Source organism: Gymnoscopelus microlampas (assembly GCF_963454915.1).
Source record: "Gymnoscopelus microlampas genome assembly, chromosome: 8".
Taxonomy (NCBI): Eukaryota; Metazoa; Chordata; class Actinopteri; order Myctophiformes; family Myctophidae; genus Gymnoscopelus; species Gymnoscopelus microlampas.
In genome coordinates this window covers 15,611,475-15,683,563 of record NC_139945.1, presented here as the reverse complement: position 1 = coordinate 15,683,563, position 72,089 = coordinate 15,611,475, and the positions used below count along the sequence as shown (strand labels likewise).

The window sequence follows — 72,089 nt, the reverse complement described above, 5'->3', positions numbered from 1 at the left end:
ATTGCCGTGAAAGACCTAAGAATAAATGGCACCATTTTCACATTGGCCTATTATAGCGCCACCAGGAGGCCAGTATAACGTACGTGACCTGGCGGAGACCTGTGCTCCGAGGAGCACTTTTTCTAGTTGTTTTTAAATCTGAATGCCATAGCCCGTTCCTGCGTTGTTGACATGCTCACTGAGTACACACCGAACAGATCCCGGATATCATCAGATAAAGGTCTCCTCATTAAACCGGTGGCAAGTTCTGTGAAATAACATTGGAGTCTATGAGAGCCGGCTGGACGGCTTACGAACAAACACTATTTCTGAACGGTTGAGACCTTTATAAAATACTGAGACCTTTTTAAAGTACGTTTCTGAACGTGTCAAGTATCGCAAGTCTTCTTTCATATTCCTCAACCGATTATATGACAAAGGACGCATTCGTTCAGAATCATGTTCATGAGCTGGTCCAGCCAGCTCCATTCACTGCCATGTATTTCATAGAATTTCCGGTGCGAGGTTTGCCACCCATGAGCGTCATGGCGCATACCCGGCGTCCAGCGCGGCCCTTCCTTAAATAAGGTTCCTTGGTGCTGTGGTGTTTCTGCACTCGTCAGCACCACCAGATGGCTCCACAGCAAATTCTCAGCACACCTGCCTTTCATCACCAATCACCTCCAGAGTCTACGGCCTCGTACAAACAAACAAGTGACGCATGCTTCATGGTGGGGTGAAGCCGTTTCAATTCATTCCCTATGGAAGTCACATGGTTTCGAAGCGCTGACTTGTCGCAGGGGAGGAGGGGTGAAGCCATGAAGCCATGCGACACGTTGTAGGCAAAACAGTCATGAAGCAAGGCGGGACTTCAGAAGAAGCAGAAGGGTGGGGTTTAACCGCCAACCAATAGAACAGAAGGCCGTGCTCAGACCCAACTGGGCGGGGTTTCACATGCAGATGTGACTTATAGTCATTGGAATGCCTTCTGAGGGCAGCATTCAATTTCATTGGTTCTCGCGCCCGTCCAATCAGAGAGAGCGGGAGAGGGGGCCGGGGGCGGGATTTGGGGGCGGAGGCGGGTTCAATGGAATTTTGAATTTTGCAGCTTCTGCTCCACTTTAGTGGTGGGAAAAACAGTTCATTTCGGTGAACGAACGATTTCGTTCACGTTCACGGCAAAGATTTGTTCAAATGATTCGTTCACGTTCTCGTTCAGTAGCGCTTGCGGTCCCGGCGGAGCGTATGCGATGCGCTACGCTAACTGCATGCAACTGTGTGCATCTGGTCCCACTGAAATGACTGCACAGTCTGTACAGAAACACAGCACTGTCATTCACGATCTAATTGCACCATCTTCTTTGTAATATAATGTGTAGAAGTAATAAATTACTGCGATATATAATGTAAAGTTATTTTTATTTGTCGATAATTATTTATAATAACAATAATATTTTTTTACAAAGCAGCCCAAGTCAGTACACTCATGACTATCGATTTCCAACCATGTCTTTACCTAGCCTACTATTAACTTCATGAATAGTAGCTGTAGCATACTATTTGCATCTTCTACTCAAACTAAAACGTGTTAATTGACCTATCTGTCCTTTGTCTAGGACCATGCATATTTATTTATTTTGATACTTAAATGTCGTGCTAACACTCTCTGTCTTTTGTCCAGGAACAACAGTAGGCTACCTTTATTTCAATTCATGTCTATACTGGAAAACTCTACAGCACAGCTTTCTGTCTGTCTGATGGTCTGTCTGTCGCGGGAGGAATAACAGCCCGCCCGTCGTGTGTGCGGTGTGCGGGGGAGGGGGGCATGAACGAAATCATGAACGAAACAGTTTCGAGTCATGAACGTGTTCCTTCACGCTCACGGCAAAGAATTAGTTCTTATGAACCGATCGATCATGACCGACACATCACTACTCCACTTCTGTTCCTGCTTACAGCATACTGCTCCTGGGTTCATTGGAATTTCTTATTTTGCAGCTCCACTTCAGTTCCTGCTTACAGCCTACTACAAGGTAAAACTTTTAAACATTAATATGTTAACGTTTGCTAGCTAACTAAATTGAGCAAGTGCTGCTTTCATTAAGCTAAGGTTTGCTAGCTAACAAACTTAACAAAGTGCTAATTTCATTTAGCTAATGTTAGCTACTGTAGCTAGCGAATGTCACCATAGCTAGTCTGCTAATTTACATTACATTACATTACAGTCATTTAGCAGACGCTTTTATCCAAAGCGACTTACAATAAGTGCAATCAACAAAGGTAGGGAACGAAAGCTACTAATCACCAGAGGTTATAAGTGCATTTTCTGCAATAACAAGCAACCAAGAGCATACCTAGCGCTAAGGTAAAAGTGCAATATATCAGCTACCTATTTCCTTAAACAGATGAGACAAAGTAGTCAAATGAGCAGGAGCTAAAAACAAATAATTGTATTGACTAAACAAGATCCAATAAACAATTCAACAATAAAACAAGCATTCGTACAACTAGTTAACAACAAGTAGGCCAGGCAAAGAGGAAGGGTAGTGTTTCCTGAAGAGGTGGGTTTTCAGCCTGCGGCGAAAGATGGGCAGTGACTCTGCTGTCCTGACATCAGTGGGAAGTTCATTCCACCACTGTGGGGCCAGAACAGAAAAAAGTCGTGACCGTGTCGATCGACCAGAAGGACCGTTGAGTGGCGGGGGAGTCAGTCGCCCCTTGGTGGCCGACCGGAGTGGTCGGGAAGGGTTGTGGGCATTGACCAATACCCGGAGGTAAGAGAGAGCTGTTCCTTTCGCTGCCCTATAGGCTAGCACCAGGGTTTTAGACTGAATGCGAGCCGCTACGGGGAGCCAGTGCAGGGAACGGAGAAGGATAGTTGTGTGAGAGAACTTGGGGCGGTTGAACACCAGACGAGCCGCAGCTTTCTGAACAAGCTCCAGGGGTCTGATGGCAGATGCCGGAGCGCCAGCCAGGAGGGAGTTGCAGTAGTCCAGGCGGGAGATGACAAGAGCCTGGATGAGCACCTGGGCTGCCTTCTCCGTGAGGAAGGGCCGAATTCTCCTGATGTTGTAGAGGAGGAATCTGCAGGACCGTGTCACTGATGCGATGTTAGCCGAGAACGACAGTTGATCGTCCAGGGTCACACCCAGATTCTTCGCAGTCCGAGTTGACGTCACCACAGCGTTCTCAATGGTGATGGCCATGTCTCGGTGAGGACAGCCCTTCCCCGGGATGAACATCAGCTCGGTCTTGTCCAGGTTGAGCTTCAGGTGGTTCGTCGACATCCACTCCGAGATGTCAGCCAGACAAGCAGCAATGCGTGCCTCCACGTGTGTGTCAGAGGGGGGGAATGAGAGGATCAGCTGGGTGTCATCGGCATAGCAGTGGTAGGAAAAGCCATGGGAGCGGATGACAGCACCAAGAGATGTAGTGTAGAGAGAGAAGAGAAGAGGACCCAGAACCGAGCCTTGGGGAACCCCAGTAGTGAGCCTGTGTGGTTCTGACACAGACCCTCCCAGCTTCACCTGGTAGGAGCGACCCGTCAGGTAGGATGCAAACAGGGAGAGTGCAGAGCCTGAGACACCCATCCCCTCGAGGGTGGAGAGGAGGATCTGATGGTTCACTGTGTCGAACGCTGCAGACAGGTCCAGGAGTATCAGGACAGAGGAGAGAGAGTTCGCTCTAGCGGCATGGAGTGACTCCGCCACTGCCAGGAGGGCAGTCTCTGTCGAGTGACCCACTTTGAACCCAGACTGGTTGGAGTCCAGGAGGTTGTTCTGGTGGAGATACGAGGACAGTTGTTTGAACACAGCACGTTCGAGAGTTTTGGATAGGAAGGATAGAAGGGAAACCGGCCTGTAGTTCTTGACTTCAGAGGGGTCAAGTGTCGGTTTCTTGAGGAGGGGGGTGACTCTGGCAGTCTTGAAAGTAGAGGGAAAGTAACCAGATGTCAGAGAGGTGTTAATAAGGTGGGTTAAGAAGGGAAGAAGTTCAGGTGCAGTGGACTGCAGCAGAGGGGATGGGACAGGGTCCAGAGAGCATGAGGTGGGGCGGCTAGAGGTAACAAGGAGAAGGACCTCGTTAGGAGAAAGGGGAGAAAAGTGGGATAGAGAGGTGGAGGGGGGGGAGAGAGGAGTAGATGAAGCTAGAGAGGGGAGGGTGGAAGAGGGACGGGTGTGGGTAGTGCGCAGGGCACCAGCCGGGGGAGGAGGGAATGAGGATCGGATATCGTTCACCTTCTTGTCAAAGAAGTTGGCGAAATCGTCAGGGACGAGGGACGAGGAGGGAGGAGGGGGAGGTGGTTGCAGGAGAGAGGAGAAAGTTTCAAAGAGTTTTTTAGGGTTAGAAGCAGAAGCCTGAATTTTAGTGCAGAAGAAAGCAGCTTTAGCAGCTGATAGAGAGGAGGAAAAGGTAGAAAGGAGAGATTGGAAGGTAAGAAGGTCCTCCGGGAGGTTGCCATTTCTCCATTTACGCTCAGCTGCTCTTAGGCTCCGTCTCTCAGTACGCACTGAGTCCGACAACCAGGGTGCAGGTGGAGTTTGGCGTGCAGGCCTGGTGGTGAGGGGACAGAGATGGTCCAGGGAAGAGGATAGAGTAGAGAAAAGAAGATCAGTGGCAGTATCGGGGGATAGTAGAGCAAAGGATTCGGGGGCAGGGAGAGCAGAGAGGACAGAGGAGGAAAGATCAGAGGAGGATAGTGAGCGAAGGTTGCGACGTGAGGAAATCATGTGGGTAGGGAGGGGCTGTGGGGGGGGGGAGGAGAGAGAGAGAGAGTAAGACATGAGGTAGTGATCAGAGAGTTTCTTACCCTTTTCACTGGGAGGAGGAGTGACGGACAGGTTAGCAGTAGAGCAGCCTCTGGTGAAGATCAGGTCCAGTTGGTTGCCCTTCTCGTGGGTAGGGGGAGATGGGGAAAGGACTAGGTCGAAGGCGGCGAGAAACGACAGTAGTGGGTCTAGCTGCTTCTCGGTCGGGAGGTTGAAGTCACCCAGAAGGATGATTCCAGAGCCGTCGACCGGGAAGTGAGAGACTAGATGGTCGAGTTCCTCCAGGAAGCCACCAGCAGAGCCCGGTGGGCGATAAACAACTGCAATGGTGAGCTTGACTGGATGAGAAACCGTGACCATGTGATATTCAAAAGAGTTAGGAGAGAATTGTGACAGTGAGACAGGAGAGTATTTCCATTTTCTGGAAATTAGCAGACCAGCACCACCACCTATCCGCACGCCTCTGGGAGTGTGAGAGAAAGAGAACACATCTGACAGAGCCGCGGGTGTAGCAGTGTTTTCTGGTGGGATCCAGGTCTCAGTCAGGGCAAGGAAGTTAAGGGAGAGCCCGGATGCGTAGCCTGTGATGAAAGCAGCTTTGCCTTCCACCACAGCCGATCGGCAATTCCAGAGCCCCCCTGTTACCACTTGCTCGACGTGAGTTGAAATAGTAGGATATATTAGATTAGCGGTCTCGCGACATCTGGGTGTAACCCAGTGTTTTTGCGACCGCCAGAAAGAGGAGAGGACAGGAATAGGAAGAAAGCCCATTGTAGATCACTAAACATATACACACTACTATATCTAGAAGAAGCACTCAATGGTCCAGGTCTTACATTGACTAAGTCGCGCTTTGACAAAGTCGCCTTTGTCAAAGCGTGACAAAGGCGTGAAACTTGTGAAACTTCTCTGCTTTGAATTGCAGTGTCAATGCAATTAGCAACCATCAGGGGATCAATCACACTGAAGACAAACACTCTGTGACCAATTGAAAAGGCAAAATAATAGCCTAATCCTGGCACAGGGATCAACAAGCTTGAAATAGCCTGGCACTGAATGAGTTAACATTGTTGCATACATATTTCTTTAGAAAGCTATAAGACGCCCTTAGACCAGCATTGAGAAACTGCCTTCAGAGCAGCAAATTAACATGGTTGCATCTATATACCTGTAGAATTCTATAAGCTGCCCTGAGAGCAGCATTGAGAAACTGCCCTGAGAGCAGCAAATTAACATTGTTGCATTTATATGCCTGTAGAAGGCTATACGCTGCCCTTAGAGCAGCATTGAGAAAGTGCCCTGACAGCAGCAAATTAACATTGTTTCACATAGATACCTGTAGAGGGCTATAAGCTGCCCTGAGACCAGCATTGAGAAACTGCACACAGAGCAGCAAATTCATGTTGTTTTATGTATATCATTTAAGCTGCCCTGGGAGCAGCATTGAGAAACCGCCCTAAGAGCAGCAAATTAACATTGTTGCATCTATATACCTGTAGAAGGCTATAAGCTGCCCTGAGAGCAGCATTGAGAAAGTGCCCTGAGAGCAGCATTTAGAAAGTGCCCTGAGAGCAGCAAATTAACATTGTTGCATATATATACCTGTAGAGGGCTATAAGCTGCCCTGAGACCAGCATTGAGAAACTGCCCTCAGAGCAGCAAATTAATGTTGCTGCATCTATATACCTGTAGATGGCTATAAGCTGCCCTGAGACCAGCATTGAGAAAGTGCCCTGAGATTAGAAAATGTATGTGTTATATGTATATCATTTAAACTGCCCTGAGAGCAGCATTGAGAAACTGCCTTCCGAGCAGCAAATTAATGTTGTATGTATATCATTTAAGCTGCCCTGAGAGCAGCATTGAAAAACTGCCCTGAGAGCAGCAAATTAACATTGTTGCATATATATACCTGTAGAAGGCTATAAGCTGCCCTGAGACCAGCATTGAGAAACTGCCCTGAGCGCAGCAAATTAACATTGTTGCATTTATATACCTGTAGAGGGCTTTAAGCTGCCCTGACACCAGCATTGGGAAAGTGCCCTGAGAGCAGCAAATTAATGTTGTTGTTGTTGCTGTTGCTGTTGTTGTTGTTGTTGTTGTTGTTGTTGTTGTTGTATAACTTAAGCTACCCTGAGAGTAGCATTGAGAAACTGCCCTCAGAACAGCAAATTAATGATGTTGTATGTATATCATTTAAGCTTCCCTTGCATGGAGAAATTTACTCCATGCAAGTACACAAAGGCAAAAACGCACGTTGCGCTCAGTGGAGGTAATATTGTGCTGGAGATGTGCAGAGTGCAAGAAACTACAAGGATTTTGGATGTAAGCTTCAAAAAGACATCAACCAAGCAAAAAAAAACAAAAAACAAAACAAGAACAAGATTTTCAGGGAGTGGGTCTTTAAGAGGTTGTTTTCAGACTGCAGTGAAAAAAAAGGGGGTCATTCCACAGCTTGGGAGCCAGGAGGGATCTAATCTAGTGTACAATATAATCCCACTGACTGCTATATGCCTGTCAGTAATACAGTTTATCTACCCCATGGAGAGAGAGAGGATGAGCGGTATAAGCACAGAATCTATCCCATGGCACACATGCATGCTGTGAAGAGTACATATGAAAAAGATAATAATACAGTATTATAACAAAATTGACATTCTCCCTACCTGCCAAGCATGCTCACTGCAACAACCCAACTTACTCAATAAATAAATGAAAAAAACATTATCAACTTAGAACACTGCAATCATATTTGCTAGACAAAAGTATCCCTTCCCATATTTGTTATACAAAACAACAACTATAGTAGTAGTGTACTGTCAACAACTCCAATGTGGGGACGAGGGGAGAGAGAGAGAGAGAGAGAGAGAGAGAGAGAGAGAGAGAGAGAGAGAGAGAGAGAGAGAGAGAGAGAGAGAGAGAGAGAGAGAGAGAGATCAAAGTCGACAAATAAAAACGGGGAGGAGATCAAAGTCTTAATAAAGGAGTTTGAGATTATACCTTGTCAGTGGAATTGTGTTGCTAGGGAACAATTTGGTCCATGTTTATCTCCTTTCAGCGACTGATATTCCCACACACCGTAACAGTAAATAAACATGGAATTATTTAGAATGTTTATGTTGTCAATTGTGAATAGGTTATTGGATGAGCCTTTGAAGACTGGTGACAAGACTGGGTGGGGGGCACCACAACCTCCCACAGTGATGTGGTTAAAACTTTACAAACATTTTTATCGTAACATCGGGAGGCTGGATCGATTATGGCGACAAGAGAAGCAAGGTTGAGTCTGTCACCTGTCTCCCATTGTCATTGTCCTCTCTCTCTCTCTCTCTCTCTCTCTCTCTCGGAGAAATGAAATGAAAGGCATGTCGGTGTTGCCCTAAATCTCTGCCTCTCTGGAATGCTCAGTGTTGCACCTCATCTCCTCCCACCAACTATTTTTTCTCTCTCCCCTCCCCTGCTGTTGTGTAACATGTCAGGTATCCAAGCACCAGCAGATGGGTCGATTAACGACCATGCCTACAACAGCTCGCTCTCTCTCTCTCTCTCTCTCTCTAAATATTTCACCGGAAAGAAAACATTATTTAGTTACTCCGCTGCGCCCTCTATAGATCCGGTGAATGGAATCTTTCTATTGACAAGAACTGTAGAGGGCGCAGCGGAGTAACCCTGGTGTCCCAATGTTGGGCATGTGAAAGGCGTGAAAAAGAGGTGGGGGAGCTGATCTGCATAAGCGTAGATCATTTCTAAAATATTTGTGGTTACAGGTAAATGGTTAAAAGAGTCCGTCACCATGATTGTAACTGCTCGCTCTCTCGCTCTCTCTCTCTCTCTCTCTCTCTCTCTCTCTCTGTATGATAAAGGCAGTATAACAGTTTGACATTTAAAAGCTCCATTAAAGAGCTCATGAAGCGTTTCCTACACTGTTCTGCTGCCAGAACTTCTACTGTGTTCTTGATGTGTGTCCTTCCATCATCTGTTCTTTCTTTCAACTTTGAAGCTATTCTGTTTTGGCTTCTGTCTCTCCCTCAGCCTCCTCTCTCTCTCTCTCTCTCTCTCTCTCTCTCTCTCTCTCTCTCTCTCTCTCTCTCTCTCTCTCTCTCTCTCTCTCTCTCTCTCTCTCTCTCTCTCTCTCTCTCTCTCTCTCTCTCTCTCTCTCTCTCTCTCTCTCTCTCTCAAAGAGCAGCTGTAGACTGTCTCTCTACAGCTTTGAAGCTGTAGAGTGCATGGAAATATGTCATATATTGTGAGTGATTGATGTTGCCAAACAGACCCCAGGGAGTGTTTTGGTCTAGTCTTGGAAAACAGCACCAATTGCAAGTGAACTAAGTCCAATCCTTATGGTTTGCTTTGGACAAAAGTGAAAACCACGTAGCATGGCATGTTGATGTCTACCTTCACAAGCAACGAGACAAAGGCAGAATTGTTTATTTTCCTCCACATTAAATATTTTAATGAGAGGACTCTAATATCTGTGTAAATAATATTAACATGTGAAATGCTGATTCAGTTTAATTATTTAACTACTCCCAGAAGTTCTCGCATACGGGAGGGGCGAGAAGGGGTTCAGTGTCTTGCTCAAGGACTCTTCAACATTAACCTAAAGGGCAGGGGTGTCCAAAGTACAGCCCCCCGAGGACGAATTTTATATGGCCCGTGGCTTCATTCCTAAATTGTATTATGAACGGCCTGCCAGCAACGTCAAACAACCACGCATCATTCATAAATGTATCATGTGATGAAACCGGTGGTAAACACTATAAACTCTATTCGCACCAAGGCGCTGAATCATTGTCAATTTCAAAAGTTCCTGATGGACATGGATGCAGAATATGGAGACGTTCTTAACCACAACGACATGCGATGGCTCAGCCGAGGGACAGCGTTGCATCGCTTTTTCTCTCTCAGGAAGGAAATTGGGCAATTTTCGACGGATAAGGGACAACCTATGCAAGAACTGTCAGATCCAGTCTGGCTGTCAGATTTGGCTTTCTTGGTTGATGTAACAAAGCATTAAAATGCACTTAAGATTAGCCTACAAGAGAAAGATGCCGTGGTGAGCCAGCTATACGCACATATCAAAGTCTTTGGAAACAAGCTCAAACTATTCCCAAGACACCTGTCGCACCCCTCCCCCCCCCTAGATTGACCAAATGAAACGTAAAGATGTGCAAAGAAAAAACAAGGACGAATGACATACAATAGATGTCATTTTGACTGGAGAGCTACAAAGTTAGCGCGTTATTGACACATTAATGCATGAGCGAATTAACCGCGAGGTGTGAATGAGCTGCACGCAAAGTTGTGTGTCCTCTCTCTCTCTCTCTCTCTCTCTCTCTCCCTAGCTTACCAATCACAGCATTCAAGTAACATGAATCTACAGGTTGATAATGTTTTATTTGTTCTTAAAAAATTGTGGCCACAAGTAGCATCATAGCATGTTATATCAAGTTATTGTTATGATGATTATATGAACATTACAGGTCCACAAAAGGACCCCACGACAACAGGTGATTTAGCCCTACATATATTAGTACATTTTCGTCATGTAGACAATAGAGGAAGTTTATTTATTTATGGTAAACATGTACTTACTGCAGTATGGACGATCGGTAGCTTAGCTACCTACTTAGCATAGTTTGAATCTGCTATTGTGACATATAGCATTGTTACGTTTAATACTTTCAATACATTTTGATGGCATAGTTTGGATCTGCTATGGTGAAATGTAGTATTTTGTAGCTACGTACTTACCATAGTTTGGATCTGAATTAATACATTGAATAACATATTATCCAATGTGAGAGTGTGTGACGCGTTGTGGGCTTGTAGATCTGCTATTTACAAAAACGTTTGACAAAATGTGAAAAACGTGGAATGTTTTTGCAAACATTTTTAGACCACAAATGTTATGCTGGTCCCTGGCACTAACCTTGTGGTTGGATATGGACATACAGTCAGTGAAAAAAGCATTCACATTTTTAGCGGTGCCAACCGCTCTACGTTTGACTCTGTCTGCGTGTCCGTGGGTCAGTCCGTTTGTGTGAGCACGGGATGAGCACGGCAAAGAAGCAAACAGCTATAACTTCAGTTTGCAGCATGCCACCAAGTCCAAATTTGGTATGTGGACTTAGACCACCAATAGGGACGAGCATGAATTGATGACGTTATCAAAGAGGGGTCCAGGGACCCCCAGCGCCCGCATGAGCACGGGATGAGCACAGGATTTTAAACAGCTATAACTCCAGTTTGCAGCATGCCACCAAGTCCACATTTGGTATGTGGACTTAAACCACCAATAGGCACGAGCATGAATTGATGAAGTTATCAAAGAGGGGTCCAGGGACCCCCAGCGCCCGTATGAGCACGGGATGAGCACGGGATTTTAAACAGCTATAACTCCAGTTTGCAGCATGCCACCAAGTCCACATTTGGTATGTGGACTTAGACCACCAATAGGCACGAGCATGAATTGATGAAGTTATCAAAGAGGGGTCCAGGGACCCCCAGCGCCCGTATGAGCACGGGATGAGCACGGGATTTTAAACAGCTATAACTCCAGTTTGCAGCATCCCACCACGTCCACATTTGGTATGTGGACTTAGACCACCAATAGGGACCAGCATGAATTGCTGAAGCCCCGCCCCCTCTGTCTTCCCATTGGCTGGCCTTCAAACAGCCATAACTCAAGTTCGCAGCATGCTATGGAGTACAAATTTTGTACATGGACTAAAGCCAGCAATAGGGACTAACTGTCATTACTTAAGCCCCGCCCCCTCTGTCTGCCCATTGGCTGGGCTTTAAACAGCCATCATTCCAGTTTGCAGCATGCTACCAAGTACAAATTTGGTAAGTGGACTCAGACCACCAATAGGGACGAACTGAAATGAGTTAAGGCCCGCCCCAAAGGCACCGCTTCCTTCACACAGGGTGTGATTTTTACTTTAGTAAAAGTATCAATACTACAATGTAGAAAATGTAGAAATACTATGTTAGAAGTAAATGTCCGGAATTAAAAATGTACTTGAGTAAAAGTACAAAAACATTGGTATCTAAATGTACTTAAAGTACCAAAACTAGAAAGTAGGCTACTCATTATGCAGAATATCCCATTGCACAAGTTGTCAAATGTATGACATCTTTTGAAAATAGCAGATCTACAGCTTGTAGATCGGCTATTTTCGAATGGACGAAATGTATATGAAGGTGAAGTGGTTAATGTAAGTTTTGTAATAATAATCGAAATCTACAAAGGAACTAGTAACTGAAGTTGTCAAATAATAAAAGGTAGGCCTATTGCGCACATAGCAGGCCTTCACATAATGTACATAGACCTACTGTAGTGTGTGCACATAACACTATAACTAGCAAGGTTAACATTAGCCTAGTATTGTAGTAGTTCAGGTGACACCTTGTCAAAACAATGACTATACAGAAAAGAAGAAACACACTGTGGAAACACGATCGCATCGTCCGTCATCAGCGTCATGGCTGAACGTCAACCTGGTTTTTGCACTTTCTCCATTACAACCCGTACATCTACAGTGGTTGTACCTTCAGAATGTCAGGGGTGGCACCCCTCTGGTGCCTCTCTGGTACCACCTACTTTTGCGGTACCGCTTTTTTCTCTGTGGTGCCACTAGATGGCGGTAGAGAGCAACTAATGCCCAGACACAGGCATGTTGTGTCTATTTGAGACAGGGCTGCTTCCAGTCAACAGAGGCTGCAATTGAAGCTGAACTTGTTGAGAAGTGAAACAAATAATTGTATGGGTTATATTATCAAGAAGTATTTTGGTAAATTGCACTCAGTGGGCTTTGAAAGTAGCAATTATTTCTTTAAACACAACTGTGTTTCATGGTGGAAGAAGTGCACAGACATTTTACTTAAGTAAAAGTAGCAATACCACAATATAAAAATACTCTATTTTATATTTACTTATTTTTAAATATACTTACCAAAAGCTAATGTTCTACAATGTTTGAAAGTAGCCGATCTAGCTTGTAGATCGGCTATTTTCAAATGGCTGTGGTATAAAATAGGGCTAAAGTGGTTAATATGTATGTTTTATAATATAACAATTTATATCTGCAAAGTAACTAAAGCTTTCAAATAATTGTAGTGGAGTGAAAGTACAATATTTGCCTCTGCAGTTGTAGTGGAGTAGAAGTAAAAGTACAGTAATACTCCAGTAAAGTAAAAAAAACACCTCCACATTATGCACATGTAAGTTCTAGGCGCCTTAACCTGGAATCAAACCCTGCTCTGTAACTTGTAAGACCACTCTCTACTCCACTACACTACTGGTACAGTGATAAGTCTGTGGGGTCAGGACGTGTCTCGTTCTCTATGTTCTGTGCACTACTCCTTGGAAAGTCAGATAAAAAGCTGGCAGCTCCCAAAGCTGCTACTGTCTGAGAGTAATAATAATAATAATAATGGATTTTATTTATAACGCACTTTACATTTTGTTACCAAACCAGAGTAACTTCACTAGTGGATACATACATTTTTAGGCTACCCTCTCAGAGATAAATCAACAGAGATTTTATCCTCACACACGCACACATTTGTATTTTTGTTTGACTACATGTTTTCAATTGCACTTTGTTTTCATTACATTTTTAGAGTTTTTCTCTCTGTCTTCAGTACTATCTGAATCAGTTTTAATTTCTGTCTCCACACAGCCGATGACAACAGCAGTTGTAGCAATGCAACGTGTTGTGAGCTTGTAGATCTGCCATTTTCACTATTCTGAGCTTGTTGAATATTGCCCCTGACTACCCTTACAATAATACAACTAAAATTAACACTGAAACTAATTTAAAAACTCAACTAAAACTAAGCCTTTTCACAAGCTAAAAACGAAACTAGCAAATCCACTTAAAATCAAATGAAAACAAACTGCAATTGAAAAAGTGTGCTTGTGTGTGTGTGTGTGGGGGGAGGGCAAACTCCTGGGCTCTAAGTCTATTGTGATGACAATGAAGTGTGGCTAGAGACCAAGGTGCTAAACCAGTTAATTTGCATGTCGCTGACAGACAGACTGATAGCAAAGATTTTCTGTGGATCCCAGCAATTCTTCAGATGAAAACTCTCATTCTCTCTCTGTTTTTCCAACCATGAAAAGTTTTTTGATTGATTGAATACTTTATTTAGAAGTTTGCAGACAAAGAGCACATGAAAGTACAGTTCAAATCCAAGGTCGACTAAATAGGAAGCTGGCTGCTAAATAGGAATAAGAAAGCCATATGGCTTGTTTAAATTGGGGTCCTTAGTTAGTTAGTACAATATACTCTCCTGTGTTCATTTAACTCTGTTTCACATTCTAAAACAATATAATTGTGCCGGACAGTAGTTTATATTATGCTTTTAGTTGACTACTATAGTTACTAGTTACTGCTCTGACTTCTCTGACTTTCCAAGGAGTAGTGCACAGAACATAGAGAACGAGACACGTCCTGACCCCACAGACTTATCACTGTACCAGTAGTGTAGTGGAGTAGAGGATGGCCTTACAATTTGCAGAGCAGGGTTTGATTCCAGGTTGGGGCGCCTACAAATTATTGAATAATGTTGAGGTGTTTTTTACTTCACTGGAGTATTACTGTACTTTTACTTCTACTCCACTACATCTGCAGAGGCAAATATTGTACTTTTACTCCACTGCAATTATTTGAAAACTTTAGTTACTAGTTAGGCTACTTAGGCTAAGTAACATTTTGAACACAGGCCTTTTAGTTGTAATAGAGTATTTTATTTGGGTTCCATAGAACCTTGGGGAAAATGATGAAGTGTTTTCTTTTTACTGTACTGGAGTATTAGTGTACTTTCACTTCTACTCCACAACGCCTGCAAAGGCAAATAGTGTACTTTTACTCCACTACTACAATTATTTGAAAACTTTAGTTACTCTGCAGATATAAATTGTTATATAATAAAACATACATATTAACCACTTTAGCCCTATGTTATACCACAGCCATTTGAAAATAGCCGATCTACAAGCTAGATCGGCTACTTTCAAACATTGTAGAACATTAGCTTTTGGTAAGTATATTTAAAAATAAGTAAATATAAAATAGAGTATTTTTATATTGTGGTATTGCTACTTTTACTTAAGTAAAATGTCTGAAACACAGTTGTGTTTAAAGAAATAATTGCTACTTTCAATTCATCCTAAGGACTCATTCCCTTATTTTCTATGTTTACAAAAAATAAAAATAACATTAACTTTAAATGCATTCACCCTTCCCCTGTTGCTAATACTGTACTGTAGAGTTAATGGACTCACATGTGCCACATGGTGGCCGTTCAGCCACACTACACCTTAAAAAAAGGTGTCAAATGCGGCACCACCAAGTAGTGGTGGTACCACAGTGGCACCACAGAGGCACTCAGATGGTATTACTGCCATTCTCAAGTGCTAACCACTGTACATAAACGTTCATGTTCCAAATATAAAGTGCTAACCAGATGGCCATGGATGTTACAATTATATACGGGCCGTCAGAAGTACCCGTGTCTTCCGTATTGTTCAATGAAAAGCATTCTAATTCGACCAGTGGCCTCTTTCTCCGAATTTTCTCCATGCATTCAACTAAGCGACCCTAGCGGTTGGGAGGTGTATTGCACTCTGATACATTGTAACTGTATGAGGAAATGGCCGTCGATCGGATTAAAATGCTTTTTATTGAACAACACCGAATAAACAGATACTGTTGAGGAACCATACATATACGACATCTCTGGCAAACACAATAACGCACGCGACACACGCGCATACACACGCACACGGACGCGCGCGCGCGCACGCACGCACGCACGCACGCACGCACACACACACACACACACACACACACACACACACACACACACACACACACACACACACACACACACACACACACACACACACACACACACACACACACACACACAAGAAGTCAAGACAGCAGCGTCATGATCCTCACCCCAGCCAGCAACAACAAAAAAAGATTATGGCCTACCTTTCTTTGAGGTAAACTGTGAAGAATAATATTGCAAAAAATAGTTCCAATCCAGTGCGTAACACACAAACAAAAACTCCTCATTTGGAGTCACAAGCCCGTGAAGAAAAAGTGTAGGCTTAATGTGTATGTGCAACATGTGTGTGTGTGTTGTTGTCACGTGACTACTAGCAGCTTGTGCCTGCTGGCAGGGCACGCACACGCACACACACACACACACACACACACACACACACACACACACACACACACGATTGTCGCGGGGGAGGGGCTACTAGCATAGAGCTAGATGCTATAGTCCGAAGGGACAGTCATGGGTTCGATTGGTTGTTGTTGGTTGTCAGGGCAATATCACAACCAATGGGTGGACGGCCAACAAATAATGACGCGTTCCAGACCCTTTTTTAGCAAACCCGCCCCCTTTTTCCCACAAACAAAGCGTTCCTAACCAAACCCCGCCCCTTTTTCACCGACGCCCCGCCTCTCTTTAAAAGCCTTCAGAGGTTAACTCCCACATTCCAATCATACCACCACATCTGCGTAGTAGACTGGAGCTACTCTCCAGTCAAAAATAACTCATGTTAAGTGTGAGAAGACCTTCCAAACTCAGCATGCATGGGTCTGTTTTCACGCAGCAGAGCTTCTACGGAAATCCCTGCTAAAAACGCTGTTCCATTGGAGTTAATAAGCTTTATTACTGAGGTGTTAAATGGAATATAGACTTCACACTGACATCATGAACCTACAGTCACAGCTGAATAAAGCAGCAAATTGCTGCCACTCTGTACTATTAGCGAAACCGAGGAATGTCACTACAATGCAACAGTACATTACTGTAGAGTTAAGTATACAGTTACACTACTCTATAGGGTTAACACAGGCTGAGATAGTCAATGACACTTACGAGATCTAGTAAATCTATGTAAGAAGTGGGATATGGACTTTTTTTAGGACTTGCAACACATGTTCTCCATAGTACAGATTGGGTCACTCCTTTTTTGCTTTTTAACTTGTCTCTCCAATGAGCCAGACAACACAAAGGCCTTGTTAGAAACAAACAGAGGATGCAAACGAGGAAGGGGTGCTCCAAGTGGGACCTGATCCGTGGCCAACAGGGGCATGTTGTGTGCCAGAGATGGGCATGCATCTCAGTGCAGATGTAATAATCCTACATGTGCGGAATACCAAAGTCTCACTCACTTGAATGTTAAAGTAATACAATGCAGGTCCACAAATAACATTTTTTAGCAGCCTCTGCTGGTCCTTACCATCACTGCAGGCCGTTCGTTTATTCCTCCGTTACCCAGAATTCCATTTGTTTTCACCGGAAGACGGAAGCGTTTCAAAAAGCGTTCTTTTAATTGTTTTATACTATCTGTGGATCGTTTCTCTTAGCCAGTGGAGCTTTAGTTACCGTGAGCTGTGTTTTCTTTTTCTGTTGTTTTTCGATCTTCAAATCCTACAATCTCTTAAAAACAGTGTGAGATTCCTTTTTGTTATTAGCGCGGTAGTTCCTGGCCAAACAGGAAACCGGTTCAGTTTCAGTTTCAAACAAGTAGAGAGGGAGAGAAGGGTCTGTAGTGCAGGACATACATCATTGAGAACATCTTCTTGCCTCAGGGCTTACAAAGAGCACAGGTCAATACTTATTGTTGCCCGAATGTTAGCATCACCCATAAGGGTTTCAGAATAGAAGAAAATGAGTCTGGCAGGACAAATTATTAAGTCAAAGTTCAAGAGCTAGATTGTAGTTATATTTACATATATCAATTATTTAAGTGTTTTATGACTTCAACTTGAAATTTATCATAATAAATTGCTGGGTTTTCAGTGATTGAGCAGATCACATCACACATCACAATCTGCTGCATCTGTAAAGGACAATAGACAAGGAACCTCTCAAACCTTGTTTCACGCATTTGATTTGTACCTTTCATGAAACAACATAATAGTAATAATAAAGGGTTGCAAAATATGGACCACTTAAGCCAGATTTAAAAAAAATAGCTGATGTTTTTTTTGGCCAAAAAGAAAGAAAGATGCCCAAAATAAGGAAGCCAGTTTTAAAGTGATTAATGAATGTATGGTTGCAGAATAAAAACAAGTGGCTATAAGTGTCCATGTAAAATCATATTAATGTGCAAAAAAACAAACATTGGAGATGGAGGAAATATGCATAAAATATTTTTTCGGTTAAATGCTGAAGCTAGGGGTGGCATTTGCCATCCCCCAGTAACCTAAATAATGCCCCTGAGTAGAACTAGACATTTGATGTGAGATCAGGCTCAAGGAATACATGTACAGAATGCACCAATCTGACACCACGTATACATACAGTATTATATCACACTGCATTCTGTCCACAGGTTAGTTTAATATGAAAAGCCTTCTTACATAAGCTAGCAAGGAGAAACCACAGCAAATACATTTTCCAAAAGCCCCCCTGCTCCAGTGAATCACCCTGACATGACCAGCCCATTTAAAACATGTCACACTCGGTTACTTCATCTCATCGTCCTCACTCAGATGCTCTCTCTCTCTCTCTCTCTCTCTCTCTCCAACATCTTCAATGTAAAGGAGGATGAGGACCTCTCCTTACAGCACGAACCCACTGTGTGTATAACTTTATATTTTCTGCACTGTTATAAGGATCCAGTGAATTAAAAACTCATCTAGCTTGACCTCTTGTTATAAAAAATGAATAACCACCAGGCCCATTACACTATGAGACTAGAGTTTAAGAACTGAAAACTCACCAAGAATAATTATTGCAGTTTAGGCAGATTTGGTCATTTCAAACACAATTACATTTGTTGTATTATTTTATTTTGTATTAATGCATTCTATTATAGCATTCTAACTTTCCAGGAAGAGAAAGCCTGCAGTTTCTATTAGCTTGGATTGGATCGAACTGTCCACAGCCCTCCTCTGAGACACAAAAATTACGTTATATTATAATGAGCATTAGTGAGGACCAATTATATGAATAGGTTGAAAATGGGTGAAGTGGTCCTTTGAGTGATTCATTCATGTGTTTTCTTTGTGTTTGCTTTTTAAGTGGGTGTAAACCCACTTCTACAGATTGAAAAGTTGGAATGCTAAGAATGCGGCCTTAGCCCCGCCCACCTATTTATATGAGATGGAGTGAACGCCCACAATTCAACGTCACAAGCCCATTCTTCGAGAGGCAGGGAGAGAAGCAGTCACATGCTTTGAGCAGAGAGGCAAACGGCCTTTCCCTGAGGGGGAGGGGCGGGGGGGGGGGGGGGGGGGACCCTGTGGTGAGCGCAGTCAGAGAGCACAGAAGTCTAATACTCAAGGCACAGATGGCTGTAGAGTAATATCTTGTGGACTGGAGTTTCAATGTTACTATGCATCCCAGAAATATATAGCTTATAATCCATATCGCCTGTTCTCTCATAGTTTAATGTTAACAGCCGATTGATACGTAGCCAATCTCATGCGCACTGCATTGCTGTTAAATACCAAAACACTCGCCCCAAAACAGAAAACACAGTCGCCCCGGGCAAATCCAGCGGTAGGCTATTCACCTGGTATTCTTAAACGTAACCTCAGTAAAATATGCCTAAACCTAACATTATTTCTAAACGTAACCTCAGTAAAACGGTGCCAAAACCTTATTCCTAAACTTAACCTTAGTAAAACTATGCCTAACCCTAAACGTATTTCTAACCTTATCCTCAGTAAAACAAATACAAGAAAATGGGGGTGAGTGTGTTTTGGGCCGAGTCTTCTGGAGTTTTTTTAGCAGGCAAAACCGGAAAAAAAGGTAAATTGGAACGTTGTCTGTGTGGACTGTGGAGCATGTTTATGGATATAATCTGCGGGGACAGACGCTATAAAGTCGGCGAAATGCACGCGACGCGTCTTTTTCTTCGCCTGTTCTCTCATAGTTTAATGTTAACAGCCAATTGAAACCGAAAAATGTAAATTGGAACGTCTCTGTGTGGACTGTTTAGCATGTTTATGGATATAATCTGCGGGGACAGACGATATAAAGTCGGCGAAATGTTCTCTGTCTATCGGCAACATAGCAGAATGCACGCGACGCGTCTTTTTTTAACATTTCTACCCAGATGTAGAGGAATATCTAATTTTAAATTAACACTATGAATCGAGGGTTATACTGAAAAAAAGAACTCCACAAACAAACATGAACAATATTCATACAAAAGTTACTGTCACTGATGATCTATATGATGATATACATGGGACACAACCTTCTTGCCCTGATCACATTGACGAAAAAACAATATTTGCCAGAACAGCCAGAACAACCACCCAGTCTGCCCTAACAATCCAGTATAGCCTTACATTACTGGTTAACAATGTAAAATGAGCAGTTTCAGTTATTAAGTATTTAAGTAGCCTTAGATAAAGACTCTCGTAGATGTATTTTATCGATTTTGAAATCCTTTATGTCTACGAGAGTCTTATCTACCGCCCATTGGGAACTTCCGACAGAATTGGCCACAGACGGGATTAAAACACTTCTTTATTGAAAGATATGGACTAATACATTGCACAAACACGCCTTACACTGAGTTAACATTTGGAGCAAGCGGGTAAGCACCTTATATTTAGCATTTGTACATGTCTGGAGAAGTACAGTCTTTGGAGTTGACATTCCAGGGCAATCAAAGTTAGGTTTCGATCGGACATTTACTTTGTTGTGCGCTGTATCGCGTACCGAAAATAGCCGATCTACAAGCTCACAACTGCCTCGCGCTAGGACGCGTTGCTATGAGCTTGTAGGTCGGCTATAATTCTGTACAAGCTTTACTGGAGATGCGGCGTTTAGAGAGGCAAGGAAATAAAAATAAATGAATTACATCTGGACCCCCCCCCCTGGTAACTAAATAATGAACAGTCCCTAACAGCATACATTTCCATTACAAATGAGGGGCTACATACATATAATACCCCCCCCCCCCCTCAATGACAGTACATTTAGGGCCCAATACAGCATATTTGAATACATTTAGGAGTACAGACTTCTTTGAGAGCTCTCCCACACTCAGTGTTGCCATGTCCTCTAATTATAAGCGACATTTCCCTTGTTTTTCTGTGAAGGTACTTGTAAAGACTGAAGGTTGGGCTTTGCCCCCGTTTCTAAACGTTGATATTTGGCATGAGTTATTTGTTGATAGCTTGTAGATCTGCTATTTTCTACTACCACCACCACCACTAGCAGTGGTGGAAAGTAACTAAGTCCATTTACTCAAGTACTGTACTTAATTACAATTTTGAGGTATTTGTACTTTACTTGAGTATTTCCAATTTCCAATATTTTTACTTCTACTCTACTACATCTCAGAGGCAAATATTGTACTTTTACTCCACTACAATTATTTGACAACTTTAGTTACTAGTTACTTTTCAGATATATATTATGATATTATGAAACATACATTAACCACTTTAGCCCTATTATATATATATATACATATACACACACACACACACACACACACACACACACACACACACACACACACACACACACACACACACACACACACACACACACACACACACACATATGATATCCATATTTATATTACTTATATAAATTATAAACATTTCCACAATCTCGTCTATATGAATTCTTCTTTCTTTTCACTTGCTAGCATCATTTGCTTCCACGCATTTCACTCGTTTCCATTTCCTATCCACTCATCTGCACTACCATCAGTTGCTCACATTCACATACATTCCCAAACTATGTTATAACTACCAATGCCAACCACATCAATCACCTACAACACCGAACACACCCACTTTCATATTGGATATGTTATCCAATTACTTCTTGTTGTTTCGATCCCAGGAAGTCACCAGATTTCTCTTTTGGGCCTTGAGCTGAAAAGGTTTAGTAACCCGTGGAATAACACACTCGTCTCGTGTGGCTACTGGTGTTCTCCCTCTCACTTGCTCTTTCTTTCATATCCTTTATCCTTTTCCCCTCTCTCTCTCTCACTCTGTCTTTGTAGCTCTCTCAATTGTCTTCTATAGGCAGCTGCGTGATATCATGACCTGACAACCAATTATCTTGGATGTCAAAAATGTCAGAGAACCTGTGGCTGCGCACGCACGCACGCACGCACGCACGCACGCACGCACGCACACACACACACACACACACACACACACACACACACACACACACACACACACACACACACACACACACACACACACACACACACACACACACACACAAAGAGTCACACACAAAGAGTCACATGAACATACACGTATGCACACACACACACACAAGAGTTACATGAACATACACGTATGCACATAGGTGCGCATACGCGTGAACATTCACATGCCCAAACACACTCATACAGTGCCAAGGGAAAGACACAACAACACTTACACTCCAACTGTCACAGGTGGAAGGTGTGAAACTATAATTGGGATCATGAGTGTAGTGCAGAGACATGGCTGAGACTGAGAGGGATCGAAATCAATCTACAAACACAGAGGGGGCTGCATGGCTGTAATGCCATAGTTATAGAAAACCATATGAAGTACACACACAGACACTAGTAACGATATCTTTGTTTTTAAGGATCGCTGTAATGCCGTAGTTATGTTAAAATCATATAAACTAGCACAAACACAGGCACTAGTAATAATATATTTGTTTTTAAGGATGGCTGGAATGCTGTAGTTGGCGGTTTGGTCAAAAACAACATACAGTACAATTGCTGACTGCATTGCCATGGGTTGAGAGAGGATTTTTAGTCACATACAACAGGGTCATGGATGGATGTAAATAGTAGAAGAAAGGCACAGGACTGACAGATGGAAGGGAAACAATTAGAAAGTAAACAATGGGAGCATGGCTGGATGGAATGACAGATGTAGAGACAGGTGAGAATGGCGAGTCAGTCAGGAAACCTGCCAGGCAATCAGTTAGCTAAGCCGGTTATTCAACATGTTAGCCAGCCAGCAGAACAGCTAGCCAATCAAACAGTCCATCGTCAGCATCCCAGTACAATTTTCAGTCACTTGGCAACCTGGCTTTCATCTAGTCAGATCTTCACCTCATCACTTTGTCAGACACTCTGTCAGAAGTGTAGAGCTCTCATGTCTCTCCACACATTCTCCCTCCTTTTTACATATCCCCTCCTATCACATCCCTTCTCATTCCTTCTTTTTTTCATCATCCCTCTCCTCTTTTATTCATTCCCTGGCTAAGCCGTGGCAGAGCGGAGGCATTATATGTCCGCCCCAACGTTGTGAACGCGATATCTCAGGAATGCCCTGCGAATCCTTTCTAAGCACTCTTTAGTAAGGATATGCTCATGGATCTTCTCAAGGCCTCCTGAGAATATGTCCACTAGGCTCTGCTACTCATTCTCCCACAGAGTTTGAAGTCTTCTTTCTTCCTCAATCAATTTGGTTTTGTCCCACATTTCTGAGCCTGTTCAGTTTTTGACCGTATACAGTACCTATAAACTGTGCTAGGATTTGATTAGCGCTCTCATGCCGCTCTCTGACCAGTTTAATTTGACGTTGATGTAATCCTCAGTGCCAGCTATGACATTACTGAATCAATTATTACCCAGATATCTGGATGTCTTGTGCATCTATTATCTGTTGCATAATATACGGCAACAGTGCATACTCTTGAGACTGTGAAGTAATGAGGCTGTTTGGCATAGACCAGATGCTGTTGTGCTAGAGTTACTGTCTCCGCCAGGCCGAAAGGCATCACGAGAGAGTATGTTTTGCCCCCTGTCTGTCTGTCCGTCCGTCCGTCCGTCCGTGTGTGTCCTGTCTGTCCGTTAGCAGCTAATCTCCGGCACCGTTGGCCCGGTCGCTGCGAAACTGTGCACACCCACTCCCTGGATGCCAATTTAGAACCTCTGCCCCACGTTTTTCACATGGGCCTGTCATAGCGCCACCAGGAGGCCGATTTGTGCAAAACCCATTTTTTTCCATTACTCCTACAGCTTTTATCCAAACGTCATGCAAATCGGTACACAGTATCTCTATAGTCATGTGATCAAGCCGGATCTGTCCCATTTTTCATATTCCATCCTCATTGGCTAAGGTTGGCTTCCAAAGTTTGCAGGATTGGTCCGTTTTGAACAAACTGCCTCAAATCATGAACGCAGCTTGCCATTTCCATAAAATTGCACACGCACATTCCCACTAGAGCGAGGAAAAAATGCCACTTGAAAATGTTCAAATCAGCCTCATGGTGGCGCTATAACAGGCCAATTTGCATTTTTAACTATAACTGCACCGATGAAACTTTGCACGCACACTCCCTAGAGGCCAAGGAAAAACATCTGCACTGCATTTTTCACATTTACCTTTTACAGCGCCACCAGGAGGCTGACTTATGTAAAATACATTTTTGGAGATTATTCCTTCAGATTCTGTCCAAAAAACACGCAAATTGGTACACGGTATCTCCATAGTCATGTGATTCTGTGCATCTGTCCGATATTTCATATTCCATCCTATTTGGCTTACAGTGGCTTCCAAAGTTTGCAGGATTGGTCAGTTTTGAACAAAATGCTTCAAAACATGAACGCAGTGTAAGATTTCCGTCAAATTTTGCATGCAGATCCCGACTAGGCCGAGGAAGAAATGCCAACCCTTTTCACATTCACATTGGCCTGTTATAGCGCCACCAGCAGGTATAATTTAGCAAAACACATTTTTGGAACAAAATGCCTCAAATCATGAATGCAGTGTCCGATTGCTGTGAAAGGCCTAAGAAGAAATGCCACCCTTTTCACATTGGCCTATTATAGCGCCACCAGGAGGCCACAATAACCTGCCTGACCTGGCGGAAACTTGTGGTCCAAGGAGCAGTTTTTCTAGTTGGGTTTAGCTTTTGCTTGCATGATCTTGGGCCTGGTTGTTTTTCTGCTGTTGCTTGTTTGCCAGAGTAGAGAGACTGGATGTTCTAATTGGAAAATTATACATTAAGTTGGAACTTGGGGTAAGGTGGGGGTGGGGGAGACCTTTTCGAGTTGAATTTCACTGCGTAGCCTTATGTAGATTATCATATCACGGTCAGTGATTTTTATCTTCACCCTGCCTGTCATCAGATACCTCCCTCCAATCTCCTTTCATCCTCTGTCTGTCTGTCTGTCTGTCTGGGGTTCAGTATTAGGGTGATAATAGAGTATATATACATGTTCAGCACCAGTGTCTGAGTGCTGTAGTTTGTCTTTGGAAGCCATATTCCCCTGGGACCCCAGAGCTCAGACACACACACACGCACGCAACATGCACACGCACATGCGCGCAAACACACACACGCAGGCAACATGCACACGCACATGCGCGCACACACGCGCGCACACACACACACACACACACACACACACACACGTGTACATGTGACATACACAAATGTATAGTCACATTTTTGTTTATTATGTATGTGTTCTTTGTATTTTTAAGAACCTTATTCTGTATTGGAATGAGCAGGGAATTTATATTCTAGGAACAGACCTATCCCATTTTCCGCCACAAGGTGGCAAAATCGTCTGTGAGACAGGTAGCTTTAGCTGGTCAGGTGACGACACCAAAACTGACTCTGTCTCCCGTTTTTCCCTGTTTGTTTAGGTAAATGATTTTAGAACATACATATACGTATTAGAACATAACACATGTTCAATATGAGCACTTTGTAATGTATAACAAAGCTTGTCTTGGTTTTATGCCAGAAATGTCGTGATTTGGTATTAGTTTGTTGTGTGTAGTTGAATCTAGGTCTAAGCAGTCAGATTCATGGCAGCCATTACTGCTGCTCACAAATGTGTCCTGTAGTGTGTCACTTATTTTTGCTGCTCCCTTTAGTGTTAAAAGCTCCTGTTGTAGTGTTTAATGTGTGAATGTTTATTTTTGTTTTGATATAGTTAATTAATCCTCTCCAGTAATGCCTTGCAATGTGTCTTTGTAATCTGTCCATTGTGATGTACCAATGCAGTATGGACCTTTTTGGTCAAATTCAGAAGCAAGTGATTTTTGATTGATTTCATGTGCATGCATAACATGTTGATAGAACATTTAAGAAGAATTAATTCTTAGCAGTAAGCACCATATTATTGGTAAAAGCCAAATAGAATATTCCAGCTTATTGAAGCTGTGAAAACAAGTAAACGCATGGGAATGTGAATATGGAAAAGATGTGTATTTTGTGAACATGAAACTGAAACAAAGAAAGACAAATAAATGGTGAATATAAACTGCAATATTGTTAATACATCAGATGCACAAGGAATAGAGATTGAACAACACCAAAACTGACTGTCTACCGTTTTTTCCCTGTTTGTTCAGGTAAACCTGCAGATCAGTTTTAAAAATATAATCTGTACTAAGCCACACCCCTGCGTGTAACACACACACACACACACACACACACACACCCACCCACCCACCCTCAGGACCTCTAAGCTCTGGAACAACCTCCCAGAGGGGATCAGACTAGCACGCATGCAAAAACACCGTTTGCTAGAGCTTTTTACTCCCTTAATCTGTGTGTTGCTTGAGTGTTTTACAATATATTATATTTAAGATCAGGGGTCCCTAACCTGGGGGTATGTAGCCCCCACACCCCCCATCACTGAAGACCGAATCATCCAATTCAGTCTTCTGTTTCTGCTGTGGCAACCAAAGTCAAAGTCTAACTTGCGGAGGTTTCAGAATGTGAGAGCAATTCAAACCTGATTCATACTTAGTTGTGCACCGGCATGGCACGCTGGAAATAGCATATCTACAAGCTCATAACGCATCATGCTGTGTCACATTCTGAACGTAGAAATGTGACTCTTGTTTTGCCCATTTTCGTCTGAAGTACTCCCTCTTGTGGTATAAAAATGCATTGTGAGCTAAATGGCTGAGAATTCAGAGGCGTTACAAAGCACCGAGCAGCACGTTCCAGGTCAGGTTAGATTTAACATACTGACACTGCTATTATCATATGGAATTAATGCAATTCATCTTTCATTAGAATGGGTGAAGTGAACTAGCCAACAACTTGTAAAGTTTAGCATACATCCTACAGAAAACCAATTATCATATGTATGGACGGATTAATCAACAGAAGAAACAAAGGCAAATTCACATACCGCTAATAAGACAATATCAAATACAAATATAGCTGCAAGCAGCAATAAACGGGTTCGAGGCATGATAGGCAAAAAGCGATATGGAACAATAGCACAATAAGACATAGAAACAGAATGGATTGAACTTGAGACAAAGCAGACCATGCAACTAACAAATGAGCATTCTCAATAGCTGAGCAGAGTGCTGAGGGATGGTGGCTAGCAATCCAGGGTTAAGGACCTCACTCATGGACACCTAAACCCATGGCCACAGACTGGAATCAAACGTTCAACCTTCGGACCCACAGGCTGTCACTAGTGATTGAGCTAAGGCTTCATCCAGCCTGACGGTGTCTGTTGAAGATCATAGACTCTTGCCTTCTGCCATGAACCGAGCCCCTGTATCACTGACACTAAGATCAGTGGTTCACAAAGCATTTACCAATAGAGAAATGTGATGTCTCCTCTGTACCAAAACTAGTGAAAGTAGCCGATCTACAAGCTCACAAAGCGTTGCTATCCAAAAAGTTGTGAGATTGTAGATCGGCTATTTTCACAATGAAGTAGGTCATACATTGAAAATAACTACTCTCAAATAAGCATTTCATGTTATCTTTAACAATTGCACATGTATTCATTGATACAGTCATGTTGTGTGCAATGCAATTGAAATGAAGTCTGCATGAGGTGGGACTTGAACCGGCGACACTGTGGTTGCAAGGCAGATGGTTAAGCAATCAAGCCATTGGACCAACTGACCTGAACCGGTGAAAAAGGAGCTCAAACAGATGACACAGTTTCACGCAAATTGCTCAAAAATCCTGGGTTGAAGTGTTTTTCAAACTGCTCAAAATTGCAGACAATCTAAGGGCGGAGCTTACAGGTCAAAGTGATAGATGTGTTCCTCATGAGTCAAGGCACATGTGTAAGCAAGTTTCATGGCTGTCGGCCAAACGAGGCATGACTTTTGCCTGTTTTAAGTTTGCATTTAAAAAAAAAACTTTGACCAATTGGAGTAAGATTGGTTTCAGTAATACTTGGAATGACTCTCTAAATTACTGCAAAGTTTCAAACAAATGTGAGTCTGCATGTATGTGTTAGGGGCAGATGAATAATTGTCATTTTTTTTGTCATTCAATCAAAAAAGTCATAAAACTGCAATATTCATTGGCTCATAAAAGCTTAACGTTTTCACTGAGAAAAAAATCCAGCCCCATAAATCTGTTGGTATAGGTCCAAAGTTCATGTGTAGAAAGTTCCGTGCAGATTGCTAAAAAATCCCAGGAGGAGTTTGATTTTAACTGCTTTTCATATAATTCAAAATGTTCAGAGATTTAAAGGTCAGAGGTCAAAAGTCAGATTGTGAAAGTTAGGCATGTGTGTATCGAAGTTTCATGTCTGTAGGTCAAACAGGGCATGAGTTGTACCTGTTCAAAGTTGGCAATTTTCAATTGATTGCTACAGCGCCACCCTTTGGCCAATGGTTTTGAGTTTCGTGCCTTGGTAGAGTTGCATAGCTCTCTACCATATTGCCGAGTTTCATAAAAAGTGACCACACGGTTAGGCTGTGACAGAAAAAACGGCGGAAGAAAGAAAAACTGTAGTGATACAAAGAGGTTTCGAGCCTATAGGCCTCGAACCCTCAATAGATAAGTAAAAGAGAGTAATTTGTTATACATTATGGATGAATAATTAATACAGATTTCATCTGTAATTTCAGCCGTCAGTGACCCATGATTGACCCATGATTTAACTGAAAACACATTATAATCCAATATTAAGAAATTAACATAGTGACATCTGTGGTGTGTTTGTTAGTGTATTCTTTGTAATATTGTACAGAAATCTGGGAGCGACTGTTAAAACGGCGTCTTATGGTATCCATGTTTGTTGATATCCAGTTGCCATGGTTACCCAATATTTGTGATCATAGTAGAGTTTGTCTGTCTGGAGGTGTGTGGATCTCCATATTTTGGCAAGACTGACGTCATATTGACATCACAGCTTAAATGTTTACTACACATTCGGACAGCATTATCAAGGGTCACAGACACTCTCAAAGCCTCCAAGAGAAACTGCCTCCAAGAGAAAGTACAAAATAAAATATTCCCCCATAGTCAAACCTGAAACATTCCTGCATCGTCAGAATAGGAGCTTGTTGTGGGCAGAACAACAAGCTCTTATAAACAGAACTTAGAAGCAAGAGGTCCAGAAATAATTGAGTACAATGACTGGGCCAAATCCGGTGCCCAGGCCTGTTCCCAGTCCAGTACTAGAAGGAATTGATACACCTGCTGCTAACTATCTAGATCAGTTGAACATGAACCACATCCAGGTGGCACTAAATCGCTCCTCCTCTCCAAATGTGACAGAGGGGACCACCTACTTCCTTCCTCACAATCCCCTGGAGGATACTGGCACCAAAAAAGATCCGGCAGTGGTCTGCTGTCCACTGCTCCGCAGGTGTTGTCCATGTCCACCAAGTGGCCTTCTGGCCTCCCTCATTACCGAAGTCCTTTTGGCCGCTGTGCTGTTGGGAGTGGCGTGGTCCGTCACAGTGAAAGAGTTCCCAAAAAACAGCCTGTTTGGCATCACAGTGATTTTCATCTGTGCAGTCACTGGAGGCAAACTGGTGGCCCTAATCCATTTGCCCAAACTTCCACACTTTCCACCTCTTCTTGGAATGCTGCTGATGGGGTTCCTGCTGAGGAACATCCCTGTGGTAACAGAGGCTGTGCATGTTGACTTCAGATGGTCCTCCTCCCTGAGGAACACCGCCCTGGCTGTCATTCTGGCTAGAGCAGGCCTGGGATTGGATTCTTCAGCTCTGAAAAAATTAAAGGCTGTTTGCATACACCTGGCACTGTGGCCCTGCTTGATAGAGGCCAGCACCATGGCACTGGTTTCTCATTATCTCATGGGCCTGCCCTGGGTGTGGGGCTTAATGCTGGGTTTTGTTCTTGGTGCCGTTTCTCCGGCCGTGGTGGTTCATTCCATGCTGCTACTTCAGAAGGATGGCTATGGTTTGGAGCAAGGAATCCCCACCCTCCTCATGGCGGCAGGCAGCTTGGATGACATCCTCGCCATCACCGGCTTCACCACGTGCCTGGGCGTAGCCTTCGCCACAGGTAGCATGTGGTACAATATACTGCACGGCATACTGGAAGTAGTTGGTGGCATGGTTGCTGGGATTATCCTTGGCTTTCTCATCCAGTACTTCCCTAGTGTTGACCAAAAACACTTGGTGATGAAGCGTTCCTTCTTGGTGCTGGGCCTGTCTATGTTTGCAATGTTTGTCAGCGGTATATTAGGGTTTCCTGGCTCTGGAGGCCTCTGCACCTTAGTGTTGGCTTTCCTGGCTGGCCTGGGCTGGGGTAAGGACAAGGCAGGTGTGGAGGAAGTTGTGGGGAGGACATGGGATGTGTTCCAGCCACTACTGTTTGGCCTGGTAGGAGCAGAGATCACTATCTCACAGCTGGAGGGACACACAGTCGGACTGGGCATAGCTTCTTTGCTCATTGCCCTGCTGGTTCGAGTTCTCTTTACCTTTGTCTCTGTGTTGTGTGCGGGCTTAAACTTGAAAGAAAAGGTATTCATTTCTATTGCATGGATGCCCAAGGCCACTGTACAGGCAACTATTGGCTCTACAGCATTGGACATGGCCAGGGCTACTAATGATGTGGTTCTGCTGAAGTATGGCATGGATGTGCTGACTGTGGCAGTCCTGTCCATCCTTCTCACAGCCCCCATAGGAGCCCTCCTCATAGGCTATTCTGGACCTCACTTGCTGCAGAAAGAAAATAACACAGCCTGGGGAACTGCAGCCGCAGCTGAAGATGACAGTGAAACTCCCATAACCTATGAAAGTACCCTCTGATACCATACTGTAATCAAATCAAACTTTAATAGTATAGCACATTTACAACAGCCCAGAGCTGACTAAAGTGCTGAACATGGTTAAAACAAGGCAATTCAAAGCATAAGGAAACATCAACAAACAATATGCATTGACACAGGACAACAAAAAAACAATGCAGAGTTAAGACAGAACAGGAGAGCTAAATACAACTAAAAGCAAGAGAGAACAGGTGAGTTTTAAGTAAGGTTTTAAAAGCCCCAATCGACTGGGGAGAAGCAACATGTTCCAGAGCTTGGGGCCCGCAGCCGCAAAAGCACGGTCACCCCTGCTCCTCGTATGAACGACTAGCAACAACTTGTCCGCAGACCTTAAAGCCCTGGTTGGGATATAGGGCTGGAGTGTATCAGAGAGATAAGAGGGCGACAGGCCGTGAAGGGATTTAAAAACTAATAACTAAGAACCTTAAAATTGATTCTAATATTAACAGGGAGCCAGTGGCCAGAACTGGGGTAATGTGGTCACGTTTTTTAGTGCCAGTGAGGAGACGGGCAGCTGCGTTCTGCACCAGCTGCAGACGCCTAAGTTACGCCTGATCGATGCAAGTATACAGTGAGTTGCAATAGTCTAGTCTGGAGGAGATAAATGCGCGAATAACCATCTCCAGCTGTTTTGGTGGGAGGTAGGCTTTGACCTTGGCTATGAGTCTTAGTTGGAAAACCTTGTTTTGACAACGGAGCTAATGTGTTTGTCTAGTTTAAAATTGTTGTCAAAAATAAAACCAAGATTTCTGGCAGAGGAGTGGATGTTTGAATCTAAAATGATCAGGGAGTTGGAGGGTAGGGAAGGATGATGGCCAAAGATTATAATTTCAGTTTTGTTTTCGTTGAGGGTGAGAAAATTGGCGTCCATCTAGCCCTGACCTCGCCGGGCGGGGTGACGAGTCGTCGGGTGACCACCGCAAGGAGAGTGTCGTGGACAGTGAGTGGGGGAAATTCATCATTAGCCAAAGGGGAGAATGTATTGCTGGTGTTGCTGGGTCTTGTGAGAGCCGGAGACAGCTCTCGCAGCTGGGCGATGAGGTAGGTTAAGGTGACATGATGATGATGATGATGTGATGTGATGTGATGGTGGCCGGGGGTAGAGAAACAGCTATGGCCAGTAAAATAGACCAGTAGCAAAACAGGTGCAGGCAGAGAAATGGCATGGATTAGCGGCTGAGCAGTGGTCCGGAAGTACACTTATGCGCGAGGGTCACAAAAAGGTTTCCCGTTGCGAAGAGTAGTCTCGAGGTCAAGTCACACAGGGTTCGATGATTCGGTGAACTTGTGGAGGCCCTCGGTGGATGACAGCTGTCAAACCGGCTACCGCTAGCACCGGCCAGCTAGCAGCAGGCTAGTAGCAGTGATCCAGGTGGGGGCAGGTCGACGTAGGAGCTTCTGTGTATTTAAAAGTTAGAAATAGTGTGATTGGAGACAAACAAAGCTAAGTGGTGGCTGTTGTTAGTCACAGCTGCGACCACTGCTGGCTATTGGACCAGCAGCAGGCAGCAACGGGCTAATAGTGGCACAGACATGGAAAGTTTAGAGCCTCCAAAAGTGCACCCGATTGTTAAAGTTCTGTCGGTTACAGCGAATAGACAGATAAAACAAATACAAAAACCACACAACGATAAGATAGGACTTTTGGAAAATAGTTAAATTAGTCCGTTAGTGGAGGAGCTGCTGTCGGGAGAGACAGCCTGACAGCTGGAAGTGACAGTGTCTGTAATCATTGGTGGAAGGACCACATATCTATAGTCTCATAGTGGCCATCTAGTACAGTATGTGTCCTTATGTGTTTTACAATCACTTCTTGGTGCTTGACATTCTGTAGGAATACACGTTTCGTACCATGGACATGAAAAATGTTGTCTCTTAAACACGTATTTCAGGAGGACACAAACATAGTCCTTTTAATCTGTTTCATCTTCAGCATGCACATGCACGCATGCACACATACATTGCTGGCTATATAGACAGATTATTTTTTGTTTTGTTTCTAACGTGGACATTGGTTTTGCAGTACTATTGCTGGAAACCATGGGTCCTGGACAAGGCCATCCCAGCTCAGTGAGAGCATACCGATTCCCTTGTGAGGATGAAGAAAATCCAATGTGAATCATTCACAGGCAAATGAATTAAAAAGGTTTAAATGGAGGTGGGACATGTGCCAACCATGTAGGCTTCAGTCCAGTGTGTTGACAATACTGGATAATCTGATAATTAACTACAAAGACTATGAGTTAGCAACAGATGGTGAGTTTTCTCCAGTTGTATTTTTTTTTTTAATTAAAATGAATTAGGCATTAGACTGTTTGGGTAATGTTTCATGGCTATAAAGTTGCATTAGCAAAAAGGTGTTAGCTATTATTAGCATACACAGGACATATTTGCCTCAATAATCACTAAACGAGTGTAAACTAGATTGTCCACCATTTAGATCTTGTAACACAAATAAATAAATAAATAATAGTAATGATCTGCATGGTATAACACAAATCTTAAAGAGGTGGTGCCATGGTTTTGCACTTTTTCTGTTTTTCATGTGTCTATGAGGTTGATAGAACTTCATTAAGGCCCCTGGTGGTGTTTTTATGGTGTTTTATGCCTTCTCTTACTAGTTTCAGTTTCTACCTGGAGGCTGAAACCTTGAGGGTCAAACGTGCCAATAGAAAAACAGCGCTTTAGTGACATAGTAAAAACATACCCTCCCCCTCATTATCATAACACAACAGGTGTGGGCATGTGGAGGAGGAGGGACTAGGACAGGTGGGTGGTGCTAAGGTGAGAACCAGGTATACTTAATGAACTGGAGGCGTGTCCACATAAAAACATAATTTTAACAATTTCTGTACACCTTTTTGAAAAAAATCTTCCTCCTAGTATAACCATAATACCTGATGATTATGTTTTAAGGGGGGGGGGGGAAACTCACTGATGGCACCCCGTCTTTAAACTTAAACTAAACGGATTGTTCAATCTTTACAAAACTCACAAGATATGTTTCAAAACACTGTTGAACCATGTGTACAATTATTGTAGACTGGAAAGTGTCAAGTAGCCGGATCAGTCATCTTCCAGTACTATACCTGTTAAAAAAGGCATTGTGCCATTTCTGTTGATATCAAGTTGCCATAGTTACCTGATATTTCTGATCAGAGTACTTGAAGGCCAGTCTGGAGCCATGTGGAACTCCATATTTGGGCAAGACTAACATCATATTGACACAATATTTGAGGCAGCACAGCTTAAAAGCTGACCACATGGGCTCTGAAGGTATCATTGAGTGAAAGAGTTATTCTTGACCTTTAAGGGAAATAAAACATTTGAAGGAATAAGGCTGTGAGGTTGCTGCTACAAGTACAACTGGAGGGAGGTTCACTATCAATTATCATGGCTGAGAATGAAGAACGCACCTTCATTGCCATCAAGCCTGATGGAATTCAGAGGGGACTTACTGGAGAGATCATCAAGAGGTTTGAAAACAAAGGATTCAAACTTGTAGGCTTGAAAATGACCCATCCCTCTCAAGATCTTCTAAAGCAGCACTATCACGACCTCAAGGACAGACCATTCTTCACCAGCCTTGTCGACTACATGCACTCTGGCCCAGTAGTTGCCATGGTGTGGGAAGGAAAGGAAGCAGTGAAGACTGGCAGGGTGATGTTGGGTGAGACCAACCCTGCTGATTCTAAGCCAGGGACCATCAGAGGAGACTTCTGCATCCAAGTCGGGAGGAACATCATCCATGGCAGTGACAAAGTAGACAGTGCCAAGCAGGAGATTTCCCTGTGGTTCAAACCAGAGGAGCTGGTGAGCTGGACCAGCTGCATGCGTGAATGGCTCTATTAACAGAGCTCCAGCCACGACCTTGACCTCAGGCATGGTTAAAGACCGGTTCACTTGCCTCCGGGCCTGATTTCACCCAACATTAGAGGATGGAGTAAAACAGAAGAACTGTTTGGAAACCTGTTTGTTGCATTCCCATTGTCAATACTCTTGTCATACTGTGCCTCTGATTGGTCTCTGTCGGCCTGTTTGTGGTGTATTCCTGTGGTTCCATTTCTGAGTTCAATTCTTTATGAGCATTTCCTTTCCCAGACCTGAGTTACCGTATATTCCTTATAAACATTGATTTATCCTGATATACAGTAAATGCACTGTCACTTTTGATTAATTAATTAATGGAGAACACATTTCCAAAAAAAATGCACTAACAACCCCCCCCTCCCCCCCAAAAAAGAAGCATGGCAGTTGCAATATATATATATATATATATATATATATATATATATATATATATATATATATATATATATATATATATATATATAATAATTAACTAATACACTAGCAACCAAAAGTATTAGTTGCACGGCAACAGGCCGCTAGCTTGAACAATCAAAACCAGAACTGTACAGTGGCAAACAAGTCCTGCATGCATAGCCATTGTAGCAGTGTTAAATAAAACCATGTCATACCTGGAATCAGTGCACCAAACGTATAGTGTTCAGATGGGTTGCTAACAAAATGTCTTACATGGAACTGTGAATTTGCACATGCATTACAGCTACTTGTGTCAACAGTTCTCTTCAGGCTCATCAGGTTTTAAGATGCAAACTGGAGAATGTATTATTTTCTTAACAAGGCACATGGCGCAGGGAGGTGCAGGCACAAACAACATCCACTTGTTTATGGATGTAATGCTGTCAGAAATCTGGGCATAGGCACAAACAACATTCACTTTCAAAGTCAGCTGTAATTCCACGCGTGATCTGTTGATCTGTTTTCGGAGTGCCGAAATTTATATTTTGGCAGCAGACTTCACTTTATAAGTTTGGATTGCTACTGTATACGGTCTAGAGAGCGGATATAGAAACTCAGTGTGCATGCATGTGTGGAAATTACCAAATGCAGTAGACAGGATCTAAACCGAATGTGAGCACTAAACAGTAAAAATATGTGAGGTTAGCAGCAGCAATGCGAGGGGCTTCTCTGCAGCCCCCCTGGTCAAATCTTTTTTTTTACACTGAACCATCTCTAAAAATATTCAAATTGTTTCAGGATTGACAGTTTTTTCTTTCCAAACATTGGCAATTGCCTTATTGTGGCTCACAATATCTGAAGTTGTCCTGCTCCTGAATTATGCTAGTGGCAAGTGAGATTAAAAATACGCCCACTTACAGTAGACTGTGTCCTTAGAAGGATGCGGCCCAGCTTTGAGAGACCTTTAATCCCCCCCTTTCCCACTTGTTTGCCCACTGCCTGAAGCTCAGTGAAACCCACTGCCTGAAGCCAGCTACTGTCACTGAGAATTCACATCTAATCATGACATTTAAGATGTGGTGACGTACAGTATGAATGAATGAAATTTGTATTTTCGTGTCATGCCACCATTTTGGCCCATCCCATATGGGATTATATGACACATTACACAGAAAGAAAACAAGACATTAACAGTCCATTAACAGTCCTTCCTTATAACATACCAAATAAATAAAACATGCGTACAGTAATTATGTGAACAAAATAAGAACAAAAACAAGACAATGCCATTTTACATGTAAATGGCCCTCCTCCTCATTGACCAGCCTTGTCAAGAAATGAAGCAAATGAAAAAATGTCTTGTTGAAATAGACGTTTCAGTTTCTCTGAGTCATCCAACCAATACAAAACAAAATCCTCCTCAACCGTGCCTACATATCTACCCGTCTCAATATGAAGATCAAGTATGCCAGCCCTGATTTGAGCACATAGGCTTCGTTTCTTTTTTGACAAATGATACAATACATAATTGTCTGGACAATAGACATGCTTTATCTCACAATAAGTGCAGAGCTTTGGTTTATTCCATATATCCAGAGCCCATCTGTCCTTTACTTGTTGAAAAATATTTTCTTTTATTACCATACTCTCTACTTTTTCTTTATGAATACAATCATTATAAGGAGCTTGGTAAAGCCCGTAGACTGTTTATACAGAAGTGAAGGAACAACGGTTGTGAGCGATTGGATCGCTCCAATATGATATATCCCTCTGCGGCGGGCGGAGGCATCCGAGATAGATTACCAGATTAATCTGCGTACGAACCGTCGCCCTCTGTGACTGCCTAAAATCCCTACGTGGCCCAACTGTCCACCTCGTGTCCTTCTGGAGGCGCGCTAGAACCGGAATGGCGATTGGGGTGATCCAATCGCTCACATAACCGTGGTTACCTACGTAACCATCGTTATGTAGCGCTATATTGGATCACTATAATATGATAGACAATACCAGATTACTCGGTGAGCTAGGAAAAGGAACAAAGCACAACACACCTAACAGAAGGGGTTGGGCTGAGGTCAGGGGAACCCCACGGAGCTGTGCCCAAGAGGCAGCCATACCTCTGGCGGAGTGTGCCACCTCCAGGACAGTCGGGCACAGTAGCCTGAATGCCCTAGTAGGGCGGCAGCCGACGTCGGAATCGAAGTGTGCAGCCCGTTGGTACCGTGTCCAGCACCCAAGGGAACTCCACTCGTCCCAGTCTGCATTTTGGGCCTGGAAGAAAACAGCCTACGTCGGCCGATGGTTGTAGCCTGAATGTGTGCACACGTCTCCATGTTAAACATGCATGCGCGCGCCTCCATGTTAAATTTGACACATGCTGGGAAAAACACATTTTTCCTTTCCGGAAAGATTACAGACATCTGCAGGATTGCTGGACTACCTTTGCATTTTGGATACGATGTTCAGAAAAAGAATTGGACATGGGACTGCATACTCCAGTATTAGACGCACATAGCCTGTGTAGATGTAAACCAGTTCTCGATCTTGGACACCAAATTTCTTCAACAACCCAAGCATGAAGCTAACCTTATAACTCACAGGCAGAATGGGTCTTCTATGTGAAGAAATAACTTGTATTAAGGCTGATATCGGTCCGAACGGACGATGACAATTTGAAATTACTGGACCTGGTCCAAAACGGACCGAAGGATAATTGGACCCAGTCCAAATCGGCCCAGAGGAAAATTGGAACTGGTCCGAAACGGACCTGAGGATAAATGACATTTATCAGACTCTAGACCCGTAGGCCTACTGGACGGGTCTTCTATGTGAAGAAATAACTTGTATTAAGGCTGATATCGGTCCAAACGGACGATGACAATTTGAAATTACTGGACCTGGTCCAAAACGGACCGAAGGATAATTGGACCCAGTCCAAATCGGCCCAGAGGAAAATTGGAACTGGTCGGAAACGGACCTGAGGATAAATGACATTTATCAGACTCTAGACCCGTAGGCCTACTGGACCCGATGCACATTTATGCTCATTTCACGTGGCTTTGAGACAAGCTGTCTGTGAGTGTCTCTTCCTCCACCCCAGCATAGCCTTAGAAGGGGAGGTCTCAGTCACAGTACATTTTCACTGACTTTCTTACCGCCCCCGCAATTTCTAGCATTAAATCATACAATCTAATGACAGAACTCACCCGAAATCAGTCTCTTGATGTAAACTTTTTACAAGTATGATGAGGGGTAATGCACACTTTTTATTTACATTTCCGAAAGAGTGTAGCCGTCTATATGAGGGTCTGTCTTTCTGTCTGTGTCTGTCTATCCAGAGCTAATCACACAAGCCACTGGACCGATCAACGCCAAATGTATTTATTTTATTTTATTTTTCTTTAGAGAATAATTAATTTACATTATAACATTTCAACAACCGTTCACAGAATAATGTGAATGTGCAAAATTATATTTTGTTGATTGTGTTCCATTTTAACAACAGTGCTTTATGCCAAAATAAACATATTTTGGGGGTGCATCTGTTCCAATCATAGAGTTAAAAATAATAGAGGGGGCACCGGAAATCCCTCCCATCCACTTGTGTTGAGTTGCTCACTCAGCCCATATTCCGGGTTGGGAAATGTGATGGGCGGGGCCTATTTGGGGCTTCTGTGACACGTTTTGCGTCACGATGCGCAACCCGTCCGCAAGCTTGTGAGTCGAGGCCATTGGTCGAAACCGCTTTCGCCCGTCTGTGACAGTGGCCCACGCCGTTTTAAGCTACAGTACCTATGAATGGCCAGCATGTCCAATGCGCTTCAATGCAACCTCTGGGTTCTGGGGGCTTAATCCTTCACCTTCACCTTCACCTATCCCATAACCCCGGAGGGTCGTTGGGGCACCACAGACGATCTGTTGACCAGCTCTCTCCATCCCTCTGTCCTCGGCAGCTCTCATTGCCTCACTGAGTTTCAAGTGAGTCCATTCTCCGATGTTATCTTCCCATCTTTTCTTCTGTCTCCCTCGTCTCCTGCCACCTTGTACGGTGCCTTGCAGGATGGTCTTTGCAAGGCCTGAGAATCTGTGTCCGTACCACCTCAGTTTTCGCTTTATGACAGTAGTAAACAGGTCATCATGTGGGCCGATGGCTTGGCTGATCTTTTGCCGGACCTCCTCGTTGGTGACATGTTGGGTGTAGGAGATACCTATGAGTCTTCTGTAGCATCTCATCTCCATGCTCTGTATTCTCTTCTGAAGCTCTGCTGTAAGGGTCCAAGTTTCACAAGCGTATAGAAAGATTGAGATGAAGTGAGCGCATTAGTCTAATTTTTGATGCCAGACTGATGTTTTTGTCTTTCCATATGGGCTTGAGTTTTGCCAGGGCAGCAGTTGTTTGAGCAATTCTGGCAAGGACTTCCCGTTTGGATCCCTCATCGGACACAATTGCTCCGAGGTATTTGACACTTTGTCCAGTGCCTGTCCATTGACTTTGATGTCTGAGCGGATGCCATTGTTGTTGTTGTTGGTCATCATTTTGGTTTTATCTGCATGGATTTCCATTCCATAGGCTCGGGAGGTGGTATCAAGCCTTTCAACTAGGCTAGCCAGTTCTGCTTAATCCTATCCTATATTAAAATTGCCATGTGGGTGAGTTGACAGTGGACGGTAGGCATCACAAACATGTCCATATATGGAGACAACTTAAAACTAGATTTGAAAGCCGGGTAGCGGCCTGAACATCCTACTACTACAATTGAAATTACCTCCAAAAGTACGTCCGGGGTTGCTCAACACGCGATCACTCCACTTGCCCCGGATCAGTGCTCTAGCTAATACTTAGGCTTCTTTCCCCGCCTTCAATGTACTTACACAATGTACAATTAATATAAAACTACATTTTAACATGTTAGCCACAGTAGCTTTCCTTCCTTTTGGCCGCAGCAGCGTTCTTCTTTGATCGGGCCTAGATGTGAGGGCCACGAAGTGGCCCAAACCTCTAGTAATAATAATAATAATAATATAAATGGTGGGTGATGTCTGACCACCGGTGGACGTCACAGAAGTAACATACCCATATATGGAGACCATAAACTAGATGTTACCAGACCTTCACATCTTGTGACTTGTGTCCCACACATTCACTTGGTCGTCTCCTCAAACTTGGGATCAGGGAATTTGAAGTAAGGGAACTTGGTGAGGTCTCCTCCTCCATATTGTCTCTGCAGTTTGGTAGTTTCTTCACTCAGCTTCTTCTGGTAGGAGGCGCCTGCATCCACAATGCCACCTGCAGCCTTGCTCTTGTTGTTGTACTCACGGATCTTATCCAGGTAGAGTCTCTGGACCGGGTCCAAGTTTTTGGCCTGGTTGAAGAGGACAGCGGAAATGCCAATGTTCCTGCGCAGGGTCACCGCCATGGCAGAACACAGGGGCGAAGGAAGCTGGAATAACTGCAGAAGCGCCATTATGATTGGGTGACACTCTAGAAAACAGATTGCACACTTATGTAGTGTAAAACGTTATGTGTGCAAAAACTATATGTGGTCTAGTAACGGCGTGGTTTCTTGTGGATCTCGGACTTCATGTGTTTGATGACCCCTCTTAGATGGCTCTGCTCTGAAAGAGGCTAGAACGCTCTCAGATTTGATATGCTAGGACTCAAAAGTGCTGTTTCTTGATATTAGTCTTTGTGACCCTTGAAAGCCCTATATATATCTCCAGAATCAATGATGTCATCATATACATTGTACAGCGGTTTAACTTGAGCAAATCGTGCACTTTTTGTAAGAAGCGTGAAACTTTCAGCATAGTTAGTATATATGCCATAATGTTCATTTTCAGACGGGGAGGGAAGTCAGATTTGACCTCTGAGGGCCGTGAGAGGTCAAATCCAAAATGGCCGCTAGTCCAACTTAAGTTTGGAACCACAGTAGAAAGATGTTTAAAGTATCATTTCCAACTAAATAGGGGATGCCTTTTCATTTGGTGATACTTTCGAGATCACCAGACTTCAAGGAAATGCATTTAGGTCGAGGTCAAGGTAAAAATGTGCCCAAAAACATAGTGCAATGATTTCCTCAGAATCAACAAATGGCAGTGTAACAAACATGGGTGTCTTATATAGGCGACACTTATTTACTAACTATGCTGAAAGTTTCACGCTTCTTACAAAAAGTGCACAATCTGCTATTCCGCTCTACTAACATGTCATCCTTGCATGAAAAGGTCAATGACGTCATCATATACATCGTCCTTGAACAATTTGGGTAATCTGAGCCCCATTGACATCTATTGTATTGACACCTAAGTAATTATAAGTAATTAAATAAATGTAAAACGTAAAGATGCCGCTCCTTCCCTTCCTTCAAAACTCTACTCAAAACCCACCCCAAAATATTTTTTCCCGGCTGAGGTCTGTTAAGATCTCAACCATGCTCAACCTGTTATGGATTTTATTTCAGCACTTATCTTTTTATTGTAAGAGAGAACTCTTCTCTCTTTCTTCTCTCTCTTTATTGTAAGAGAGAACGTAAGTAAGAGAGAACGTGAGAGTGAACGCCCACAATTCAACGTCACAACCCCATTTGAGCCAGAGCAGCCATGGGAGCACGCACGCAGTCTGAGCTCTCTGTGGCCGCACTGTCTGGAAACGGCAAACGGAAAACTCGCCCCAAAACACGTCACCCCCATTTATTTTGCAGACAAGCGGTTCTTGTATTAGGTTTTCTTGTATTCTTGTATTTGTTTTACTGAGGTTAAGTTTAGGAATAAGGTTAGGTTTTGGCACCGTGAGGTAACGTTTAGGAATAAGGTTAGGTTTAGTTTAGCCATAATTTACTGAGGTTACGTTTAGGAATACCAGGTGAATACCGCCGGATTTGCCCCAGGGCGACTGTGTTTTGGGCCGAGCGTTAGTTACGTCGGTATATAGTGTCCAAGCGGCTCAGAAAGAGTTTTCGCCGCAACATAATTCCACAGCTCAGGAAATAGCCTTAACCTTATCCAGACTCTACCTGGATAAGGTTCCCTATACTCAGTAACATGTAGGTGATACATATGTCTATCATATGGTTTTATTGAAAGGCAATCAAAGGCTAGATCGAGCTTAGAAAGCAAACATCGGGTAATGTCCAGGCGCCTCAGTGCGGCTGCAGAGTGAGACTAGGACACTCATTTATGACATTGTGCATTTGTTCAACACTCAACTCTTAGCAACAAAGTTTATTTTCATACAATAAGCCTATAGATTACATTTCAATGATGCAAGTAAATAGAAAAACAACATTTCTGGGTCCAATTAGTCTATTTTTGTAATAGAGAGGAATGGTCACATAGTCCCACCTATAAACATGTTGTTGACCAATGCTGACAGCTTGTCAGCAGGTGCTTTCATGAATAGACTTGGACCAATCAAATAAGTAAATATATGCAGTAGACCACATTTCCCAACCCAACCTCAGGGGCTGCCAGACTAATATAATAGGCCAGTCAGTCACATGCCTATATAGTTGATCAACTATTCACTCTTATTATGAGGGAATATAGTTGGGACAAATGCGTATTTGGTGTATAGGCCAGTAGCAGTGCTATCGAGCCTATAATGCTGGAGGAGGAGGGGGTGGGGGCAAGATGTCCACTTCAATGGTGTAGTATGCAGGCCATTCTGTTGTATAGTCAGGTCTCCTCCCTCTATTCAGTTATTCTACTTTGATACTAATGTGAACAAAAGACATAGCCTCCTACCTTTATTAACGTGATAACCCTTGTTATTGCCCACCTAATTAGTATCCACAATATAAACGGCACACACACCACAGTTCTGCTACTGCTTTTACAATTGAAAAGCCTAATCAGCATGTATTTACCCAGTCATGGGATGCATAGCAAGTGTTACCCAACACGGTAACACTTGCTATCTATGCATGCCATGTCTATAATGCATTATAAACATACTTAGAATGTATTATAATATGCTTATAACACTGTGTATAACTATAGTTATAAGAACTCATAAATATTCATAATGCTTTATAACAATGATCATAACACATTATAAAGCATTCTATAATGCTGCTGAGGACAGCACTACGTAGGCTACGAAAAGCCTTTCTAAATTAATTTGTTACGTGCGGTTTCCCGAAGCTAGTTAGGCAGACACGTAACGCCGTGCTCTTTGAGAACCTACGACGGTGGTGTTTCCCGAAGAAAGTTAGATAGCACGTAACGCACAACCAGCTGCTACTAATGAGGGTAGAGCGTAGGTTTGGCCGGGTCCCAGCTGTGTAGGAGGCTCTTACGCAGCTGGCGTAGGCTACGCACGACCTGAAATTGCTTTAGGACAACCCGGCTCTTACGTGCCTGCTAAGGTACTGCGCAGCCTGTGTGGAGAGGCTCTTACGTGCGGTGTTTGGGAAATGGAAGAGGAAAGAGAGAGAGAGTAAGACATGAAGTAGTGATCAGAGAGTTTCTTACCCTTTTCACTGGAAAGAGGAGTGACGGACAGGTTAGCAGTAGAGCAGCCTCTGGTGAAGATCAGGTCCAGTTGGTTGCCCTTCTCGTGGGTAGGGGGAGATGGGGAAAGGACTAGGTCGAAGGCAGCGAGAAACGACAGTAGTGGGTCTAGCTGCTTCTCGGTCGGGAGGTTGAAGTCGTGTGGCAAACTCGCAAACTCGCACCAGAAGTTCGATGAAATACATTGCAGGGAATGAGAGCCAGCTGGACCATCTTATGAACAAACACTATTTCTGAACGATTGTGACCTTTGTCATAATCGGTTCAGGAATATAAAATAAGACATATCACAGGTTGTTTTGTGATCACTGGTTTTTCGATGTGCCCAGTACGTAGTTCTATTGAGGCATCTAACAGCGGCAGGCATTCAGGCTCGGTACTATCGCGATATTTGGTTGTCAGACTGGTAATGATGGACTTGCGACACTTTGGGACATTCATAAACTTACTTTGTGCGCTTTAGATACCTCTATACAATTATACAGTGTTCACTGTATACAGCAGAAAACAATGTGTGATATGACTTCTTTTATTTTCCTGGACCGAGTATTTTACAAAGGTCTCAATCATTCAGAAATAGTGATTATTTATAAGCTGGTCCACCAGGCTCTCATTGACTGGAACGCATTCCATCGAACTTCCGGCTGCCACCGTTTGCCACCCTGTGTGACAAATCTGCCAGCTGGAATTGCTGGATAGAGACATCCAGCAATCCTTCCTTAATTTACCTTCCTTGGTGTCTATGGAGACTAGCTCCGCCCAGCTCCCGCCCCCTTAGGAAGTTCTTGATGATGGGAAGGAGCTTTTTGCGCGAGGCCAGTGCGTTGCCTTGGTGATAGGCCTTCACGTGGGTATAGGGACTTCTCATTGGACACAGTTTGAGGCTGGGCCGGACATCTTCCAGAGCCTGGCTGACCTCCTCTCTATAGAGGGCACTGTGGCTGTACACAGCCAATTGTCTGAACGGTTGCTGCTTGTTGTTGAAGGCTATGGCCATGGCTATCAGCACATCATAGCCATGTTTCTGGCAGAAGGAACTCAGATCCTGATCCAGATCTGCTCGTTGGAGAAACTCCTCCAGGGTCATGTATATAACTGAAACAGCCAGGTTCGAGTCTCCTCCTGACACTGTCTTCATGTCTTTCAGTAACATCTGCTTTGTGCTCAAACCTGAGACGTCAAACTTGGCATTCTGGAGGGAATGGAACAGAGTGTCTCTCTGAGGTAGGTTGGGGAAGCGTGCCTCCAGCAGGGCAGCTATCTCACTGTCTTTATAGGAGTCACCTTCCTTGCCTCTGGAGCCATGTTGACACAGTCTAACATTATAGTACCATACAGTAGTAAAGCTAGCTGCTGGTCCAGGATGTCTGCAGCCTTCTGGACAATACGCTCCATTACCAAGGTAACGCAGGAGCCCACTGTCTCCACCGTAACTGCGCAGGAGGGGGAGGGGTCTCTCTCCAAAAGGTGGTGGTCGATGACCTCCACTACTGCCCCCTCAAGGTCACTATCAGAACTGGGCAGGACATTGTGGTCTACCAGGGTCAGCTGCAGCAGTCCGAGGCAGTGCAGGTGTCTGAGGTCCAGCTGATCTCTGAACAGCAGCAGGTTCGGGTTCAGACCACACTGTCTCAACAGGAACAAACTGTCACTCCGAAGCACCAAATCTGATTGGATCAGGTTTAACATCGGCAGGGGGAAGAGCTCATCACTGGGCTGGGTCTTAAACAGGAAGTAGGCGTAGGCCAGAGCAGACACCATGGAGTCCAGATCACATGCCTCATTCCCCAGAATGACATGGAATCTTTGACTGCTGTCTCTGTTCCCCTTCAGTAAATCATGGCAGCTTGTAAGGAAACTCTCCATTTGTGACCTTTAAACTGAGACTGGCCCTGCAGCCTCTTATATGGTGGGAAAACCAGGTGGGCCAGAAGACACTCCACTAATGACACGCTCTGCCCTCTAATCACTCTGGAACACAAACACCAGATTAGTAACCATGACGACCCCAGGGTTGTCACAGCTACATGGAGTCAACATGGAATGACAGCGGGGAATATTAAAATAGAGGATGTAATGTGAGAAACCTCCGTTTTACTCATCCACACAGCAAATACTGCGTTTTTTAAAATAATCTTCACTGTGGCCGGAGTTTTCAAGAAAGTTTCCAGAGAAAAACACGTTTGCATGTGGACGAACGCCCCCAAACGCATATCTAGTAGTTTGTATGTTAAGCAAACACTAATGAAAACAAGCGTTGATCAAGTCATCAGCACAATTTATCATGGAGCTAGCTCGCTAAAACATTCTAGCTGCCTTGCACCAGCTTACAACAGCAGGCATGTGCCTTGTTTACCACAAGCAAACTAGCAAGCTACCTAACAATCAGCATTGGAAAATATGCATTTGGTCAATATTCCATATAGTTTTCAGATTGATAATGTAATACTATATCTATTTTATACAGCCATTCACTTTTTTCCTCTTCAATAGGTTGATCAAATTCTCCAATTATTGGAGAAATACTTGTTGTGCAGTATGAATACACCATCTTTTATGCATTGTTCAGTGCACTATAGGTGTAAATGCACTTGACCTGCACTTAAGCCTATTGCACACAAAGCTCAATGCACTTGAACTGCACTTATGCCTTTTGCGCTCAAGTTCAATTTACTTGCGCCTTTTGCACTCCAAAATAATATAACGATTTTAGGTATCCAATACAGCTTTTAGGTTTTCACCCATGCTTTTTGGTTTTCAGCCTTTAGTTCAAAAAGTTAAACTTTTAATTACCATATTATCTTAGGATCTAATAGAGCTCATATAGAGACCTTTAAAATAGTACATAAAAGTACATTTCACCAAAAATGCCACTTACGCCCTTTGCGCTCCAAGCTTTCGATTATGCTAAATTGTGAGTGTGTGTGTGTGTGTGTGTGTGTGTGTGTGTGTGTGTGTGTGTGTGTGTGTGTGTGTGTGTGTGTGTGTGTGTGTGTGTGTGTGTGTGTGTGTGTGTGTGTGTGTGTGTGTGTGTGCGTGCGTGCGTGCGTGCGTGCGTGCGCGCGTGCGTGCTTGTCGCTACCAGCTCACTGCCAGCCAATGTTCAGGATCAATTGGGTCAAAATTGGTGGTCTTTTTAATATGTGGCTCCAGTATTGCTACAAACTCGGCAACTGAAATAAACCTTTAACGATCATATGCTGCAGATAGAAGGGGGAAAGGCGCAGTCCAGACCCTACAGAGGTTGGAACTGGAGACAAAAGAGAAGTTAAGTTTCTTTACTTTGTCACATTTGTGACAAATAAGACAAAAGTGGAACTAAGGTGTCCATTCCCCTTTGTAAACTGATTACTTCAGAATGCAATAGTGGTTACAGTGTCGCCATGGATCAGTCTTGATCATTTAAAGGTAACCTCTCTTGTTGCTCAACCCAGTGGACAAGTGCCACTCGTCAAATAGTATGTATTTTTAAATGAAACTTTTGATGCTTTTTCAGTCGAGCGACACTTGCAAGGGCATGCGATGGTGTATAAATTTGCCTTTACTCTCCAGTAGTATGGAGCCCTGAAGGACCAACCATATGGGGTTCAAGTGGTTAAGCTAACTACTTTTTATGTTCCACTGGATTTGTTCACTTTGAGTATCCTAAAATAATAAGAGGAAAAGAGGAAATTCTCTGTTACAAAGAACTTAGTGCATTACTGTATGTTTAGTGCTTTAGCATGTTACAATGTTACTGTATTTTGTCAGTTTAATGACATTTTTACTGACAGCACACTGTATGAAGAATCGTGAGAGAATCGTTGATCTCAATTCAGAGGGAGAAAAATCAAGATTCACATTTTAGCGATAATCGTGCAGCCCTACCTTGTTGTGTGTGACAGCGAGCGCGGGATGCGTCGTGTCTTGGCGTGCGCGTCGTGTCTTGGCGTGCGGTGTGTTGCTGTTGGCGGGTTTGGTCCTTGGTCGACGCGCCGACGTGCGCGGTGGTGGTGTCGCGGTGGTCTTTGACGGTGGCTCTGGGGCCGCGGTGGCTGGCGAAACGGTCACAGCGACCTCTACTAGTAGAGGTCGCTTCTTCTTCTCCGAGAGGCAAGGAGGGGGAGTCGCCTGACGACGACACCTCGTGCTGCCCGGACGTCTCTCCTCCTTCCTCTCCAGGCGGGCGGCGGTGGTCCCTCTCCGAGCCGTAGGGCTGCACAAATATCGAAAAAAAGATCGCGATCGAGATTCAGACACCTATTCAATCTCATTTCTAGAAAGATCGTGATCTAGATTTTTTTTTTTAAATCATCCTTTTGTGGGGAAGGCTTTTGCTGAAAATAGCAGCTCGACAAGCTTAAAACGCGTCGCGACGCGCTGTAAGCTTGTCGAGCGGCTATAGGGATCTAACATATGGGGTTAAAGAAGTTAAGCTAACAACTTTTCTTTATGTTCCAATGCACTTGCTCACTTTAAGTATCCTATAAAATAATAAGAGGAAAAGAGTCAATTCTCTGTTACAAGGAACTTAGTGCATTACTGTATGTTTTAGTCAAGTGCTTTAGCATGTTACAATGTATTTTGTCAGTTTAATGACATTTTAATGACAGCACACTGTATGAAGAATCGTTGATCTCAAATCTTAGGGAGAAAAATCGAGATTCACATTGTAGTGAGAATCGTGCAGCCCTAATACAGAGATTCTCTGTGGGATACAGGTCAGGCCAATTAGCTGGCCCAGTAATGCCATGTTCAGTACACCTGTTACAAGCAGTTTTGGCTCTGTGGGAGGGCCCAAGTGCTTTTGGGAAAGGATATCATAATTTCCATTAAGCTTGTCAACGTATGGAAGCACAAAAATCTCCAGGTAGTTGGCTGTGTTGATTCTGAACTTGATAAAACAGAGTGTACCATCAACAGCAATACAATTCCATGGTAGTTTTCCATGTGTTTTATCAGAGTTGACAGAGTTTGAGTGTCTGTCTGTCTGTCTGTCTGTCTGTCTGTCTGTGTGAATGCGTGTGTGAGAGAGACATGACTGTTTCACTGCAGGTAAACTTACTTTGGCTTGACAGTGTCCTTCAACGTCTGTTTCTGTAAGGTTTCTGTAAGGAAAAACAGAGCTCATTTGACTCAAAGTGTATCTAAAACAGCGTTCTCAAACTATTTCATGTTGTGGACACCCAAATTGACAGTTACAAGCCCACAGAACCCCATTTGAAAAGATATGCCAGAGACCCTCATACAAGAGGACATTTTTACAGCTCTAGCACTGATTTTCAACCATTTTAATTTCAGGGACCCCCTCTCCTCCATGCATTATAGGCTACGGACCCCCCATAATGGCATTTTTGTCTCTGGGACCCAGTATCAATTTAACTCTGAGACATGTACAAATGGAACCAAATGGACCATTTGTACACTCTCAGTTACATACCCATATGGGCCCATTTGGTTCCTAACTATCATTTAGCTAGGGACCCCCTGGAACGCCCTCAAGGACCCCTAGGGGTCCCCTGACCCCACTTTGAGAACCAATGATTTAAATGCATCTAAAATGCTTTCGCTGCTCACAGACTAAACATGTAATGGTGTCTTTATCATTAACTGAGGCTGAGGGGCGCTATTTTTAAATACATTTCACAGCCATTGTAATTTCCATAACACATAACAAACATTACTAAAAATACTGTCAAAAACTTTACTGAGTTGATGCTTATTGACATAAAATCTTCAATTACACGCCTCCTAAACTTTCAGCTAACATTTGATATGTTAAATGAAGGTAGCTAGCTAAACAAACTATTAAATAATGATAATGAAATAATGAAATAAAAAAATAATGAAAATAATGGCGCAGGCCTTTCCTCTCTGCCTCCCAGCCCCTTATGTCACAACAAACAAACGTAACATTAACAACTTGTTCTGAGTTGTGTGGAACGTTCTAACATCAATTAAAACGTGTTAAAAGTTGGAGGGGGGGGGGGTGAAACTTACCTCACTTTTAATAAATGACGAACATATTTTCGGTTAGCAAGAAGAAAACACTCCAGGAAGTGGTGACGCACTTCTGAAGATTCCAGAACGTTCTGAGGGCACGGAAGAAGTTGGGTGGGGGAGGGGGGGGGGGGGGGGGGCAATCAATCCGAGCTCTTTTGTTTGACTGTGTGTGTGTGTGCGTGTAAGTGAGTGAATGAGAGAGAGAGAGAGAGAGAGAGAGAGAGAGAGAGATAGAGAGATGCGCGCTTTTTCATGACTCTCTCTGTGTGTGTGTGTGTGTGTGTGTGTGTGTGTGTGTGTGTGTGTGTGTGTGTGTGTGTGTGTGTGTGCATTATATAATAATATTAACAATAATAATAATAATTGTAATTATTATTATTATTATTTGTATTATTGATTTAATCATTATTATTATTTTATTTTTTGTAGACGTGGAACAACAACCTTATTCCATAAAACATTTAATTATTATTTTATAAATAATATATATATATATATATATATATATATATATATATATATATATATATATATATATATATATATATATATATATATATATATTTTGTCATAATAAATACCAAGAGCCTGGAAGGCTTTGTTCCATCCTCCATGCTGCTATGCCACATATAATGAGGCTGAGAGGTTTGGGCATGTTCACACCTATGTTGCCATGCCAACTGACATGCCCATACAGAATATGGACATCTCTGTTTCTGTCAGTCCTAATCCATTTTATACCCTTGATCACTGGTCTCATCAGTAGGCCTATATCTCCATATATGGGCATGGCACCTTTTGTGCCCATATATGGAGCAGACATCTATTGGCGCCTGATGCGAACATATTGAGGTTAGACACTCCATATTTGGGTGTAGCTGCATGGTTAAGGCTGAATTTGACATCAGAGATAAGGCTTTTTTTTCTCCCTTATTATATAACTAGAGTCTCGAGGGGCTACGCCCCCCTCGACCCCAGCCGCTGCGCGGGGCTCTAGGGCTCTAGGGCTGTGAGGGCGCGCTTATTTTGGGGTGGCGAAATGGTGGGATAGAACTGTCCAAAAGTAAAAAAAAAAAAAAAAGGTCCGCGGACCCCCTGGGAGTGTTGGAACCCCCGGGGACCCCCCTGGAACATGGCGGACCCCTTCGGCTGTTTTTTTTTTTTTTTCATGAAGGTGGTTGCTTGTTTCTGTCGCTTGTTTTGAAAACCTGGCATCCCGACTGGCATCCCTGTTGCTAAAGGGAACTAACCTCGCGTCCCCAGTCTTTCCAGTTTCCACCTTGGAGGAAATAAAAGGTAACACAATGGTGTAGACGAAATTGTGTCCGCCTCGCGGTGTTTGGGTCTCGCTGGGCGGTGGTCAGCGAGGACGCTAAGGAACAACATGGCCGACCGTAATGTTGTGAGTTTGTGTTGGCCGCAATTAATGATGCTTCGAGGGGGCAGATGTGTGCTGAGCAGTGAGAAGTGGCCTACAGACTGCGCGAAGTAATTGTGCGCGTTGTGGCTTGTGTTGTTAGTGACATTGATATGTTGTTTTTGTGTTTAGTCCGACACAGTGACAGGGGGAATTTTTGGGTTTGGGGTTTTGCAATGTATTATAGGATATGATTAGACTGACAATAGACTCTCGGGTTACCTATCCTAAAACTAGATTACAATCTCCATGTAATGCATTTGATGTATTACCCTTGCTTTTTGTGAATAACTCTGAAATAAGAGCGTCTACTAAAATAATAATTTGTAATTGTTTTATACAGGTTTTAATTTACAGTTGCAAAATCCCCTACCAATAAGAACCTTTCAAATCCCATAGAACCATATGAGGAATATGAAGAACCATTTGTAATATAAAATGGTTTGGAAAATAATTCCCCCTTCCTTGAACCTTTTAAATCCTTGAGAACCATATGAGGAATCTGGACAACCATTTGCTCTATAAAATGGTTCTCTATTAGGTGATGGTTCTTCAAAGAACCATATAGCGTTTTAAAGAACCATTTAAGAATCTAAAGAACCATTTGCTATATAAAATGGTTCTTTAGCAGGTGATGGTTCTTCAAAGAACCATATAGGGTTTTAAAGAACCATTTAAGAACCTTTTTTTTCTGTGTGTAGAGGAGCCCTTTTGCCTGTTGATGGTGACGGTGAAGTGCTTCAAGCAGCGCTGCCCTCTTTCCGCAGCTTCTTCAGGCACTTGTCCAATCTTCTGATGCACAGTGTCACGTCTTCTCGCACGATGCCCACGGCCGAGGCAGCATTGAGGTAGGGGCAGGGGTACGCCTCTGAGTGGGAGGTAAAGCCGCGAAATGTGTGTCCGCTCACCGTCTGCTCCTTGCCCAGGGGTATTACCCTGGCCCCGGACACCTGCCGGGTGAACAGCATGGAGCCCAGCTGAGTAACTGCCTCGGCATCTTCGGCCTGGAGGCCATCTAGAGACATGGCCAGTGAAATAGGATTATGTGGGGTGTGCAGCAGTCTCTCTCCATGTGCCTCAGCCAGTGTTTTCAGCTCCTGAGCCAGGAAGGAGTACATCTCCTTTCTCTCTGCCAGGAGTTTCTTATAGCCACTGGCTCCTATTGTAAGCAGGGTGATGAGAACATCAAGGGACGGTGAAGCCGATGCTCGACCTGGGTACATCTTGCTTATCTCCTTTATGAAAGATTCATTAAAACCTGCTATTATGGCACCACCCACAGGTACCATGAAGTTCTTGTCTAAGCTCTGCACAAAGGCATCAATTCTTCCGACTCGAGCTCCCTGCTGTATCAAATGCATACATTTGGATGACTGCACGCCATAGGCATTGTTAACAATGTGGGGGATGTTGTATTTGGCGCAAATGGTGGCCAACTCCTCAAGCCTGTCAGGGACACGTGGAGCAAAACAGGACGTTGTGGAGTGGACACACAGGATGTTCTCTGCACCAAACTCCTCAATCTTGCGTTCGACTGCCTCCAAATCTGTCCGTAACTCGTCACCTTCTAGAGTGTTCTCCACCACCACCGGCTCAAACCCTGCAGTTATCATGGATTTGAAGCAAGACTTCTGGTCAATGCGAGGCCAGATGATGTAGCGAGCCTTAGGTCTCTGGTAGCGAAGAGTCAGGAAACACAGGGTCAAGCTCATCCCAGTTGCCAGGGGAACCACAAAGCAACTAGCCACACTACGGACACCTGAGAGTTTTAAAATGTCCAACACAAGCGAGTTGGTCAACTTATTAAGCAGGCTAGATCCTGCTGCTTTGGGCTGAATAGCAGCAATGTCTCCAGATCGACCTATGCCATGGATCAGCCTGTAATGTCGTCTAGCCACCAGGCTGGAGGCCACTCTGCCTTCCCTCTCTCCAACGCCACAGTTTCCAAGGAAATTATTGCTGTCCATCACGGCCAGCTCATTCAGGAAAAGTTCTATGGTACTCTCTTTCCATCCTTCCTCTGGACACTTGCCCTGCTCCAGTAAGTGCTTGATCATTTGCTCGTGGCTACGGCGAGCTTGACACCCTTGTCGGATGTAGGAAGATGAAACTATCTTTTCACATAAGGTGAAGTTGTCACTGTTCATCGCTGCTTAGGCTTTACAGTTTCGTCCACAGCGATATATATTGTGTTTATCAAGATCGAGTTATGTAAACACCTGGCATGAGGAGCGGTCAGAGTTGGAGATTATTTAACGTAGAGTCTTAGAGCTCAGTATTGAAGATTATTTAAATGAGAGTAATTGAGATCCATGTGGTTCACAGTGGGAATCTGAGACGGTGGTCAGTGTAAGCTGGCTTGTGGTGATGCTTTCATCATCACAATGAGGTCACAATGAGCCAACCATGACCAAATATGGAATTCGCCTCTGAGTACTCTGATTACGTATGTAATAATTGTACATCCATATGCAATGCAAAAGTAGTGCTTGTAACAGTCAGTTTGAAGCAAAATCAGAGAGACTCCAGTACTCTCCTTTTGTGACCTGATAACTTGCGTGATTAAGCCTGGTGATGGAGCTACTTTGTGTAATGTCCCACAAAAAGTCACATACGTGTGTGATGCCAGTGTCTTCCCTTGAATATGTGGCCCTGCAGCTTGTGACAGAATTGACAGGCACGCTTGTTAGCATATGTGTGTCCCCAGTGTGCATCCCATATGGGTGCCTGCAGGTGATGTGTGTGCATATGGCTGTGAATAATGTATGCCTGGCCTTTCCAATTTTGAGGTTAGATGATAACACCTTTCCAGGGCTGAGGTTTAATAGGAGGTGCGTGACCTCATTGAAACAAGCATCTTGTTCCCTCTTCTCACCTGACTGCACCACACCTCTTTATTTGTCTCCGTATTCCTGTATTTCTCCTCTATTCTATTTCCTTTCCTTTCCTCACCTTTTAAGTGGGTACATGAATATTTGACATAGAGGCCATGTAAAAGCATTCTACTGACCCCTGTGAACTTCAAGGGACTACGTCATGTGTGACAGAGATGTGTGTGTGCGTGCATGCTCGTGTGTTACTCTGCTGCAGAGTTAAAAGGAGGAGAGGACAGAGTAGGAGGAAGATAAAAATATAAAGCATTGGATGCCAGGGACAGAGAAAACCACGAGAGAACTTGGAGGGGGTGTCGGGGGGACGGGGAGTGGGGGACTCAGAGGGGAGCAGAGGGGACTTAGGAAGAGCAGTGGAAGGGACAGAGAATTATGGAGAAAAGTGAGGGAAAGGAGGACAGGTGGAGGGAAGGAGAGAAGATGGGGGCCATGTAGTGAGGAGAAGGTAGGATGGAAAGAAGGGGAGGATGAATAAGGACTGGAGGAGGGCAGGAAGAGAGGAAATGAAGAGGGAGAATGGACTGAGGGGGAAGATGGGTATGAGGACAGGAAAGGGGAGAGGGGAGGTGAACAGGAGAAGTAATGAGATAAGATGTGAAGGAGAGAAGGGGAGATCAAAAGATGGGTGAACCAGAAAGGAGAACAGGAGAGAGAGGACATAAGTATGACTTTCCAGAAAAGACAGTGGTCTTTTGACAGGAGAGGAAGAGAGCAAGAGGGTTCTTCTGAGGAGAGAGGACAAAAATGAAAGGGGAAAAGGAAGATCTTTGAATAGGAGTTATCCAGGCACTAGGGATGCAACAGTTAATCAAACAAATGTTGTGATAATAATAATTGCAACTCAAAGTGCTTTACAGAGCAAGAATACAATTACAATTTAACAATAAAGCCAAAAAAGAAAAGCAAAAGCGTAAAATATTAAAATAATAGCAAAAGGCAGTGAATCAGGCAATACAGTGAGGACATGGATAACAACACAGAGATTAAAAAATCAACCAAAAAATCAACTAAAAGCAAGAGTGAAGAAGTACGTCTTGAGCTGTGCTTTAAAGCTATCCACGAGGCTGCCTGTCTTAGGTGTAATGGGAGTTTATTCCATGATGTCAGTCCGTAGAAGAAGAAAGCTGCTATATGTCATTGTAGGCACCTCGAGCAGGTCAGCACCACTTGAAGACCTGAGGGGGGCGGTTTGGAACATATCTAGGCAGGCAGTCATAGAGGTAGGAAGGTGCCATTTAGAGCTTTATAAACTAGTAAAAAAATATTTTTAGAACTGGAGTAATATGTTCTCTTATCTTAGTTTTAGTTAAAACTCTGGCTGCCGCATCTTGAACAGGTGTAATCTGTCAGTTGTTTTCTTTGGCAGGCCAGATTAAAGTGCATTGCAGTAATCAAGCCGAGAGAAAACAATAGCGTGGATCAGCGTTTTTGCATCGTCCAACGACAGATAGGCTCTAATTCGCGCAATATTTCTAAGATGAAAGAAAGCAATCTTGGTAACATGCTTAATGTGTGTATTAAAATTCAATTCAGAGGAGGACACATGGGACCGGGTTATGAGAGCAGTGAATGGGATTACTTCCTGTGCCCGTCTCAATCTGATACAGTTTAAAGTTCTCCACCGTGCCCATTTTAGTAAGGCTGGATTAAGCAGAATCTTTCCTGACCTGGATGGGAGCTGTGAGAGATGTCAACATGACCCAGCCAACTTGACTCACATGTTCTGGTCCTGCCCCAGTTTAATTGTTTTTTGGACAGTATTTAAAACTCTGTCAGATGCCTTTGAGGTGAATATTCAACCTAGCTTTGAAGTCGCTATTTTTGGGGTGTCCGGTGTCCAATCTCCATCTTGGAAAAAAATCAAAAATGCTATTTCCTTTGCGTCCTTGCTAGCCCGTAGGAGACTTACCAAGCTTTAGTTTTTTTATATTTTGATCTTATTTCTTTCTTTCTTTTTTTATTTGGATGCATTTTCTATTTGTGTTTCCTTTACTTAGCCTTTGATATAATGCATTGTTTGTCTGGTTGACAGTATGGTCATGTTACATTACATTACATTACATTACATTACATTACATTACAGTCATTTAGCAGACGCTTTTATCCAAAGCGACTTACAATAAGTGTATTCAACATAGGTAGGGAACGAAAACTACTAATCACCAGAAGTCTTAAGTGCATTTCCTGCAAAAAACAAGCAACCAAGAGTATACCTAGCGCTAAGGTAAAAGTGCAATATATCAGCTACCTACTTTCTTAAACAGATGAGACAAAATAGCAAAATCAAATGAGCACGAGCTCAGACAAATAAGTGTATCGACTAAACAAGATCCAATAAAACAATACAAAACTAAAACAAGAGTTCGTACAACTAGTTAACAACAAGTAGGCCAGGCAAAGAGGAAGGGTAGTGTTTCCTGAAGAGGTGGGTTTTCAGCCTGCGGCGAAAGATGGGCAGTGACTCTGCTGTCCTGACTTCAGTGGGAAGTTCATTCCACCACTGTGGGGCCAGAACAGAAAAAAAGTTGTGACCGTGTCGATCGACCAGAAGGACCCCTGAGTGACGAGGCAATCAGTCGCCCCGAGGTGGCAGACCGAAGTGGTCGGGTAGGGGTGTAGGCATCAACCATAGCCCGGAGGTAGGAAGGAGCTGTTCCTTTCACTGCCCTATAGGCTAGCACCAGGGTTTTAAACTGGATCCGAGCTGCTACGGGGAGCCAGTGTAGAGAACGGAGAAGGATAGTTGTGTGGGAGAACTTGGGGCGGTTGAAAACCAGACGAGCTGCAGCTTTCTGAACAAGCTCCAGGGGTCTGATGGCAGATGCCGGAGCACCAGCCAGGAGGGAGTTGCAGTAGTCCAGGCGGGAGATGACAAGAGCCTGGATGAGCACCTGGGCTGCCTTCTCCGTGAGGAAGGGGCGAATCCTTCTGATGTTGTAGAGGAGGAATCTGCAGGACCGTGTCACTGATGCGATGTTTGCCGAGAACGACAGTTGATCGTCCAGGGTCACACCCAGATTCTTCGCAGTCCTCTGGGGTGGGGGGGTCATGGGAAGAAAAAAGAAAAGAGAAAAGGGGGGACACGGTAAATTATATATATATATATATATATATATATATATATATATATATATATATATATATATATATATATATATATACACACATATGTACTTCAATTTGTCTGTCTATGCTGTAACCCAATCCTTTTCTGTAATAAAAATGATTTAAAAAAAATAAAATAACCCCCAGGACCTTTACTGTAGTGTTACTTTCTACAGTCAGGTTACCAAGTCTACTTATTATTGATTCTCTCTGCTCACTAAAACCAATTATGAGAACATCTGTTTTATCATCATTTAGCTTAAGAAAGTTCTCAGTCATCCAGCATTTGATACTGGACAGACAGGTCAACAACGGGTCTAGAGCACAGGGGTTGTCTGGAGCTACAGAAAGATATAGCTGGGTATCATCAGCATAGAAATTGAAATTCACTCCGTGATCGGTGAGGAGTTCTCAGAGTGGCAGTATACACAGGGAGAACAATAAAGGACCAAGAATTGAGCCCTGTGGAATACCAGAACAGATGTCGTGTTTGTCTGAATCAAAGTCAGCTAGACTGACAAAATAGCTTCTGCCTGTTACGTAGGAGTAAAACCAAGACAAGGCGTGCCTGACAAACCAATCCAGTACTCCAGGCGTTGTATTAGAATTGTGTGATCAGTTGTATCAAAAGCAGCCGTTAAATCAAGGAGTAGGAGAACTGATACATTTTTGTCATCAGCGGACACCCTAAGATCATTAATTACTTTTACAAGTGCTGTTTCTGTGCTGTGACCCTTCCTGAAGCCAGATTAGAATTATTATGAACCTTATTGTTGTGTAGAAACACATTCAATTCATGAAAGATTTGCACAGAAGGATATTAGGCTTCCCCTGGAGTGATCTACACTTTTACACCAGGCACCATTAGCCGCATTTGTAGTGCTAGCAGCAACATTCATAATACCAGCTCGAATGTTATCTACTCATCACACATGTTTATGTGTTGGCCCAACATGTTGAATAAAGTCAAAATTGTGCAATAACTGAAAAAAACCCATAATGACACAATGTCAACATACAGATTAGCATCTCCAGTAACAGATTATTAATCATAATTAGTGGAACAGATAGATACAAGTTCTGATATTTCTGTTAGAACTAAGGCTTTGCTGCACTTTGCAGGACAACACATACTAATCATATGCACAAAGGATTGACTATCCAATATGGTGGCCTGGTATTCAAAGGATTGAAAACTGCCAAGGGTCGATAGTTTTGCGAGATAGATAGACAAACAGACAGACAGACAGACAGACAGACAGACAGACAGACAGACAGACAGAGACACGATAGATACTGTAGATACGATAGATAAATAAATATAATACATACATACATACATACATGTCCGTGCACACACACTGTTCAGGCAGACTGAGGACAAGTCTACAGCCAACTCACTCCCCCCCTCTCTCTCTCTCTCTTCAACACACACACACACACACACACACACACACACACACACACACACACACACACACACACACACACACACACACACACACACACACACACACACACACACACACACACACACACACACACACACACAGTGTATAGGAGTATAGGAAGGCACAAAACAATCTCCTTAATCCCATCATCTTTGACACATGGTGTGTCTTCATCTGTGACCCAAGGAGAACTCGGTGCACAAGCCAGCAAATACATTACAAAGCCGAGTCTGATCGAAATAAATCACAGAAAACAAATAAAGACGCACACACAGACGCACACACAGACACACGCACGCGCGTGCGCGCACACACACACACACACACACACACACACACACACACACACACACACACACACACACACGCACACACGCACACGCGCGCGTGCACACACACTCAGCGGAAGAGAGCTAGAAAAATCCATGTTCAGCCTGTCTGATCCTACAGATCACATCTGTCTTGCCATTCTCAGCCCCCATCCAACCTCTGCCCTGCTTGGCTTATTTGTTCAGACCTGTTCAATTATTGCTGCCATATAGTACAATCCTCAGTGATCATTTAACCCTGAGGGTCTACATTTTTGTACAGTCAGACATGTAGGTTTGACAGGGTTTAGTCAGGCTGTGTTGTGTTAGTTGGATTAATATCGCTTTTTTATTAAGGTCCTTGTAATACATGTTAATTGTGTTACCTTGTAGATTGGCTATTTTTGCCAAAGAGATTTGGTGTGAGGGAAAAAATAGAGGGGATCAAGTAGGGGGAACCTGGTCAATGAAGAACTGCATAGAGCTTTAAAATGGTTTGTTGGCTTGTAATCATGGGGGAAGACTGAATGGTGCTATTTTAGAGGTGCCTTGCTGAAGAACCATTAGAGAACTGTTTCCCAAACAGTGGGTCGGGACACATTTTGGGGTTTCGTGGCTCGCAAAATAAATATCCCTTTTTTATGTTTCCGACAATCTTAAATTATTATTTATTTATATATCAATATATTTCAGAAAGTTTCAGATGTACAAGCTACACAACATGTTGCTATGTGACAAATTGTGAGCCTGTAGATCTGTAGATATTTACACTGTTAAAGTGCATGGTTAATTCATAATTGGGGTCTGGAGCTAAAAAGATTGGGAACCACTGGAGTAGAAAACCTCTAAAGAACCATACCGAGGCTCAAATGGGTCTTTGTAAGCTAGAGAAGCGCTGAGGAACCAATATATGCGTATATATTTTATGTTTAAGTGGTTAAGTGATGATAATATTGTCTTTGTGAATATAAGCCTTGAGTATGTGATAAACAAATTATAGCCCAGCATCCATCGTTGCGTTTGTTATCCAACCGTAGACACTGAAGAGAGGGCACAAGAGAAATGAACAATGCATAACAATGCAAGCTGATTGTTGGAGAAAAATGAAAGCTGGAACTTAGAAATTTGTTTACAGAGGTGAATAGAGAATATATAATACAGAATGTTGTTTATTGAGTGGGATGCGAACGTGTAATCCCCTGAAAGAAACAACAACAGTTGCAAATGCAAACAGACATGTGTGTGAATATTATGGAGATGCCATTATCCTCCAAAATACCCCAAACCCAGGTTGTAACAAGGTGATGTTTCCTGGCCAATAATAAGGCCCTTAAAGCAAAACTTGATACCTGAAAATAAACCACAACCTATCACAGTGTCACTCTGAGGGACTGAGGTGCACGCACGCACGCACGCACGCACGCGCACACACACACACACACACACACACACACACACACACACACACACACACACACACACACACACACACACACACACACACACACACACACAGTTGCACTATGACTACGCAGATTTTGTGGGAATTAGTAGTGAGAGTTTAAGAGAGGACAAAACCGAATAGAGGAACAAACGTAAAAAATGTAGATAGGGAACAAACAGAATAGATGAGGAACCAACAGAATAGATTAGGACAAAACAGAAGGGTTAGGATAGTATGGAATAGACAAGGATAGATTGGGCTAGGTGGGGATAGAATGAAATAAGAGAGGACAGATTAGAATAGATGAGGATAGAATGGAATAGATTTGGACAAAGGACGGAACACAGTATTATTTTGAACTGTGTTTCTTATCTATTACTAGACCATACCCGGTGAAGGGCGCAGGCGAAAGTATTTGCAAAGTTGGGGTTAATGCACGTCCTGTCGCGCGGTTTCTCCCCCGCGCGCGCCCCGTCGTGGCGCCCCCCTATTTTTAAGTATTTTTACTGTTCTCAACTTTTAGGTATTTTTAGTGTTTTTATCAATCTTTAAGTATTTGTACTTTGTTTTTCAACTTTGAAGTATTTTTACTCATTTTCAGTACTTTTAAGTATTTGTACTCATTTTCAGTACTGTGAAGTGTTTTTACTCAAGGTATTTGAGTATTCTCTCCGTCCCTCTCTCTCTCTCTCCATCTCCCTATTTTCACAACGCATCGCGAGGCGTTGTGAGCTTGTAGATGAGCTATTTTCAAAACCTTAAACATCCGTGCGGTTTAGAATCTACCATTAGTTTTGGGATACGATGTATACAAAAGGGTAAACAGCGGAGCCTTGGCGGACGTTCACCCGATCCTGGAAGAGAACGACATAGAACCGTTCTTTATGGAGCTAATGTGCATCGTGTGTGGGGGAAAAATCTGGAGTGTTTACTTAGTTTCCACAGTAGAGAGTGGGCGGGGTCTATGGTGTAGCGTCGGCGTCGGTGTTGCCATGTCCGCCGATTGTAAGCGCTTTAGGGCCAATGTTGGTGTTATAGGGTTCGTTTGGTTTGGCCTCGTTTTCATAGACCTTGCTGCTTGTTTCTCTCGCGAAACCTGGCAACGACGCATGCGCAGTTTGATCAAGAGTCCACCCAACCACCACCCAACCACCACCACCACCACCGTGAGGTTACTAGAATTATAATAGGATATTGAAGTAATGCTCTTGTTTTTCCTATCTTCCATTGTAGTTGACCTGTCTTGTCTCCACCTTGTGATTATTGTTAATTTGTGTAAATTGTGTCCTGTTTGCCCCAGCCAATACCTGTGTTGATTGTCCTTGAGTTCACCTGTCTCTTGTTAGTTCCCAGTCTATTTATACCTGTCTGTTTACTTGAATGGTTTGTTGCATTGTTTGTCATTGTAAGCTGTTTTATAGTCAGTTCTTGATGCTGGTTTTGCTCACCTGCAAGTTCTAGTTAAATACACTCTGTCTTCCACATCAACATTTAGTTATGGGGCCAGAGCTCAGCTCTGGACCTGTTTTGTTATTGGCATTATTCTGTTTCTGCCACTTTTCGCAGTTCTGGCTGAACCGTGCTGTCGCTTTTTACGAAACTCGGCCATATGGTAGATGGTCATGAAAAACGATCAAGAAATAATTCTCACACTCATTTGTCAAAAGGTGGCGCTATAGCACTCAATTGAAAAATGCCAACTTTGAACAGGTACAACTCATGCCCTGTTTGACCTACAGCCATGAAACTTGGATACACATATGCGTCTCCTCATGCTGAACAACTTTCACCCTCTAACTTTTGACCTCTGACCTTTAGATCTCCCACCATTTTGAATTATATGAAAAACAGTCATTGGCTCCTAACTTCTGAATTTTTTCACTTATGGAAAATCCGCTCCCATCATTATGTCGGCAGAGGTCCAAAGTTCAAGTGTTAAACGTTTCGTGCAGATTGCTCCAAAATCCCAGGATTCCATAGATTTTAACTATTGCAGTTTTATGAAAATTATTCATCTGCGCCTAGAATCAGAATCAGGTTTATTGTCACATCACAGGTTTACGAGGTAAAAAAGTGGGTGAAATTCGTTTGTGTACATCACTCCCATCGCAACGTTAAATTCCGTAGAAAGAAGAGTGGGGAGAGAGAAAAAGAAGAGGGGTAGGGGGCAAGTGGGAAGGAGATCAACAAGAGAACAATAGAAGGCCAAAAACAAGTTATCTACATATTTACAAAGTACCTGAGATAAGAGACAAACTAAGGTGCCTGAGCATAGCAGCAATGTATGTATACTGTGCATGATATACTTATAGACGCTAAGGTGCTTAGAGAGAGAGCGTAATAATAAAAAATAAAAATAAAAATAAAAGTTTGTGCGTTATACATGGGGATTAAGGTGCAGAGGGTCAGTGCATGTTCACCTAAGGGTGGACTGACCCTGGTATAATCCGCAAGTAGCTCCATGAGGGAGAGCAACAAAAAGTAATCTTTAGCATTTTGACTAAAGCTTTTGCCACAAAATGTACATTTAAAGCCCTTTCTCCTGTGTGTATCAACATGTGTTTCTTAAGATTAGCATTTTGACTAAAGCTTTTGTCACAAACTGTACACCTGAAGGGTTTTCCGCTGGTATGATTCCTCATAAATCCAAGTCATTTCCTGGTATAATAATCCACAGGTGTGTTCAGGAAGAGCCAGAAAAGTCTGCAACCAGCTGGGCAGTACCGCCTGTTGTCAGGCTGCTGAAAAGGGCTCATGCTTCATTCAGCATTCTGACAGCAGCCGGATTAAAACTATTCCAGAACCTGGTGGTGGAACTCTTGATACTGCGGTAGGTCCCCTTGCCCGGTCGCGGTCGTTGTAGGGTTCTGAACAGTCTGTGACTTGGGTGGTACTTGTCCTTGATGATGCGCTTGGCTTTGACCACGCACCGCTTCTTGTACAGATCCTGAAGCGCTGGGAGCTCGCTTCCCATTATTCGCTCTGCCGATCGCACTACTCGCTGTAGGTTGATCTTCTCTCGGGCAGTGCAGTTCCCGTACCAGGCCGTGATGCAGCCTGTTAGGACGCCTTCAACCGAACTGTTGTAGTACAGCTTGAGGATGCGCTGTCCTACTCCAAGCTTATTCAGGCGGCGGAGCCAGTACAGTCTCTGCTGAGCCTTTTTCTTCACGTGTGTGGTGTGCGTCTCCCATTTAAGGTCCTCCTCGATGTGTACTCCGAGGAACTTGAACTCGCTGACCCTTTCCACTGCAGCACCGTCGATGAGGATGGGCGCATGGTCTCTCCGCGGCCTCCTGAAGTCCACGATCAGTTCTTTGGTCTTGTCGGCGTTGAGAGCGAGGTTGTTCTCCCGGCACCAGAGCGCCAGTGAGTTGATCTCATCTCTGTAGTCAGACTCGTCGTTGTTTACGATTCGGCCTATCACTGTCGTGTCGTCCGCGTACTTTATGATGGTGTTGGAGACATGTGTGGCTATGCAGTCATACGTGTACAGGGAGTAGAGGAGAGGGCTCAGCACGCATCCCTGGGGTGCTCCGGTGTTGAGGGTCAGGGGGTCAGATGTGATGCTGCCCATTCTCACCACCTGATGTCGGTTGGACAGGAAGTCCTGTATCCAGTCGCACATGCTTGGGTGTAGCCCTAGGTCTCTGAGCTTTTTGTCAAGTATTGCTGGGACAATGGTGTTGAATGCTGAGCTGTAGTCCACGAACAGTATACACACATATTTGTCCTTCAGCAGCTTGTTGTCCATGTGCGAGAGGACGGTGTGGAGAGCCATGGCAATAGCGTCGTCGGTGGATCTGTTTTTGCGGTATGCATACTGCCACGGATCCAGCGAGGCAGGTAGCGTGGAGCTGATGTATTCCCTCACCAGTTTCTCGAAGCACTTGCTGACGATCGGGGTGAGAGCGACAGGTCTCCAGTCATTCAGGCATGTCACTCTGGCCTTTTTGGGAATGGGCACAATGGTTGACATTTTGAACCCTGCAGGGACCACAGCCTGGGAGAGGGAGAGGTTAAAGATGTCAGCGAAGACACCCGCCAGCTGGTCTGCACATGCCTTAAGGACCCGGCCTGGGATTCCATCAGGTCCGGCTGCCTTGTGGATGTTGACCCGTGCAAAGGCTGTACGCACTTCTCTCTCCGAGATGGTTAGAGGGTTCTCCTCTGCTGGTGTTGCTGATGCCCCCGCTTGGCCGCCGCGGTTGGAGCTGATCTCAAACCGGCCATAGAAAGTGTTCAGTTCGTTGGGGAGGGAGGCAGGCGGGTTCACCTCGCTTCTGGTTCTTGTTTTGCAGTCTGTCAAGGTGTGTACCGCCTGCCACGTGCTCCTGATGTTGCCATTGCTGAGTTGGTCTTGCATCTTTTCAGTGTAGGCCTTTTTCGCTTTCCTGATGGCGCTGTTTAGGGCCGCGCACGTCGTCTTACGCGTTTCCACGTCGCCAGATTTGAAACCAGCATCCCGTGCGTGCATGTGTACACGTACGTCGCTGTCCATCCATGGTTTCTGATTGGGATAGATCCGAACTGTCTTTTTTGGGACTATGTCGTCTATGCACTTACTGATAAAGCCAGTGACTGAGTCTGAGAGTTTGTTGATGTTATTCCCAGCGGCGTTCTTAAACATCCCCCAGTCAGTCTGGTAGAAGCAGGATTGTAGCATAGCGTCTGTGTCCTCAGACCAGATTCGGATTTCCTTCTCAACGACCGGCTCCCTTTTTAGCCTCTGTTTGTAGGCAGGTAGCAGCTGGATGGCGTGGTGGTCAGAGCTTCCTAGCGGTGGGCGGCGGAGGGCTTTGTATCCATCCTTGAAGGGCGTGTAGCAGTGGTCAAGAATATTGTCACCACGGGTACTGCAGGTGACGTGCTGGTGGAATTTGGGAAATACCTTTTTTAGGTCTGTCCGGTTGAAGTCGCCTAGGCAGATGGCTGCGCAGTCCGGGTGACGATTTTCTTGTGCACTGATAGCCTGGTGTAATTCCCTCATGGCTGTGTCCTTGTTAGCTCCAGGATGAATGTAAACAACGGCTACAATCACAATGCTGAAGTCACGTGGTAGGTAGAAAGGACGACAGGCTATGATTAAAAGTTCTAGGTCTGGTGAACAGTGGCTATCTGGGATTTTAACATCTTTGCACCAGTTTTTGTTGATAAGGGCACAAACTCCCCCTCCACGTTGCTTACCGCTCAGTTCAGGGTCTCTGTCTTTCCTATACGCGGTGAAGCCAGGAGGAGTGATGGAAGAATCAGATGCTAGCTCCGTTAGCCATGTCTCCGTTGGCACAATACAGGACGTATTCCTCGTCTCGGTGTTATACTTAACGCGCGCCAGTAAGTCGTCCAACGTGGTCACTGTTCTAGATTCACACAGAGATCTGACGTTCGCTAGCAGGATTGAAGGCAGTGCAGGTTTATATCCACGTTTTGTTGTTTTAACGAGGACGCCTGCTCTCCTTCCGCGACGGCCGGGTCGCCGCTTGCGTCGTTTCTGCGTTGTTGTTCCAGCTGTTCCAGGGACAAAGGGATCCCCTCCCCCCACCCAGCCGGGTGGAGGTTTTTCGGTAAAAAAGTCTGAAATTCTGTGTGCAATCGCTTTTCTGATGTCCATAAGTGCTTGTCTATCATAACTCCTTAGGCACCCGACGGTGTAGGAGAAAAAGAAAAGGCTAAAAAATACTAAAAAGAGGGAAAAACGTTGCGATGTTACGGAGCTCGTACCAGCGCGTGCCTTCTCCATGGCCGGATCTAAAACATACATGCAGACTCACATTTCTTTGAAACTTTGCAGAAATGTACAGGGTCATTCCAAATATCACTGAAACCAATCTTACTCCAATAGGCCAAAGGGGGGCACTATAGCAATTTTTTGAAAATGCAGACTTTAAACAGGCATAAGTCATGCCTCGTTTGGCCGAAAGTCGTGAAACTTGCTTACACATGTGCCTTGACTCATGAGGAACACACGTATCGATTTGACCATTAAGCTCCGCCCTTAGATTTTCCGCAAGTTTGAGCAGTTTGAAAAACACTTAAACCCAGGATTTTTCAGCTATTTGCGTGAAACTGTATCATCTGTGTGATTTCCTTTTTCACAGTTCCTTGTCTGTTGGTCCAATGGCGTCTCCCTTAAATGAGTGCCTCACAATCTCAAGGTCATCAGTTCAAGCCTCACTTGATGCAGACTTTGTTTCCATGTCTCTCTCTCTCCAATCTATTCCGTTTCTATCTCTCTCTCTCTCCAGTTTCCATGTGTGTCTCTCTCTCTCTCTCTCTCTCTCTCTCTCTCTCTCTCTCTCTCTAGTATCCATCTCTCTCTCTCTCTCTCTCTCTCTCTCTCTCTCTCTCTCTCTCTCTCTCTCCAGTTTCCATGTCTCTCTCCTTGCATTTGGGTCCAACTACAAAAACACCTTGACACGCTGGCTGAGGCTGATGAACTCCCACAAAGCCTTTCTCCCACAATGCCTTTCTCTGGGTCATAGACAGTAAAAATGAATGGACAAACCCACACCATTGGTTTCTACACACCGTAAATGAAGCCGATTGTTCAGGAATTTCAAATCCGCCATCTATCGTGTCATATCCTGCGCAATGAAACCAGACCAATATTGGTTGGGTAGCTTGCCAATCAAGAGCGGGGGTGGGGAATGAATGCTATTGGTTATATAGCATGTCAATCAAATCATCCCGCCCCTCCTAGAGCATACCCTACTTTATCGTCAATTTTAAAATACATGGGACCATAATTTACCAAAATGCATATCATGATGATTGAAAGAAGACTTTGAACTAGCGACTGGAAGTCGACAAAGTCACAGCCGGATGTGAAAATAATGAAGGTATCGCCAGTGGTGCCAATGCTTTACAGTAATATCAAGGAAGCATTCACAAAACACCTTTGAGGCGCTGACATCTGCTTGGCTTTGGAGGCTGGAGAGATGAATGCAAAATAGGGCCCTATTCAATATTGCTGAATTAATGAGCTAATATTGAAGAAAAGTAACCTTGTTACTGCAGGTTGTTTTTGTGCTGCCAAGGAGGTTGTTTTTGTGCAGTTTTCTTTTTCTTCCAGCCCTATTCATTTCAGTCTGTCAATTTAATTTAAGTAGAGATATGTACATGATGCAGGGTCTGCTCATTAAAGCAGTACAGTATAATTGGACCCAGATTGTCCATCAGGTTTCCTTAATTTGGGTGTAAATGAGGTGATATGGAAACGGAGCGAGAGAGTGAGTAAAAGGTTTTGTGTGCGCACGCACGCACGCACGCACGCACGCACGCACGCACGCACGCACGCACACACACACACACACACACACACACACACACACACACACACACACACACACACACACACACACACACACACACACTTTTATGGTAAATAATAAAATAGGGTGGCATTAAGGGCAGTATGATACATGTTATTGAGTTTAGTGAAATGTCAGTAAAAGGTCAGTGAAGAGAAGCAGTATAGTTTCTGCAAGGTAAACACAAAATCTAACTTGTTCAAAGAATTAGTTGACTGCACATAATTCATACCATTCATTTTCAATGGAAACCTGCGACATGAAGATAAAAAGATACATCCGACGTTTGTAACTGTAGCTCTAGCGACAAAGATACAAAGCTACAAATTCAAGTTGAGCAGGGTTCAACTTCCAGATACAAAGATACAAAGCTACAACTGTAGCTCCGATGGCCGCACGTTTGATGATGTCAGCGACCGCGTTGAGCAACACAGATACAAAGCAACACAGTGACAAAGATGCGGTGTATTTTTGTATCTTTGTATCTTTTAATCTGCCCGTGTGAACGCACCATAAGGCCCATAGAAGCAGCAAGTAACAATGTCTAAAATGTTTTTAAAAAATATTGAGACTTGACGTGATTTGTTGACACCACTGCTGAATGTCAAAGTGTTAAGTAATTGCAAAGACAACCAGGAAGACATTTGGTTAAATAATTACAATGTCCAATACTTTTTTTTAAAAACCCTAACCCTAACCCTAACCCAGTAGCCAAGGTGATTGTCCAAGTGTTTTGAAAGACTGTCCCATAACTGCTCGTTGACTCCGTCATTTGATCCATGCTGATCGTGGATCAAATTCCACCTGAGCATTCTCTCAACATTATTTTTATGATTATCTTTTTATTTATTTATCACATACAAAGGCAATGTCATCTTCAACTTTTTATTGTTCGCATTCTATGCGTACTGACTGACCTATTTATCTCTTCTCTCGCTCTCGCTCTCTCTCTCTCTCTCTCTCTCTCTCTCTCTCTCTCTCTCTCTCTCTCTCTCTCTCTCTCTCTGCATTTACGCTGTCCCCTGAGGAACATGTGCTAAGAAGAGCATTCAGATTAGACAAGGGTCACATTGTCTTCAAGAAGCAAAAATGTCATTATGAAATTATAACAGAGACGAATAAGGAAAGATTACAATTTCCAAGTCTGATGACTAATGAATTGGACACGGATTCAGGGGGAAGGTTGTTTCATTGTAGGCAGCTAGGGCAGAGGTAAGCAGCCGGGCAAAAAGACCGATAAGCAGACAGACTGCCAGAGGGCATACGCATATGTAATAATGAAAGATGATCATGAAGAACACAAAGTTCTCAGCTTTATTATAACTTTAATTTGAATGCAAACTATTCTTTTCAGCATTCATGAATTATTGCTTCCGATTTCATTGTGTGTATCATGTAAACACATGCAACCACATGCACTCTGTTGCATGTTGAAACATCTGTGAAACCAAACATGAAATAAATAAATATGGAAATAAAGAATATACAATATGAAAACAAAAATAAAAATAAACATTGGTGGCAAAGATCATGAAACACTCCTTAACACATTGATTGCCAAAATATTACACATAGTTTTCTATCCCCTTGCCCCCATATTTGAAACGCTGTGGAACCGACATTGTGTCCCAAAAACACAAACAAAATAGTCCCCGTGGGTTAGCGGAGGGATCTGTGTATCCATAGGAACACCATTTTGGGGCTTCGGTCCGCTGAAAACTAGTGGTTTTCAATGCAAAAAAAAGAAACTGAGTTACAGCTGTTTTTCTGAAAATCCCAAACAGGCCGATGGCTTCCTGTTTTTTTGGAACAACGTCACATCCACATTCTACTTCTTTGAGTGAATATCGATCATTCCAAAGCTGTGTTAGGTCGCCCCTTGTGGAATTTTCAAAAAAAAATGAAAGAATGCATCAATGCGATCTTGGCCATCAAGTGATGGATTTGAAAGAACGCATCAATGCGATCTTGGCAATCAATGTGTTAAGCAATGCCATTTGTTTTATTTTCTATGTGTTAAACCTTTACTCTTTATACCTCAAGAGACTTTTTTTCTGGTTTTGGTTTCAGTTTATGAAAGGGAAAGGGATATCATAACAAAGGCTTGAAGGCTCTAGTGTTTCGCATGAGCATGTAAATGTATTACTTCATTATCTGTTCCCACCGTGCATTGCTCACGTCGTTCTGTTAATTTATTTGCAGAATTATTCTCTCAAATCTGGTCCCTTGAACTCTTAACTTAAATGTACATTTTTCCATGGTAAATATTTCTTGAACTATTTGTTGTCCTGCCATTGGTTGTGTTGCATAGCAATGGCTTTATGTTTTGGGGGGAAAAAAATTAGGCAGTCATCACATCACAATCGCATCATGTAAGAGCATCTGAGGGCTTTAGTGTCGACTCATACCTGCCCGCAGGTATTTAAAGGACAAGTCCGGACTAAAATAACATATAGCCTTTTTTTTTCCTACTTACGTATATTGATCCCAATTGACTGGCCATGTTTTGACAGGGTGCAAGATCCCGCTCCCGAATCCAATGCATGGCTCTATTTTGGTGCTCCTTACACCCAACCAACAATTGTGTGGTTGAAGGGTGACGCTAGAGGCCATGAGGCCACTAAAATCAGTAAGGGTCATCCTCCGGGGAACATGAAGGGCATGCAGGTCTGCTATTTTCACTGCATGACACTTTCATAAACACTAACAGGCAGTCTTAACAGCCTTTTATTAATTAAGCTCACACACACAAAGCACAGTGATAAATGTACACGCACACATGTGTATATTAAACCCCCCCCCCCCCCCCCTTTTTTGTTACTGCTAATACTTTGTGTTCTTGTATGAGTTTTAGAAAATAGAATCTTCACTTCTGTGAATATTATCACGGTGGTGCTTTAAAGGTATGGTAAGGGATTTACTCTGGTTAAAATAACTATTAAATAGCTCTATATTCTTTTTTTTATAATCATTTATTTTTGCAATTTTCGGGTTTACATTTAGACAACAGACTACAACAACAGACTAAGACCTACATACAAAACAGTGAACGTACAGAAAATCATAAGTGTAAGACAGGAAACAAGAACAATAAAACAAAAGGTAAAAAATAAAAAGTATCAAGTGGTAAAGCTTCAGAAGTAAGGGGGTATGTGTGTGCGCAAATGAGGGTGGGATGTCTGTTATTATTTCATCAAAGCAACCTACATAAATATCTTGAACCGGTCTGAATCAATGACTCTCTTCCATGAAGTCCAGAAAGGGAGACCATACCTCCAAAAAACCCTCTGCCTTATCTTGCATTTCATATTTAAGCCTCTCCAGTGGTAACAGCGACATTATTTGGGTCATCCACATATGTTCATTTGGGATATTATCGGTCTTCCATAAAATTAGAATACATTTCTTTGCCAGAAATCTAAATACATCAAACAATTTTCTATGTGGAGAGCTCATGATTGAATAGCTCTATATTCTGATAGTACTCATTGCTACAGTATAGAGTGTTTGTTCAGTAAAATGTCTCCAATGTCTCTCCAGCTCTTTATTAAACAGAAAATGCATTTTCAGTGCTCTCTCCTGATTGGCTTAAATGTTGTCACCTACCTGAAAATGTACTATATTCTGTTTACTAAAGAGCTGGAGAGACCCCTGTGACCGAACAAACGCTCTGTAGCAATGATTACTATCAGAATATAGTATTTTGACCTTTTTAACACAACGGGTGCCAGCGTTTTATTAAAACAGATTACTTTGAGTGCCAGAGATCTCACCGCTTGTAACGCTGTGCTGTTTATAGCTCTGGACTCCACGGTGAGCACCCACACGCAAACAATGGATGTGGCTAACGCCTGGAACAATAACATCTCTCACGCGAGTCGCCATTACGGAGTAATCGGCCATCGAAAATGACTCGTTTTCCCCAATGTAGAAAGTTAAGGAGATACAGAGGTTTTCATCAAGGAGATAGAACGGGAGCGGACGGGGAGCCATGTTTCTCAGAGTCACCGTGGGTGATTCCAGAGCTGCGCTAGCCCCCCCACCTTGTGGAAAAAAACATTTTTTTACCGTGTTTGGTCACACACACACACACACACACACACACACACACACACACACACACACACACACACACACACACACACACACACACACTTTTTTTTTTTTTTAAACCTTATTGTTTTTCATTACCATTGAGTGGTGTCAACTTCTTCTTGAAGCGGCCAGACTCCCAATATGTTTCCTATGGAACACAATCTGTCTACCTACCATATGTATCGATATATCATGTCTCTCTGTTTGCCTATCTGCAGGCAATGCGACATGTTGTGAGCTTGTATAGATCTACAAGCTATTGTCTTAAATTATTGGAAACAGATTTGTGAAATGAGACATTCTGCATTATGAATACTTTTACTTTTGGTACTTTACGTATATTGGGTCCATTTGGACTCAGCAGATTGGGGTCCCAGGTATGGCCAATTGTATCAAGCAGGGCTCCACTGCCTTATGTGATATAATGACAATATGTACCATGGCCTGTACCATGAGTTACTGCTTGCCCATCACTTAAAGCCTCTCTCCTTTAATCTACTGAGGTTGCCAGGGGTGACAGTTGGAGGTCATGGCAACCAAATGA

At 43.5% G+C, this 72,089-nt stretch overlaps 5 protein-coding genes across 5 annotated transcripts; 2 read left to right on the top strand and 3 right to left on the bottom strand.

Moving 5' to 3' along the window:
- Positions 1-29,095: 29,095 nt before the first annotated feature.
- On the top strand, positions 29,096-30,745 carry LOC311050016 (sodium/hydrogen exchanger 9B2-like; the record flags this gene model as incomplete). Its single annotated transcript, XM_084063983.1, has 1 exon — positions 29,096-30,745. The coding sequence occupies one exon, from the start codon at positions 29,096-29,098 to the stop codon at positions 30,743-30,745; it is 1,650 nt and encodes a 549-aa protein (XP_083920109.1).
- Positions 30,746-34,158: 3,413 nt separating this feature from the next.
- On the top strand, positions 34,159-34,617 carry LOC311050224 (nucleoside diphosphate kinase A-like; the record flags this gene model as incomplete). The annotated part of the gene is made up of 1 exon (XM_084064207.1): positions 34,159-34,617. One exon carries the CDS (start codon positions 34,159-34,161, stop codon positions 34,615-34,617), a length of 459 nt encoding a protein of 152 aa, XP_083920333.1.
- A 5,555-nt stretch (positions 34,618-40,172) lies between these two features.
- On the bottom strand, positions 40,173-40,496 carry LOC311050225 (ATP synthase-coupling factor 6, mitochondrial-like; the record flags this gene model as incomplete). The annotated part of the gene is made up of 1 exon (XM_084064208.1): positions 40,173-40,496. The coding sequence occupies one exon, from the start codon at positions 40,494-40,496 to the stop codon at positions 40,173-40,175; it is 324 nt and encodes a 107-aa protein (XP_083920334.1).
- A 3,770-nt stretch (positions 40,497-44,266) lies between these two features.
- Positions 44,267-45,408, bottom strand: LOC311050015 (exopolyphosphatase PRUNE1-like; the record flags this gene model as incomplete). Its single annotated transcript, XM_084063982.1, is given in 2 exon segments — positions 44,267-44,815; positions 44,818-45,408. Coding segments are annotated over 2 exon segments (1,140 nt in total).
- Positions 45,409-51,681: 6,273 nt separating this feature from the next.
- Positions 51,682-53,088, bottom strand: LOC311050223 (O-phosphoseryl-tRNA(Sec) selenium transferase; the record flags this gene model as incomplete). Its single annotated transcript, XM_084064206.1, has 1 exon — positions 51,682-53,088. The coding sequence occupies one exon, from the start codon at positions 53,086-53,088 to the stop codon at positions 51,682-51,684; it is 1,407 nt and encodes a 468-aa protein (XP_083920332.1).
- Positions 53,089-72,089: the final 19,001 nt, after the last annotated feature.